Source organism: Gossypium raimondii, chromosome 3 (assembly GCF_025698545.1).
Source record: "Gossypium raimondii isolate GPD5lz chromosome 3, ASM2569854v1, whole genome shotgun sequence".
Lineage (NCBI taxonomy): Eukaryota > Viridiplantae > Streptophyta > Magnoliopsida > Malvales > Malvaceae > Gossypium > Gossypium raimondii.
The window spans coordinates 53,225,594-53,297,682 of record NC_068567.1 but is presented as its reverse complement, the minus strand read 5'-3'; the positions used below and the strand labels follow the sequence as shown (position 1 = coordinate 53,297,682).

Here is a 72,089-nt window from a genome sequence, read left to right as displayed (position 1 = left end):
TTCATTCTTGATGTGAAAAATTAATTTTTTTATTATTTTATAAATTTTTGAATATTTTTAAAAGTATTAAATTAATGCTTGCCATGTGGTATACTAAGAGACTATTATGTGGTACTACTGAATTGACTTGTAGTGTCATGTTAATAAAAACGGTGCTACTACGGGCATATCAACCTAGTTAATGAAATATGAGTTCAAGTATCAACTAAAAAATAATAATAATAAACATCAATTAAATACTAATGAACGGGCAAAATATATATTAATCCTAATTAAAATGCGTGTTTAAAATGTTAGTTCAATTTTGGAGGCTAAATGGTCATTTAACCTCACCCCATGCTTAATCCAATATGTATAGCCTTCGATAGATTAAGCCTGTTGTTTGTTTGTTTGTTTTTTTTTTTTTTTTGACAATTAAGCCTCTGTCTTTAAGATTAATTAGATTTATATATTTATTTATTTATAAATAAGGCTTCGCTTATTGGTTAAGAGTGAAATTTTGGGGTGTTTAAGTATTCAAATTTGAGTTTTATTGTATGTGTATATCATGTGTGGTGGTTTTTTTTTAGTCTGATTTTTTTTTCAATTTTTCACTTCTCATGTTAGTCTATTTTATATTATACATTGTTGAACATATATTTATACTTGTACTTATATAAATGTAGGGGAATAAAACTCGATTTGATTTAAAAAAATTAAAAAAAATTAAAATTTGAGTTAATCGAATTATCGAGTCAACTCGAATAAGTAATTCGAGTTTCGAGTTTGAACCGAGTTGAATTTTACAATTCGAATAACAGATTGGTTTAAATACTTTTTTAGTCCCTGTCAAGTTTGAAAATAAGCAAATTGGTCTCTCTCTCAACAAAAATTACAAAAAAAAAAAATTCAAAATAATTTTTAAAATTCCAAAATTTATATTTTTAAAAAACTTATAAAATTTCAAAAAAATATAAAAATATATATAAAGAAAGTTAAAAAATTAAAATAATTCTAGAATAATAATTTTGGGACCTAAATAAGTTAATTAATGATTTAAGTTTATCATCTTGAAGTATTTTTTATTATTTCGCTTTGAAAAAGTTTTCAAATATATATGGTTTCAAATTTATGTTCTCCAACATAGAATTAGTTATATTGTAACAAATTTTAATTTGACATGTTAAATTTTTGAATTTAACTCGAACATTTCACTCGATTTGACTCGATTCAAATTTCATTTTACTCGACTTGATTCGAGAAAAATTCAAATCGAGTTAGGATGATAAAATAGGACTTGTAAACTCGATTAACTCAAAAATTTTCACTTGATTCGATCAAACGCTCACCCTATATACGTGTAATAGTGAACCTCTCAAAAAAATTATATTTTATTTTTAAATATATTTTCATAATCAAAATAGAATAGAATTATTTTAAATTGGACCTAACTAGTACCTAAACTTCAATTCCATCACACATTTTGATACCTCGGTAATAACACCATTAAAATATGTTGACATGACATTAAAAGTCAATAACATGGTGACACGTGGCAACTGTATATTTTTACATGTGGCAAAAATAAAAATAAAAATAAAATATAATTCTTTTACGCATAGGAATGAATCTTGATAAATGGTTGTCCAAGTTAAATCTATACAACATTTTTAGTATTTTATGTATTTTAATTTTTATAAAATTTCATATTTTATATTATTATTTTGAAATTTACAATATATAAAATTCAAAATAATCATATATAAATTTATAAAAGTATTTTGGCGTTAGAATAAACTTGGACAACTGATTCTCTAAAAACATTTGAACCTGGACATTTTTATATTTTATTTTCAAAAACTATTATATTTTTTACATTATTATTAAATTAAAATACAATTAGATAGTTACTATTCACACTCAAGTTACTATTTACACTCACACTCACACGGAATGGATATAATCACACCACACATGTATATACTATGTTTAAAGGGAGCTATCCAAATAAAGGTTTACCAGTTCAAACTCGAGCGGGTTCTATTAATGAACAACCTCTGACCCCTAGGCCAAACATGAGAGTTTAAGGGGATGCCAAGTTTTAAAATATTTTAATTTTAAATTTTTCCACGTGTCAAAATATAGAGATGTCACACTTCGTTGTGTTATTCGCCGTTAATTCCATGCCAACATATTTTAATGGGGTTATTATTGAGGTACCAAAATGTGTGATAGAATTAAAGTTTAGATACCAATTAGATCCAAAAAAGAATTTAAGTACTAGTTAAGTCCAAATGGCCAAGTTCAAGGAGCAAATGTATATTAACCCATTTTAAATTTTTGAAATTTGAAATTTTATTTTCAATATTTTTATAATTTTAAAATTATTTGTTAGCGTGACATGTAAAATAAATAATGTTATGTCAATATAAAGTACACAGATTGTCATGCGAGTTATCACGTTAACATTGTTAAATTTAATATTTTAGTGATTTAACCTTTTTTAAGAGTAATAGTTAAATTTAACAAAAAATTAACAAGAAAATGTAAATATTGAAGATTAAATTACCACTATGACTGATTTCATACAAATAGTTGTGCTCATAAATAAATCTATTTCATAATTCTTTTATTATTTTAATATAAAAAATTGGCTCTTAATTGTTGAAAAATTAAACAACGAAAAGCAGATATACAAGTGAAAATATTTAACTAAAATTTATTCCATTATTGACAGATCTCAGTAACCATGAAGTGCTTTGACAAATTGGTTTTGCCAAAGACATATTTTCATAATGGATTGGGTTTAAATTAATTTTGAAATGATAAAATTTTAAATTTAAAGAATATTAATATTAATATTGATATGAAATAATTTTTATTGTTATAATAGGCAAGGGAGGGTATGACAAAATTTAAATTTAGATCATTAAGGTGTTAGAAAAATTCTAAATAAAAATAAAAATAAAAATTTAATATAAAAACTAATTGTTATATATATTTAGAGATTTAGTAATGACTCCACCTCTAACAATGAATCATTTTGACATATAATTATTTCCCTTAAATACTTCTTCAAACCATTTTAGGCACCCTCTTTCTTCTCCCTTGTTAGTTAAGCTTCATCGGAGCTTTTCATAATCTCTCCTCTCTTAATTCAATTATTCAATCACATCACATTTTTATATCAACAAAACTTAGTCTAAACATATTCAACTTATTTGGTATAAAAGAAGTTTTGATTTTGTGTCGGTGGCCGAAACATACATTAGTGTTGTTGGCTTTTAATAATTAGCTACGACGAAACGAAGTATGAAAAGAAAAACGTGTTGATTTGTAAATGAGTGGAAAAATTTTGTCCTTATCAAGGCATCAAGGCCAACCAATATGTTTTTAACATTGAATCTGCTTCCTTGTCTTTTCCTCACCAGCCACAAGTTCCAACGATATTTAAGATCCACATTAATTAAGTATACCCAAGATTATTTGATGTTTGAGTGAAGAGTTGATGGAGTCGGTGGGGACTATTTTTGGTTGTTTAAGGAAACGGACGATACGAAATCATTGACATTTGTATCCTCCACCACCATAGTCACGTTTAAAAAGGAAACGTGAAACAGATAATTACAATATGCATTAAAGTTATTTTATTATTGATAAATACTGAATTGATAAAACAAAGCATAAATGCCTATATTTATATGCTTACAAAGAACCTCTTTAACACAAAAATAGATAACAACTTATTCAATTAAACTAAAAATCTGGAACTAACAAAGATTCTACCGAGATACTTGGTCAACTAAACAACCTATTACTTTGAATTAATTCTCAACACTCTCCCTTAATTCAAAGTTGCAGACACCAAGTAGACTTCTAAAATAGCCGAACTTCTCCTTTGATAAAGCCTTTGTTAACACATTTGCTAGCTGCTCTTGGGTGATGCAATACTCCAAAGATATCTCCTATTTTGCTACCAAATCATGAATGAAATGATAACGAATATCGATGTGCTTTGTTCTACTATGAAATGTTGGATTCTTTGTTATGGAGATAGTTGATTTGTTGTCACAAAATATCTCTGTTGCACATTTATGCTCTTGTTGAAGATCGACTAACACTCTCCGTAGCCAAATAGCTTGACAAGCTGCTACAGTTGCTGCTACATACTCAGCCTCTGAGGTTGACAATGTTGTTGTAGCTTACTTCTTAGAACTCCAAGTGATCACCCCTGAACCTAGAGTGAAAATATTTGCTGATACATTTCTTCTATCATCTAAAGAACTTGCCCAATCACTGTCTGTGAACCCACACAATCTGAAATTTGAAGTTTTTGAGTACCAAATGGCATACTCCAAAGTTCTAGCAATGTACCACAAGGCCCGTTTTGCTTCTCCACAATGAACCTTTGAAGGTTGTTGCATAAACCTAGAAATAACACCAATAGGAAATGCAATATCGAGCCTAGTGTGAGTCAAATAAATTAAACCTCCAACCAAGCTTCTAAACCTCCTTGCATCTGCCATTTCTTCTCCATCTTCTAACTGTAATTTCTAATTGATATTCATGGGTGTAGCTGTAGGCTTGCAATTAAGCATGCCAAAATTACTAACAAGATCCTTGGCATATTTTATTTGTGAGATAAAAATTCTATCTTCAGCTTGATGAACTTCAAGACCAATGAAATAATGTAATAAACCCATATTCAACATCTTGAATTCATTCATCATTTGAGACTTAAACTCATCAATAAGAAAGTTAGAAGAACTAGTATAAATGATATCATCAACGTAAAGACAAACAATGATGAAATCATTTTTACCTTCCTTTTTCACATACAAGGTGGGCTCATTCTCACTTCTCATGTACCCTTTCTTCTTAAAATACCCATCGATCTTGTTGTACCATACTTGAGGGGTCTGCTTCAATTCATATAATGCCTTTTTTCAACTTGTATACCTTTGTTTCGTTGCCCTTCTCTATGAAACTTTCTGGTTGTGCTACATAAACCTCATCTTATAGATCTCCATTGAGGAATGCTGATTTGACATCAAATTGATAAACAGGCCATTACAATTGTGCAGCCAATGTTAGAACAAGCCTCGTTGTTTCGAACCAAGCTACCGGAGAGAAGGTTTCTTCAAAATCAACACCATATTGTTGTGCATAACCATTCGCCACAAGACGAGCTTTGTGCTTTTGGATGCTTCCATCTGCACCAAAATTTTTCTTGAACACCCACTTCAAACCAATTACATTTTTATCTTCCGACAAGTCAACCATCTCTCAAGTTCCATTCTTTTCGATGGATTTCATCTCCTCCATCATCGCCTTTTGCCATTCTTCCTTATTAGCAGCTTCTTCATAATACAGAGGATTTGAAATAGCTAGAGCAAATTGACAGGATGTATAAGTGTCATCAGTATATTTCAGATTCTGCTTTCTGACCCTTGTTGATCTCCTTAGTGGAATTGGTTCTTCAAAAGACTCTTCAAGTGTTGTAGATGTTGTTAGTGCCAACTCTTATTTTTCATCTGGAGAATCTTCAATGGGAAAAGAAATTTCCTATTGTACATGCTTTACAGTCATATCCCAGCTTGCATTTTCATCAAACACTACATCTCTTCTACTTGAAAAATTTCCACTATGAGGGTTATACAATCTATATGCTTTGGATTGAGTACAATAACCAATAAAAATATATTTTTTAGATTTTTCATCAAGTTTTTTACGAGCATGAGAATTTACCAAAGCATAAGCAACACACCCAAAAATTCTTAAATGACTCACATTGGGTTTCCTACGACACCAAGCTTCATATGGAGTTTTGTTCATGACAGCCCTTGTTGGTTAGAGATCCAGTAGATAGACTGATGTTGCCACAGCTTCTGCCCAAAACTGATTTGAGAGTCCCTTTGCTTGTAACATGCTTCTCGCCATCTCCATAATAGTTCGATTCTTTCGCTCAGCGACATCGTTCTACTCTGGAGTGTAAGGAATTGTTAACTCCTTACAAATGCCATTGTCTTCACAAAACAAATTGAACTCTTTCGACACAAACTCTCATTGATCAGTGCGAAGAACTTTTATATGGCAGCCGCTATGGTTCTCCACCATAGCCTTGAATTTCTGGAACTTTTAATAAGTTTCTTACTTGTTTTCCAAAAAAATGCACCCAACTCATGTGGCTATAATCATCAGTGAACAACAAGAAGTAATGGCTCCCACCCAATGACTCGTTTTGCATAAGACCATATAGATCAGCATGAATTAATTCTAAACATTCAGTAGCTCTCCATGCTTTTCCAATAGGAAATCGCTTCCTAGCTTGCTTTCCATAAATGCACCCCTCACATAAATCAAGAGAGCTAATTTTTGGTAGTCCAAGAACCATACCTTTATCACTTAGCAATTTCAAGCCTTTAATATTAAGATGTCCATACCTCAAATGCCATAGCTTCGAGTCATCCTTTACACTTGCAGCAATAACAAAGTTCTCTATATTTGAAACATCCAATGGAAATATCTTGTTTGGAGTCATATAGATATGGACTTGTTTACCTGACTTTTTGTTTTTGGTGATACATGCATCATCATCAAATATGACAGAATATCCACTAGCCATTAGTTGCCCAACACACAATAAATTGTATCCTAAATCAGGAACAAATTGAACATTGTCCAAAATTTTTCCTTTTCCATGGCTAGTAAAAAATTTCACCGTGCCTTTTCCTGCAACTTGCATCTCCCTTTTGTTCCTAAACTGCACCTTTTATCTTTTGTGACTCATCAAGCACCTTGAACAAGGATTTGGTGCCTGTCATATCATTCGAACAGTCGCTGTCCACAAATCATAAATCACTTGGCTTATGGTTAACATCAATACAAGCCATAAAAGCTTGTTTTCCTCATCGCTTTCTGCTGCAAAGTTAATTTTTTTATCCTTATACCAGCAATCAGCTTTTATATGCCCATATCTATTGCAATGTTAACATTGTATGCCATATTTTATGTTACCCTGCTCATTGTATTGCCTCTGTCCATCATTCCTTCCTTTACCTCTGCCTCTACCATAACCACGGCCACGACCACCATAAAATCCTCCTCTTCCTCGATCATTGTTTATTGAACGATCATTGTAGCCTTTATGTGTGAATGTCTCCTTCAATTGAAGTGCTTGCTCTTCGTTCTTTTCTACTGATTTGTTGATTCTCGCCTCATGAGATTGAAGAGACCTCATCAGTTGATCAACTGAGAGAACTGGCAGATCTTTAGATTCTTCTATAGCAGCAGCAACATGATTAAATTTTTTCGTTAAGCTTCACAAAACTTTCGCTACAATTATCTCGTCTAAAATTTGTTCGTCGTAAGAGCGTAATTGGCCGACTATTGTCCTTGTTCATGACAAAAAAATAGTAATCGATTCACCATTCTTCATCATCAAGGTTTCAAAATCACGTCGTAGTGATTGCAATTTTGACACTATAACCTTTGAATCACCTTAATACTCTTTTTGTAAAATTAACCATGCTTCATTCGATGTGGTTGCTGCAGCAATTCGTGAGAAAATAGAGTCATGAACTACTTGTTGGATAATGAACAATACCTTAGCATTGTTTTTCTTGGTTTCTTTCAATCTTTTTTCTTCTTCTTCATTAGGTTCAAGTATGTCAGCAAACCCGTACTCAACCAAGTCCCATAGCTCTTGTGATCTGAGTAATGTCTTCACCTTGGTGCTCTACCACTCATATTTCTCACCATTGAAAATGGGTATGAGTGGTTGAGAGGAAGAAAAACCAGCTGATGCCATTCCAAGAACACACACTCTCTTCTCTCGTATTTTCCAAAGACCCAAAAAGGTTTTTCTTTCAAATACCCAGTGGACCCAAACCTAACTTTCACTCAATTGCCTAAAAGATCGAACCTTGCTCCGATGCCAAATTTGTTGAAGAAGGAAACATGAAAGAGACAATTACAATATGCATCAAAGTTCTATTATTGATGAACATTGAATTGATAAAACAAAACATAAATGCCTATATTTATAGGCTTACAAAGAAACTACCTTAACACAAAAATAGCTAAAAACTTATTCAATTAAATTGGAAATCTGGAACTAACAAAAATTCTAACAAGATACTTAGTCAACTAAACAACCCACTACTTTGAATTAATTCTCAACAAGTCAACCCAATCTATATATGCTTAACCTGTATTTTATGACTTCAAAAGTTGTCAAAATTGTGAGTTATTATTACCTAGTGGAATAAAAAAAATTTCAGAGATATTATCAAGTGCAAGTGTACAGCGCCAAGAAAAATAGCATTCACAAGAAAATTCAATTACAAAGTAAGGCAGTAGATAAAATGTTGGAAATAGGAGGAGCAATTTAATATGCAAGGCCTAAAATCGAGAATTTTAAGATTTCAGACCTAAGATACATTGGTTTCAATGGTCCATGAATTAATTGATAAGGATAGGAGGTGTTGGCAAATACGTCTTCTTCAACAACTCTTCACCTAACGGAAAGTCGAAGCCATTCGAGTGATTTCGATTAAAAATTCTGCAAATTGAGGACTCTCTCTCTTTCAGCAAAACGCGAGGGATGGTAGATACAATGTTAAGTGTGGTTATTATTTACTCATGAATGTGTCAGGAGCAGGATAATCTAATTAAACATTTAGAAGAATAGGCCTACGGTAATCTGTTTGAAATCTCAACACCATACATCGAGCTAAAGATTGTTTTATATGGTGTATATGTCAGGTTATGTGTGTTTGGTGTAGCAATTTAACCATAAATTACAGTAATATTTCCAACTTATTCATAATAAAAGTATTTACACGTTATTCGTTGTTTTATGTATGTATGAACTCATTTTATTTTACATGACAAGCAAATATTGATTCATTAATTATATAAGGTTTAACTAATATCAAATTACATCACAAGATTATTTTATAATGCTCAAGACAACTTATATTAATATGTAATCTAAATAATCCATAGTCCATAGGGTCATGATGAGCAAGTGACTCATGTTAATATTCTTATGTTGTCTAAAAAGTTAAAATAAAGAGATAACTTATCTTAGCTATCGGAGCATGACTGACTCCCAAGATAAGGACATAGATGTGTAATCATATGGATCGATAATAAATTAGACTAGACCCAAGTTATTGTTAGTGTGTGGAGATAAAAATGAACTTATGAAAAATTAATGAAGGCTTCAATGTATATATCAATGTTACTTGTTCTTTAAGGTTCTATTCACCCCACATATATTTTGGTGTGCAAAAAAGAGTTACTGGCAAACAAATCTCAAGGATACAAGAAAACTCAATGATTGTCAACGTTTTGTACTGACGGAAATAACCCACTAAGCATTGAGCGGAGCATAGCAAGAATATGAATTTCCAAAAAGAACTTTTGCAGTAATTCTTTAAAGAACAATCTAAGAATATTAGAAGATAAAGGAGAATAGAAAGAAACTTTTGACCAGTTTCCAGTGTACCAAACAAATGAATTTTGATTACTATTTATTGGAGTTCCCACTTCTCTTCATAGAGACATAACTATCCAAATGGATAGTCACATATTTTAGCAATAAATATAATTATTCAATAGATATCTACTTGAATAATTATGACTCTTTGTTAATAATTACATGACATAACTTTTGGCATTCAAGAAACATAACTTATCACTATAAATAGTTACAACTTTTGGTTACTTGCGACTTTTCATTTGCACCTATTAGAACACTGTATATATTTCGAAAATGTTCCAACAATCTCCCCCTATTTTCTAAATATTCTAGATTTTGATAATCTTGGAAATAAATTGCATAAACAAAAGTGTTTTACAATTGAACCTTTACTTAGTGAAAACATATTAAAGTTAATAAAAATTGCATGGTAGACTAAACTTTGAACCAACTATTCCATTTTATTAACCGAACACATCTCGCACAACGATTGCAACACCATTCAATGCACAGTATCCATGGATACTATTATGACCATGTGTTTGTAACATCTTTTCATTAGTGTTGTTAGAGCCAAGCCCTGAAGCTCCTAGAAACAACCACACTTCCATTGACATAGGTAGATCCATCAAGAGTGTTTCTATAATTATAACACTCTAACATATTTTTGTTATGGATTACGAGTATACTACTCATCGTTCCCTTTATCATTACAAGTACCTAACACTTTTTACCTAGGGATGATATATTATTTAGAATGTGGTAGCAAGCGCATACTAATAATGCACTTTGTCTCATTAAACTCAAGACTTGACATTATACCAAGTGATGTGTCGAGTTTCCATTATAGGTGACTTAAATAATATGTGCTTGTACCTCATCCTTAATTTCCAAAATTTCCAACATAGCTATGTTAATTTTCTATATCACATGGTGAAACTTTATATTTATTTTTGTCTTGAAAGTTCACAATATCAACATCACCACCATGTTCAATTATCCATTATTTCGCAAAAGAATGATATCAATAATATCTTTTATATGATTATTAATTCACAGTGATCACTTTATTATTATTATCATGTTTTTTCATCAAGTAAGATGTTGTAAAGAGGCCTCAAATCCTTGATGAAACAAGACAACATCTTTGTTATTTTCATAGCTTCTTATCATAGTCAATTTAACATGACTCTTTCTTAAATATATATACATATAAGGGTGTTTCATATATTTTTAGAACATGGTCATATTAGAGGACTACCAATTATCCAATCTTTTGACTGCAACATCACATTTATACATCTTTTATCATGGACATTATTAGGTATTTTCGATTATGATCAAAATCATGGTCATCGCCTAAATAGGTTAACTAACCTTCATATTATATTCTCATACTTAAAAGATCTTTTAATTCATGACTTCCAAAGTAAATTTCAAAATTTATTACATCTCAAAATTTTATAGAACCATGAGATTATAGATCTAAGTCAAATGTAAAAGTCATGTTCACCATCATAAATATGCACAATATGATCTCAATTGAAAATATATGATTATCACATCCACATTTTCACTAGTATATTTCATACCGAATAGTGAACTTATTATATAAGTCAATGCTTTACATTATTCTACTCGACAAGAAAAATTAACAATGCAAATTACATATGCCTTATTTCATTTATTGTCAAAACCACTTCTAGTCCAAACTTTATAACATAGACTAAAAAATGTGTGATCATATATAAAACCATTTAGGTTATGTTATTTTAAATCCACTAAAATGTTTCACATTATATTATCATGTATATGACAAACTTTGATTTAGTGTATCATTTATTAATTAATACACTTAAATAATGTTTATTAAATAACATCCAAATGCTAATAATGTCTATTAAATAACATCCAAATGCTAGTTACTTGTATAATTATTTGAGTAAAATGAATCGTTAAATATCTCAAGTTCATGAGAAATAAAGAAAACTTTTGTAGTAAAAATAAATTCACTCACAATTTGAATGGAATGAATTAATTATTTCAACTCCAACCAAAAATCTATATATAATGTACCAATAAGTACACAAGTGCCTTTTTGAAAAGTCATGTCTTTTCATATTTGGAGGTTTACAAAAAAAAAAAACAAACATGATTATTCAAATTTGAAATCACTGAACAAACATATGTTTTCGGCTTAAGGCACCAACTGAAACATCATTTCCTTGCATTGCTTAAAATTTTCCTTAACTTCTTTTCTTTCTCCTTACATGATTGTAAAAATATATATAATTATATCATATATATATGTAATTATGTACCAATCATAACTATCGTGTAAAATATCATGTATACAATAAATTAGCATTTGACTTTATAAAAAATGTTCCGATAGTTGAGTTAATTTTAAATTGGTTTATTGAGTAATTCTCTTGAGACATTTATTGTGTGGCTTACTTTAATCATGAGCGGGTCATCTATGTATAACTTGTAATACTTTGATTTATTGATAATCAATGCACCCTAAAGAAGCAAGAAAAAGTTGGTAATTGGGTATATGACTTATATATGAGATAGCTTCACTTTAAATATTGGAATCATAGTTCAAGTAAAAAGTGATGGTATCTTCTCAAAGGCATTGTATGATTTATGAAATGGAACATGACCAAATGATTTAATCATTATGAGTATAAGTAATTATCATTTTCATTATTGAATATTCAATCGAACCTTGAAATAAAAAAAATGATTAAACTAGGTGAAAAAATATAACTTTAAGGGATCACCGGTACTCTATGAGAGTAACACATATGTTAAGTTCATTGAACTAAGCTTTCAAATATAATTTTTGTAATGGTATATAATTGGGAGTTCAGTCATGGTACTGTTTTAGTGGTTTAACTTCATGACTAAATAACAATGTAATTAATAGATGAATAGTTGGAACTTAATTATATTTTATTTTAACCCACATTATATATGTCTAAGTAGGGGTGTAGATGAGACACTGATGCTCACAAGCTACTCATGTTTGACTCTAAAAAATTAAACTCAATTTGGTAGCCGAGCTCAAGCACAAGCAACTCGAGTTATAGATCGAGTCGAATTCAAGCATAGTAAACTTGACTCGAACAACTCGTAAGCCTTATCTAGCTTTTCATATTTTTATATTATTAAATTATGTTATTTACCTTAATATATATTATTAACCCTAAGCTTAATTATTGAGTCAAGCTCGAGCTCAAGTACAAAAATTGGTAAACAAGCTTAATTGAGCTCAAGCTTGGTAGTATATGGGCCCAGCTTGGCTTGATTACACCCCTATGTCCAAGTGGTCCCTTTGCTAGCTCATTACACCTTTGAACGGAATGTGTAACACCCTCTACATGACTCGATCGCAGGGTTCGGGTACCAAGTGTCACAAGAAAAAAACCTGTGTTATTTAACAGTTTTTTTTACAGATTTATTCAAGCTCTTAGACAATATTGAGTTTAATAATGTAACCCCTACTGTAACTCATATTATGCGAGAATTAGAATTCTTACAAGATTGGTGCCTTATTAAACCTAACATTTATTTACAATTAAAAACTAGACTTTAATACAAACATAACCAACTTTAACCCCAAGGCGTGGACATTCTTGCAAAAGGAAACTTAATTATTTATTATGTCTTTTAGCTAATCACTAGTATTTATTATGTCTCCCACTTCCATCCTAACCAAACCAAAATTGAAACTTAACTATTTACGCGACAGTCACAAATTTTCCCAAAACTCCTAGTAAATTTCGCCAACTCTCTACTTTGCTCAATTAACTCTCAAAGCTCCTTTAAATTTGAGTTCTTAAAGAAATCTAGGTGTGACAGAATGCCTGTTAAAACTATGAACTATTGGATGAATGGCTAACTTATGAATTGGATGAATGCCCTAAATACATAATGACTCTTCTGTTTTGTTTGCTTCTGAATTTTGAATAAAGATTAAACTCTTGCTTAATCTCTCACTATAAATATATAATATGGTTGTTCACCTTAAGCAACTTTAGACCTTGAGATTACTTTGCCTAAATTTAAGGAGTTTTGTTTATACAATTGTTCTTTACATAAATAAATTTTGAATACTCTGCAATCATTAAAGAATTTGAGAATAATAAATAAGATTGATAAATTGGAAGTTCAGTTCAATCAAACAACAGCTCAAATTTATTGGAAATCTTGGAGACTTCCCAAAAGTTCCCTACGTTACCCTTACCTCTTTAAGGTATTAGAAAAAATTATACACTTATACTTTCATTGATGAGATTTATTACTATAGATATCACGAGTTGATCTTGTTTATGAATTGTTTAAGAAAAAATTTCCATTGCACAACTTTTTCCTTTTTTCTAAGAATGTTTCTAACAATATGTACATTAATGCGCTAACATCTAAGAAGAATCTCGTGATGCAACATTGGGGGTATAAAAGAATCCTATCAATGTGAGTTAGAGGAATAATTTATCCATCATGTTCTCTTTTTGTTCCCCTTTGTGTAGGCAATGCAAAAATCATCTAAGTTTCGCTACAACCCTTCTTCGATTGGTTTCTCCTCTTGCCCTAAATAAGGGGTGAGTGTTGCATTGAACTGAGTTAAAACATTTCAAGGTAGTTGAATTGAAGAGCCTAATTTTATCAACCAAAATCAATTTAAAATTTGTGCAAATTAAATCAAATCGAATAAATTTGTTCAAGTTAAATTTGAGATCATAAATGTAAGCATGTGAAATTAAATATTTATTAAAAATATGACTAAATTTCAAACAACATCACATAAATTTGAAATCATACATATTTTAAAACTTCTTTTAAAGCAAAATAAGAAAAAATCAAGATACATTGGATGTCTAAAACAAGCTCAGACATAATAGAAGGCTTCGAAATTATCATTTTGGATTTTAAATTTTTTTATAATTAAAAATTTTTATAGAATTTTTAGAATCTTATCTGAATATTATATAATTTATTGTTTTATATTTTAAAAATTTGATAATTATTTTTAAAATTTTGAAGATTCTTTTGATTTTTATTGTCACATCCCAAAATTAAGCCTAAGAGTTTTGAGGGTAATTCAGGGATTTTAGCTCAAAATGTGTTCAGAAATTCAAAGCATGGTAAACAGAAAATGTCTTCGCCTATGGATTTTTGAAAGTTAAATCAATTTTTAAAAATAATGTAGAAAAGACCTTCAATTTTGAAAAGAGAACTACTTTGAAAAGAGGGTTAAAATTAGGAGTACCAAAAGAGTAAATATATCAAAGTTTAAAATTGACCTATTTCTCCCCCTTATTGTTGTCCCTTGATTTCCCAAACACCATTCAGTCATTTTATATTTTCCAAACATCAATGCTTTGATTTCAATCATCTTTTAAACATTAAAATTCTCTAGAATTTCAAGAAAAACACTAAAAATACCATTAATTTTGTCATCTCCCAAACTTGTGCGTTTTACGATATTTTAACCAAACATTTTTATTTCTCTCAATGAAGGTTATTATTCATTTTTCCTATTATTTTTGATGATATCTAGCCTTTTAAATCGAGTTTTTATCTATTGCATCAACAATTTTGAATAAATGCTGAAAATTGAGTCGTTAATGGTGAAATTCGGGATTTTGAATGAAAATGATATTTCAAAGTATTTCTCAACTTGTTTTGATTTGATTAGAAGGTTTCTAAACTTTTTTTGATTTGATTAAAAGGTTTCTAAACTTTCCTTAAAGTTTTGTTAAAGAATTATAAGGTTTTATTGAGCTTTTGTAAAAATTGCGATTGTATGTCGAAATTTTGGAACGATAAATCTGCATAGTATTGTGTAGTTTAAAGGTTTGGAATGATTCTTAGATAAATAATTAGGTTATTGGAATCAATTTTACGTAATTGGAACGAGTAGGTGTTGCGATTTTTGTGTATCGGCTAAGTTAGTCGAAATTTCAGTTTCAAGAGAATCTAGCTTAGGCTTGTTTTTTTAGTTGATTTAAGTGGGTCTATGGTTTAATTTTAATTTTTTTTATTGTGTGATTTACTTTGGTGAAGCTTCGGAGTCGTTAAGACCTCATTCGAGTAAAGCGAAAGGTAAGGAAAAGCTAGTTTAAACTTTCGGTGTCTAGGCGAAAACGAGAACGGTGAGTGTTTGGAATCGTTGCTAGTAAACACGATTCATAATTTTAATTGGGAATTTAAGAGTAACCTAAACCCTCTACTCTAAGTTTCGAGTGTAAGCTTTCTTATACCATTGTTTAATTTGTGAAATATGTGATTATGTATTGTGGAATTGAGAATTGAGATGTGACAATGTGACATGTAAAATATGTTGTGATGGCTATTAAGAATGTAATAATTGTGGGTATACATGCCGATTGATAGTGAAAATATTGTGCTTATATTGTGAATGTGCAGTGAAAAAGTGCGAAAAATGATAATTAAAATGCATGTATAATTGTAGATATTTCGGCCTTGTGATCTTTGAGACTATTAGATATAGTTGGCATGTCATAGGAATTGTGAGTACTCACCCATGTGTTATGTTTTTGGGGCATTGGGGCCCGAGACAGATTTGGAGAGATAAGGGCATGTGAGCTCGACTCCATTCATCGGGATATGTTGGTGTGTTGGAGAGTGTTAGCTAAATGCTATGCTTTTGGGATATGTTCAACTCATTGAGTCATTGGTGTGTTGGAGATTTGAGTATCTAATGTGTGGTGACAGAGCCCAATTTTATGTTTCATAGCCTCAAGTGTCAATTTATCATTGAATGAAATATTACAATACATGATGTATGCATAATCATGTGATTAATGAACTAGAAGAGTTGGTAAATGTTGCATGAATACTTTATGTATGTCATCATAGTAAAATGGTGTATGTAATTATGCTTTGGTCATTTTCATTTAACGTGTGAATTCTTGTTTATTTGGTGGCTTTTTCAAGCATTTACTAAGCTTATTTAAGCTCTCCCACTCTTTTTAAACCTTTGTAGATAGTTAGTGTTGCAGTGTGAGTGGTGCCGAGATACCAAGGAAGTGATCCAAGTTAGCTTTAGTACTTGAGTAGGTGATTTGATAGTTAGTATTTTAAATTGTGGGAATAAGGCAATGTGATAAACTTGTTGGTAGATTAATGCCATGATGTTTCAAACGGTTGCTTGATTTTATTACTCATAGAATTTATGTACGTTTCATACTAGTTCATTGATTTGCTTAGCTTAAATTATTAATGGCGCGTGAAACTACGAATTCAGATATTTTCTATGTTGAATTTTGAGGTCATGATGAACGCATGATACATTGGTTTATGTATGATTGAGTTAATTTCCCTATTCTGTTGTGAATTTCGGTGTTTAGTGCAGAGGTATTGATAATCGAGCATTTAGTATTGATACCTCCATATTATTTTGTAAGTACAGGAAACCAATAGCTCAATTTGGTATCGATACCAATTCTTGAGTATCAATACTTGAGGTGGAAATATAGATACTTTTGATAATTGTATTGATAAAATGTTGGCTTTAAATTTTTCAAAGAAACAGAATGCTAAAATGGTACCGATTTTCTAAACAGTATTGATACCCGTTATGAAAAATATCGATACCATCAAATGATTATCAGTTCCTATGTGATCTTTTAGGAATTTTTATTAAATGGACTTTAAGCATGTTTTTAACTAGTTGTAAGGTTGATTAATGTATGTTCAGTAAATTTTAACATCGTCTAGGGTAAATTAGACTTAAACCTCAGGTAGTTCTTTGATTGTGATGTTAATCGTATGACAATGAGATGTATTATGTTTTGTTGATGATGAGATGATGGCATAACGTCTTGTTACTCGGGCTTAACGACTGGGCTAGGTATAGGATGTTACATTTGATGGTATCAGAACATATGTTATCTAACATTCAGACTTAAGTTATTGATATACAGACTGGGTTATGAAACTCATGTGTCTAAATTTCTATGAATACTTGAATTGCGTGAGATATCTTTGTTTGAATGGCATGAGTTTGTTTGACTTGGGGTAGGAACGAGAACATATTGTCTTTATCTAAAGTTCTATTGCAACAACGTGACTTAGATCATTTCCCCGCCACTCACATATTTATTTGTTTGTGTATGTTAGATTTTTAGATTCGATTTGCCTCATAGATGTTTGAATGTGAATGTGAATGTGAATACAAACGCTTTAGAGGATGGTACATCCTTTACACCTTTTGTGCTACCGCGTAGAGTGAATATACCTGATGAGGATGTTGGCCATCTGATATAGGCTATGATTGGGGTGTTTCGGAGGATTGATGCAACTAACCCTCCTCCTACACCTGTTGACTGAGGGTGCCGCTTGAATGTCTGCGGGCGTTGGGTGGTAAAGAGTTTTCTAGAGTGAAAGGGGTCGATCCAACCGTAGTTGACTACTGGTTGGAAGGAATTGAAAGGATCCTCGAGTAAATGTCCTGTTCTAACAAGGAGAAGTTGGTGTGTATTTTGTCCTTACTTGACTAAGGCTTATCGTTTGTCGAATATTGTGAAAAAAGGTACCATTGCTGACCGGTTGACTTGGGATTACTTTCTCAAGTTTTTAAGAGGAAGTTTATGAGCGAGCAGAACTCGAAGGTTCATGAACGAGAGTTTCCAGATCTGGGTCAAGGTAATTTTTCAGTGGCTGATTATGAGTTGGAGTTTGTGTGGTTTAGTGAGTATGCTCCTGAGATGGTTCATTCTAAGAGGGACTGATGTAAGAGGTTTCGTTTTGGGCTTAATCCTGAGATTCGAGTTTTTTTGGTAGCTCAGAATGCGGAGTTGGTTGAGAAAGCCAAAGCAGTTAAGGAAACTTTGGTTGAGCCATCTCGTTCCGTGGTAACTGAATCGGGTAAGAAGACTTCCGATGGTGCATTTGGATGATCACATAAGAGAGGGCGTGATAATCAGAGTTCTAGTAGAGGTGTGAGATGTAGGTTTCAACCAAGTCAATCTAAGTAGCAGAGTGGTGTTGTGGTTAGTATTGGAGGTTCGACGGATGGTTCTGGATGGCCGCTTTTTAGACATTAGGAGTGTAAGCATCCTGGTGAGTTTCGTAAGTTGACAGAGGATGTTTTAACTATGGCTCGAAGGAGTACATGTTGAAGGACTGTCCAAACAGAGTTGAGGTTTCATAGACCTAGAGTTTTGCACCTACATCTGCACTTGCTAAAGGCTGTGGTCGCGATAGAGGTAATCGAAAATCGGTTAGGCAACGAGTTTTTGCTCATACTGTTGCTATTCAGGTCGAGTCTGAAGGTCCATCTCGGGTTTATGATGTTAGGGAGCTAGAGGATCAGGATCCGATTAATGTTATAGCATGTACTTTCGCTTTGTAGTCTATTCCATTATTCTCTTTGGTTAATTCTGGTTCTACGCATTCATATATTTTAAGTGAGTTGGAATGCAAGTTAGGGATTCCTAAAGAGACTACTGGTTTGGGTATAACTGTTATTAGCTCCTTCGGTGATAGTGTTGTGGTAAATCGAGTGTATCGTAGGTGTCCCCTTATGATTCAATGGCATGTTTTCTCTATGGATCTTTTAGAATTGCCTTTTTATGGTTTCGATGTGATTCTTGTTGTGGACTAGTTAACTGAACATAAGGCTAAGGTGGATTTTGAAACAAATTACTTTGCGAAATAGTGATAGGTTGGAAATTGTAATTGTTGGTGAAAAACTTGAATGTCTAATGTGGTTTCGACTATGAAGGCTGAGAAGATGATGGGGAAAGGTTGTGAAGCTTATTTGGCTTATGTAATGAACTTAGTTAGTAAGGAATTGAGAGTTTAGGATATTCGTACGGTTAAGAATTTTTCTAACGTATTTCCTAAAGAATTGTTTGGTTTGTCACTAGAATGTGAAGTAGAGTTTGGTATTGAGCTCTATCCTGGTACTGCACCGGTGTCTATTGCACCCTATCGCATGACACCAAAAAAACTCAATGATTAAAGATTCAATTGTAAGAGTTGCTTGATAGAGGGTTCATTCGATCGAGTGTATCTTCGTAGGGCGCATCAGTTTTGTTTGTGAAGCAGAAGTATGGCATGATGCAGTTATGTATAGAATATAGATAGTTGAATTAGTTGACAATCAAGAATAAGTACCATTTACCTCGAATTGATGATTTATTTGATCAGTTCAGAGGAGCAACGATGTTTTCGAAGATTGACTTAAGATCAGAGTATTATCAGTTAAAAGTGAATGAGTTAGACATCTTGAAAACTACTTTTAGGACTCGGTGTGGGCATAATGAGTTTTTGGTCATGTTGTTTAGTTTAACTAATGCCCCTGCTGTGCTCATGGATTTGATGAATCATGTGTTTCATTCATACTTGGATCAGTTTGTGGTTTTTTTTCACAAACGTCATTCTGGTGTATTCTCGTTCGGAAGAGGATCATAATGCACATTTAAGGATTGTTTTGCAGGTTTTGAGGGATAAACAGTTGTATGTGAATTTGAGTAAGTGCAAATTTTGGTTAAAAGATGTGACGTTCTTAGGTTATGTTGTGTAGGTAGAAGGAATACGTGTGGACCTAATGAAAATTGAGGTGATCTTATAGTGGAAACCGCCAATGAGTGTTATCAAGGTTCAAAGTTTCTTAGGTTTAGTTGTCTATTATCATAGGTTCATTGAAGGGTTTTCCCTTATTGTTGCACCCTTAACAAAACTACTTCAGAATAACGTGGTGTTTGAATGGATTGAGGAAAGACAAAAAAGTTTTGAACAAATTAAAGCAGTTTTGACTGAGGCACCTGTGCTGATTACACCAGAGCCTGGAAAAGATTTTATAATTTACAGTGATGCTTTGTATTCAGGACTCGGTTGTGCGTTAATACAAGAGGGCAAGGTTGTGGCAAATGTTTCTAGACAGTTGAAGATGCGTGAGCGTAATTATCCACTCATGACTTGGATTTAGCTGCTGTGGTGTTCGTGCTTAAGATTTGGCGTCATCACTTGTATAGTTAAAAGTGTGTTATCTATACAGATTATAAGAGCCTTAAGTACCTTCTCACCCAAAAAAGGTTGAATTTAAGGCAAAGGCATTTGATTGAACTTTTGAAAGATTATAGATTGTGTAATTGAGTATCATCCTAGCAATGCAAATGTTGTTGCTGTTGCTTTGAGTCGGAAGTCGATGATGGAATTGCGAGCTATGTTTACGCCCTTGAGTTTAGCCAGTGATGGTGGTTTGTTAGCTGAACTTCAAGTGAAGTCAACTTTGTCTTAGCAAATTAAGGAGAAACAATCCTTAGATAGGGAATTGTTAAAGAGGATTCGACAGGTTGAGCAAGGTGGAAAGCGAGATTTTGATGTTGACGGTGATGGTATATTGAATTTTCGAGGAAGATTTGTGTGTGCCACATGATGTGGTTTGAGATAGGCGATCCTTATCAATGCGCATAGTAACCCCTACACTATGCATCTTGGAGTAGTAAAATGTATCATGATCTTCGAGAGATTTATTGGTGGCCTAGTTTGAAACGTGATGTTACGGTTTTTATGACTTGATGTTTGGTTTGTCAGAAGGTGAAAACAAAACATCAGTATCCTTCAGATTTGTTGCTACCGATTTTGATTCTTGAATGAAAGTGGGAAATCATCACCATGTACTTTTTCTCCGATTTGCCTCTGACCCCGACGAAGAAGGATTTAGTGTGGGTAATAGTTGTTTGGTTTTTGAAGAGTGCGCATTTCTTGGTAGCGGGTACAAGTTATTGTTTGCAAAAGTTTGCAGAGTTGTATATTGCTAAAGTTGTATGTCTTCATAGGGTTCCAGTTTCTATTATTTCGAATAGGGATCCACATTTTACTTCTAGATTTTGGAACAATTTACAAGAGGCTTTGGGTCGAAGCTTAGTTTCAATACAACTTATCATCCTCAGACAGATGGTTATTCAGAAAGGGTAATTCAAGTTTTAGAAGATATGTTACAAAGTTATGTGATCGAGTTTCATGGTAGTTGGGAGCGATATTTGCCCTTAGCAGAATTTGCCTACAACAATTTTCAGTTAAGTATTCGTATGGCACCGTTTGAAGCGTTGTATGGTAAGAAGTGTAGGAATCCTTTGTGTTGGACAGAATTGGATGAAAGCGGGTTGTTAGACTGGATTTGGTTCAAGCGACTAAAAGAGAAAGTGAAGTTGATTTGTGAGCTATTGAAAGCAACATCCAATAGACCGAAATCTTGTGCATATTTGAAACGTCGAGATATCGAGTTTCAAGTGGGCGATAATGTGTTTTTGAAAGCTTCACCTTGGAAGAAGGTTTTGAGGTTTGGTAGGAAGGGTAAATTGAGTCCAAGATATGTTGGACATTATAACGTTGTTGAATGTATTGGTTTGGTAGCTTATCAACTCAAGTTGTCACCAGAACTTAAGCTAATCCATGATGTTTTCCATGTATCTATGTTATGGAAGTATCGTTTAGATTCATCGCACATTGTGCCAGTAGAGAAGATTGAAGTTCAAATTGATTTCACTTATGAGGAAGAGTCGATTGAAATTCTAGCTCACGAAAAGAAGGTTTTGCGAAATAAGATGGTTTCGTTGGTTAAGGTATTGTGACGAAACCATAAGACAGAAAGAGCTACTTAGGAAGCCGAAGATGCGATGAAACGGTAATATCCTTATTTTTTTAGATCAAGTAAATTTCGAGGACGAAATTCTTTTTAGAGGGGGAGAGTTGTCACACCCTAAAATTGGGCCTAGGAGTTTTGAGGGTAATTTAGGGATTTTATCTTAAAATGTGTTCAAAAATTTGAAGCATGGTAAATCGAAAATGTCTTCGTCTATGGATTTTTGAAAGTTAAATCAATGTTTTAAAATAATGTAGAAAAGATCTTCAATTTTGAAAAGAAAATTGTTTTGAAAATGGGCTTAAATTTAGGAGTACCAAAAGAGTAAATACACTAAAGTTTAAAATTGACTTATTTCTTCCCCTTACCTACAAAAAAACTCATGAAACTATTTTTCCCTCACCCTTTGTTGTCGTCCCTTGATTTCCCAAACACCATTCACTCAATTTATATTTTCGAAACATCAATCCTTTGATTTCAATCATCTTTTAAACATTAAATTTCTTTAGAATTTCAAGAAAAACACAAAAAAAACACCATTAATTTTGTCACCTTTCAAACTTGTGAGTTTTTTAGATTTTCAACCAAACGTTCATATTTCTCTCATCAAAGGTAATAATTCGTTTTTCCTATAATTTTTGATGATATTTATCCTTTTAAATCGAATTTTTATCTATTGAATCGATAGTTTTGAATAAATGCCGAAAATTGGGTTATTAATGGTGAAATTCAGGATTTTGAATGAAAACAATGTTTCAAAGTGTTTTGCAACTTGTTTTGATGTGATTAGAAGGTTTCTAAACTTTCCCTAAAGTTTCGTTAAAGAATTATAAGGTTTTATTGAGTTTTTTTGTAAAAATTGCCATTGTATGTCAAAATTTTAGAACCATGAATCTATATAGTATTGTGTAGTTTCAAGGTTGGGAATGATTCTTAGATATATAATTAGGTGACTAGAATCATTTGTATGCAATGGGAACGAGTAGGTGTTCAGATATTTGTGTTTTGGCTAAGTCAAAATTTTAGTTTCAAGAGAATCTAGCTTAGGCTTGTGTTTTTAGTTGATTTAGGCTGGTCTATGGCTGAATGTTAATTGTGTTTATTTTTTGATTTACTTTGGTGAAGCTCTGGAGTTGTTAGAACCTTCTTCAAGTAAAAACAAAGGCAAGAAAAAGCTAATTTAAGCTTTCGGCATCTAAGCAAAAACGTGAACGGTGAGTGTTTGGAATTGCTGGCAGTAGACACGATTCATAGTATTAATTGGAAATTTACAAGTAGCCTAAACCCCTACTCTAAGTTCTGAGTGTAATCTTTCTTATACCCTTGTTTAATTTATGAAATATGTGATTGTTTGTTGTGGAATTGAGAATTGAGATGTGACAATATGACATGTGAAATATGTTGTGATGGCTATTAAGAATGTGATAATTGTGGGTATGCTATACATGCCGATTGACAGTGATAATATTGTCCTTATATTGTGAATGTGTAGTGAAAAAGTGCAGAAAACGATAAGTAAAATGTATGTATAATTGCAAATATTTTGGCCTTGTGATCTTTGAGACCATATGATATAGTTGGCATGCCATAGGACTTGTGAGTACTCACCTATGTGTTGTGTTTTTGGGACAATGAGGCCCAAAATAGATTTGGAGAGATAAGGGAATGAGAGCTTAACTCCATTCACCGAGATATGTTGGTGTGTTGGAGAGTGTTAACTAAATGCTACGCTTTTGGGTATGTTCGACTCATCAAATCATTGGTATGTTGGAGATCCGAGTATCTAATGTCATGTGGTAGATCCCATTTTTATGTTTCATAACATCAAGTGTCAATTTATCATTAAATGAAATATTGCAATATGTCATGTATGCATAATCATGAGATTAATGAACTAGACGAGTTGGTAAATGTTACATGAATACTTTATGTATGTCATCATAGTAAAAGGTGTATGTAATTGTGCTTTGGTCGTTTTCATTTAACATGTGAATTCTTGTTTATTTGGTGGTTTTTCTGAGCATTCAGTGGGCTTATTTAAGCTCACTCACTCTTTTTAAACATTTGTAGATAGTTAGAGTTGTGGTGTGAGAGGTGCAGAGATACAAAAGAAGTGATCCAAGTTAGCTTTAGTAATTGAGTAGGTTATTTGATAGTTATTATTTTGAACTGTGTGGATAAGACAATGTTATAGATTTGTTGGTTGATTATTGTCATGATGTTTCAGAAGATTGCTTGATTTTATTACTCATGGTATTTAAGGACATTTGATACTAGTTCACTGATTTGCTTAGCTTAAATTATTGATGACATGTGGAACTACGAATTCGAATTTTTTTATGTTGAATTTCGAGGTCATGAATGCATGATACATTGGTTTATGTATGGTTGAGTTAATTGCCGTGTTCTACTGTGAATTTAAGTGTTTAGTGCAGAGGTATCGATAATCGAGTATTTAGTATCGATACCTCCATATTATTTCATAAGTGTAGGAAGTCAGTAGCTCAATTTGGTATCAATACCAATTCTCGAGTATTGATACTAAAGGTGAAAATATAAATACTTTTGATAATTGTATCGATAAAATGTTGGCTTTAAATTTTGTAGAGAAATGAAATGCTAAAATGGTACCGATTTTCTAAATGGTATTGACACCCCTTATGGAAAATATCAATAGCAACGAATGAGTATCGATACCTACGTGATCTTTTAGGAATTTTCGTTAAATGGTCTTTAAGCATGTTTCTAACTAGTTTTAAGGTCGATTAATGTATGTTTAGTAAATTTTAACCTCGTCTAGGGTAAATTAGACTTAAACCTCCGATAGTTATTTGATTATGATTTTAATCGTATGATAATGAGATGTATTATGCTTTATTGATGATGAGACGATGGTGTAGCGTCTTGTTACTCGGGCTCGACGACCGGGCCGGGTTAGGGTGTTACATTTGTGTAATTATTTTAGAAGGGACTAATGAGCTCGTTTTCAAATTAACAAGGATCCAATGGGTATTGTAACACCCCTTGATGACTCAATTGTCGGGTCCAAGCTACAGAATGTCACATTTGCTGTCGGAGAAAAATCTGTCAAAATACAGTAAATATATCAAACAAACAAATATTTATGACTTAAGCACATTTACGAAAGCTCTTTTGTTGACCCAAGCATGAATTCATATCAAATTGTAAAGTTTTAAAAATTTAGTGCCGATGTCGTGATGTCACTAAACAGTTTATCACGTCCAACCTCTAGACATCGGTATGTCACAAACTATCGATCGATGTTGCTACGATGAGAGTTGCTCGTCTCGATGTTGACTCCGTTTTTTGTAGTCATTTGGTACCTATTCCATGTCAACTTAACCAATTTCATATTTGGAGCATAATTGTACACCTTTACCTACACAAGATCATGCCATAATACATACCAAAGACCTTACAACATCATTTCAATTCAACCTATCCAACATGTCTTCATTTAAACAACAAAACATATCAAATTTGCTTAATCAATTCAATATAATCATCAATGCATTTTCCATTTCTTACCATCACATATACTACCTCATTTCATACTCGTTTTACCATTGAAATATCAAACACAAAGTTACAAAAGTTACCAAAACATACACTATTGCATATATGAACATTTGTTTTCCAAAATCAAACATTAACTGAGGTTTAAACCAAACCATCATTCACAAGTAACACATATATAAACACCTATGTACATGCCATATAATCGAGTTTAAAACAACTAGAAGTTTATTGAATTGATAGCTGGAGAGTGAGCTTTAAGGTGATCCGATCAATGAGTTCCGCAACCCAACAATCTACAAAAAAAGGGAAATACAATTGATAAGCATTCTGAATGCTTCGTAAGTTCATAATAAATTAACTAAATTTACCTTGTCATTTTAACAATTCAAGTAATTGAAACACAAAGGCACAACATGGCATATTCTAAGCATCCTTTTATATATATATATATATATATATATATTCATAAACTACTCCACAAGACAACCTGTAGGTTAGTACTTCACATAACAATATCATAGTATTTAAATTCATATGCATGTACAACCAAATTACTTTACATCATACTATTCAACCTTGTTCGATACTAAAACACATAAATGAAGTTCACATTCAATCATTTCATTACCATTTAATTTTCGCTTTCTGTCCGGAGAACTATAACAATTTAAATTCGGATACACGTGACTAATTTACTTCCACAAATTGTAGAGCTTATTTACTTATAAACTTTATTTGATGTCGCTCACTCAAGCTATCAAGAATCCGCAACATGTGCTGGATCTCAACCATCAATAAAGAATAATTTGATTTGCTCACACAAGTTGTGGATTGGGGTTGCTTATATAGATTGTATTCGATGCTGCTCACTCAAGCTGTCGAGAATTTGCAACACATGTTGGATCTCAACCAACGATAAAGAAATCTCTGACCAACACTCAATTTCATTTTTAACCTTAATGACATACCATTCATATCCTAATCGTTTATTGAGTTCAATTGGTATCACTACCAATTCTATATCATTACAAACCCTAAAACTGTATACTCACTTTTCACATTTCGAATAACAACCCATATACATTTTTAACCTTGTAACATCATCATATGCATACTACTTAATCATATATCAATTTCACATTTAATCATCATCATGTATCTATTCATATTAGTCATTTATTTCATATTTACGATTTAGTCCTTTGATGTCAAAAGACATTATTTACCTAACAATTTGAACTAAAAAGTAAAACAATATAATAGAAACATAACATGAATTAATAAAGTAAGTCTCGTATGAACTAACCTAGCAAAAACAACAAGCAAAACATCGAGGATTAATATATAATTTTGCCTTTTCCTCTATTTTCCTCCGATTGGTTCAAATCTCGATCTATACGATAAATCATTTCAATTTATCAATTCCAAATACCTTATATCATCATAATATATGTAGATGATAGTTCAATTTTTTAATTCACCCTCAAGTTTTTTATTTTATTCAATTTAGTCCCTAAAATCAAAATTACTATAACTTTCTAATTTGAGTTTTGATTTGAAACCGATCTCAATTTCATCCTTCTACAGACCTCTATTATAAATAATTACAGTAATTTTGAAATATTTACACTTTAGTCCCTATGTTCAAAACTAACAATTTTCACTTTACAATTTTGTTCGTTTTCATATCTAAGTTTAAAATTTAACCATTTAACATCAATTTCATCAAGAACTCATCAATGAAAACTTTTGAAAATTTTAACAGTTTTACAAATTGGTACTCGGTTGGCTAAATCAAGCTCTCGAAACCTCAAAAACATATAAATTACAAGAAACGAATTAAATTGAACTGACCAATCAAAGGACTAAATGTTGAGCTTTAAAATAGTTTTCTTCTTTCTTTCCTACGGGTTGAAGAAGATGATGAAGAAAATAACTTTTTTTTATCATTTATTTAACTTATATAGTTTGATTAAATCTAGTTAACCTTAATTAATTTAACTAATTTTAATTAGCTTAATCTTAATGACAATTAACAAAATTTGGTGGATACTAGCTAATTCCCACCACCACTTGGCATATTTGTAAGGGTCCAATTTCTTAATTAGTCATTTGATTAATTAAAAATCTATAGCGATTAATTTGTACTATATTTATAATTTATTCATTGTATCTTAATTAGTCACTAATTTGATAAAATTACCTATCTAAAATTTAATTCACCTATAAAATAACTCCGCAAATATTAAATATTTACGGGCTTGGTTTACGAAAATGATGTCCCGATACCTCGTTTTCCAATACCACTGACTTTAGGATTGTAACACTTGTACCTTTGTTAACTATCCAATTAACAAAATTAAAGAACCAAACTTTAATTAAATTTTATACTAACCTCGTAAATATTACAAATATCAGAATTGAGGTTCCAAAACCATTGAAAATTGAGCGAGCTGTTACAGGTATGTACACCAAATATTCGAATTAAAAAAATATTCAAATTATAAAAATCAACTTAATCCAAACTCGAATAACCAAAACTACTTATTCGAATTAATTTAATAACTTGTAACTTGAAATAAGAAAAAAAGTTAAATTTAGATGGCATCAAATTTTACGCGAAATAAATTTTTTAGCCCTTGGAATAAACAAGCAAGTCTAGTAGCATTTGCCTAAGACTCTTCGAGAATAATCATCAACGAAACCAATGCATTGATGCATTGCTCGACGACATCAATTAAGGGTGAATATTCGATCGAGTCGAGTTGAATTAAGTTAAAAAATTTTGAGTTAGTCAAGTTGACGAATCCTATTTTATCAACCGAACTCAATTTGAATTCTTTTTTGAATCGAGTCGAAAAATTTCGAGTTGAGTTGAGTCGAATTAACAAATCTTATTATTTATACTCAATGTTCCGGTTACATGGACCGATTATTTTACTAGTAGACGAAGTACAAGCTTTTAGATTAATTTTGAGTAAAGGAAAAAATGAGAGTGGGGCGATTCGGGAAGGAAAGTAAGATTAATGGGTAATTATTTATCAAAACAACATAGTTTTACCTTTTAACTTGATAGTTTTGACTTTTAACTTTAGAAAAGGTAAACATTTATCAAAACAATGTAGTTTTGCCTTTTTTTATTTGGATTTTTGGATAACTCGAATTAGGGGTGAGCATTCGATTGAATTGAGTGAAACTGTTTGAGTTAAATTAGAAAAATTAATAATGTTAAATTAAAATTTTGTACAATATAACTATTTCCATGTTAGAACACAAAATTTGAAACAATATACATTTAAAATCTTTTTAAAGCAAAATAATAAAAATAAGATATTTTAGTACGATAAACTTGAATAATTAATCACTTATTTAGATTTCAAAATTATTATTCTATTAAAATTTTTATATATATTTTTAAAATTTATAATTTTAAAAATTATTTTCAAATTTTGAAAATTATTTTGATTTTTTGTAATTTTTGTTAAGAGGTGGACCAATTTACTAATTTTCAAAATTGACAGGATCAAAACTGTATTTATACTAATCTGTTATTTAAATTATTCGAGTTATTATAATTTTAAAAATTCAACTCGACTCGAACTTGAAATTTGAAATTTTTTATTCGAGTTGACTCGAATAATTCGAATAACTCGATTCAATTAACTCGAAATTTAGATTTTTTTAATTTTTTTTAAAATTAAATCGATTCTTGCTCATTCCTGGTTGAAGCTTATATGTTGAGGATTGGGTATGAATTGATGAAGACTCAAAAATGAAAATCGAAAATCGTGAAATCTGATAAGCCGAGACATTCATATGTTGCTTGCCTCTTGTCCAAATTTGAAGTTTAATCATGCTTTTAGGGAAGAGAACAAAGCAATGAATTGGTTAGTCAAGAGAAGTAAGAGCAATGCTTCCCTTCTAATTTGCTTGGTTTTCTCTCTTATTGTAGTGGTATTCAACTGATGAGTTGGAAATTATGAATTAATCACTTAATCGATTTAAAGTTTGGAATTAATCAAATATTTTATTCAAACAAGCTTATAACATTATTTATTTAAGTAAAAAAAATGTAATATACTGAGTCAAAGTAAAAAGAAAAGAAAATTAATTTTGAGAAGAAGTTTTAATCACGGTTGAATGGATTATAAATTTTAATTAATTCATTTATGGAATATAATCCAATTCATGAAAAAGTTAGTGGTAGTAGTTATACAAGATTCAATGCATCAGGAGGCGATTAGCAGACGCCCCTCCCGCCTCTGGCAGACTTTTTCTTTTTCCTTTACTCAAAAAGAATAAAAATTTAAACTCCAGTTTTATCTCAATTTAAATAAATCCAAAAAGTCAAATTTAATTGAATTAATAACTCAGGACCAGGTATGTATGATGGGTTTTAGGTGGGATGTGATGGAAGGAAAAATGCATTCCTGTATGCTTTTTCTTAAGATCACGTTTATGGCTTGTGGTGTCACCGTCCTATCTCATACGCTTAATTAATCACCGCTTGCAATGTAAATACCATCACCAGTGGATTGGGTTGGAAAAAGTGAAATCTGAATCCCTTGAATTTTGAGATTTATTATGCCAACCACTTCATCCAACAAGGAAAAAAAAGACGACATTTGGCTGTTATTGCTGTAGGCACAGGTATAGCCATGTTCCAGATTTTTTGTTTCTAGTTTTTACCCTTATAAACCAAATTATTTTGCCTTTTAATAGAAGGGTGATTTTGGATTTCTGACACTATTAATTAGGATAAACATGCTTGGTTTTTCATGGAGGAGCATGTTTTGTTTTTTTTCTTTTTTTATATACAGAGATATAAGACAGAGAGACATGACAAAAGGTAAACAACAACCTCCCGCTAGCTGTATTTTGTTGTCCAACTCATATTTATAATAATCGTAGATTAATAAGATTCTTTCGATGTCACTGGAACACCACCCCAGCCTCTGCATAAAGTCATAAGCTTCTTTTATTATTATAATTTCTCTCTCTCTCTCTCCGGCCGCTAGTTCAAGAACACTTTTGTGACTGGACCTCCACAGTGGCCATAGCTTAGAGAAACCTAGAAAACACAGGTGAAGAGGAGGAGAGTGTCTAAAAAATGGGTGTAACAAGTCCACTCAAAGGCCAATCTCACTCTCGTTCACTCACCAGGAAGTTGTTGCCCTATGTTCTTTATGCTCTCCTCCCCATAGCTGTTTTTCGCTTCTACTTTCACCCTTTTCCTTTCCCTCTATCCACCTCAGATCAGCTTCCTCACCCCAACCGCATCATCCTCACCACTTCTTCTTCTTCTTCTTCTTCACCTCCTCCTTCATCCTTCTCTAGAGGTACATAGAGTAAAACATAAAAGTTGTCAGACTTTTTTACCTTTTCTTGACCTATGTTCTTTTATTTTTAGTTGTTTTAAATATGGGTGTTATTATTAAATAAGTTTTTGTTTTTGCTTATTTGCAGAAGAGGAAATAGCTAATGAAACTCCATGTAACTACACCTATGGCAGATGGGTATATGACAAGATGGGGCCTTTATACAATGGCACAACCTGTGGTACAATTAAGGAAGGTCAAAATTGCATCACACACGGGAGACCTGACTTGGGTTACCTTTACTGGAGATGGCAACCAAGCCAATGCAATCTCCCAAGGTTTGATCCCAACACTTTCTTCAACCTCCTAAGTAACAAGCATATAGCTTTTGTTGGTGACTCTATGGCTAGGAACCAATTGGAATCACTTCTTTGCATGCTAGCCACTGCCTCCTATCCTAACCTGGTTTACAAAAATGGGGAGGATAACAAGTTTCGTAGATGGCATTTTGCTTCTCATAACATTACTGTATCAGTTTATTGGTCACCATTTCTGGTTAAAGGTGTTGAGAAATCAAAAACTGGCCCAGATCATAATGAATTGTATGTAGATGTTGTTGACGAGAGGTGGGGATCTGATTTGGAGCATATAGATATGGTTGTACTCTCAATAGGGCATTGGTTTCTTCATCCAGCAGTGTATTATGAGGGTGGTTCGGTTTTAGGTTGCCATTACTGCCCTGGACTAAATCACACTGAGATTGGATTTTATGATGTGATGAGGAAGGCCATAAAGACCGCACTTAAGGCAATAATTGAAAGGAAGTCGACTGATGGTAATGGAATTGATGTGTTTTTAACCTCTTTTTCACCTTCACATTTTGAAGGTGAATGGGATAAGGCTGGTGCTTGTCCCAAGACGAAGCCTTACGAGGAAGGAGAAAAGATGGTTGAAGGAATGGATGCAGATATGAGATCAATTGCCATTGAAGAAATGGAAGCTGCTAAGGTAAATGCTAAGAAATTCAAAGGATTGAGACTAGAGACATTGGATGTGACTAAATTATCATTAATGAGACCAGATGGTCATCCCGGGCCTTACATGTATCCATTTCCATTCGCTGACGGCGTTCAAGAACATGTTCAGAACGACTGTGTACATTGGTGTCTTCCAGGTCCTATAGATACATGGAATCAGATAGTGTTAGAAGTTATTAGGAGATGGAGTGTTGTATCAAAGAGAGAGGAGTGAGGGAATACAGATACCAGATTCTGGGTTTTGTTTTCATTTTGCATTTCTGTTGTATTTGTTGGTGTATATTTCTTTCTCAAAACAAGCAATTTTGTTTGGGGTCATATCTTTCAGCTTGATTAGCAAGCAGAATAGGAAGAGTGTGGTTAATGACTGAACTTACTACCCACGTAACACCCTCAAAATTTACTTTAGAAGATGAACCTTGTTGATGCGTCTCTCTTTCAAATCAAAATTAAAAAAAAATAGAGGCTTCTCACTATTATGATAAGAATAGCTAAGGCCAAGGTATCCAAAGAAACTTACCTTTTTTACGAAGAAAGGGGGACAAGGTTCTAACAAGTGGTTAAAGTTGGTGAAATGTTTTCAGTATTTCACCCACAAACACAAAAGTTAGGCTTGCCAAAAAGGCAAAGGGCTTTGCATTCGCATCATTATTGTTTTTGCCCATCCCTTATTTTGGTTTTGGTCCTCACAGTAGTGCTTCCTGTCATGGGCACAAAGCAGACCAGGTAAAAAGGCAAAAGGTGGAAAACTTATTGTGTACCAATAGAATTCCATTTCCTTCCTTTGATTAATTTGGTTCATTAATCATACTTCTTATTCAAACCCAACTTATTTTCTCTTCTCTATTACCTCAGTTAAGGATAGGTTCCTGTTTGATCACAATTTTTTTTTCTTTTTTGGTATAACAAAATATACAAGCATTTTTAAAAAATAATTTAATGTATAATTATAATATTGCGACAACTAGACTTCTAATCTTCATTCAAATCTTTAAAAACTAACTCTTTTTTTTTAAATAAATATTTAATTAGATAAATTAAATTAGATGGTTAATTTTAGTTTAAAATAAATTAGACAAATATTTAATTACACAACCAGAAATTTTAAAATTATATAAAACATTTAATTAATTAAATAAAATTTTGTTTCGATGATTTATCTATTTTTAACTTACATAATTTTTATTTATATATTTTCTATATTACTATTTATTTTAAATTTTGGTTTTAATTAAATAAAATTTTATTTAGATGATTTATCTATTTTTAACTTAAATACTTTTTTATTTATATATTATCTATATTACTATTTATTTTAAATTTTGGTTTTAATTTTAAAAATCAACTATCACATTTTTAAAAATATTTTTTAAAATTACATAATCTATCTATTCCTTAGATTTTATGGTTATTTTCAAATCACTTTTAAAAATAATTATTATATATTTATATTATCTTAAATAATATTATTCAAAGAATAAAATTGAATATAAAGAATATTATAAATATTTTTATCCAATATTGAATTTTAAGATTTAAAACTAAAATACATTTCTACCTTTATCATCTAAAATTAAATAATTAAATATATGTTAGAAATTTAAAAAAAAGTATCCAATTCAACTATAAATAGTTTGATTATGTACAGGTTTTAATTTAATGTTTTAAATTGTTTTTCTATTATTTAGTCTTATTTTTCTTTTTAGTTATGTTTTAAGTATTAAAAAATTTTGACGGCAGAGATGAAGGAAAAGATAATTACAAATTGAAAACTAATCTGGTGTCAAAGAATTGAGTTATTGATATCTTTTAAGTCATGAATATATGATTTGTAGTTTTGTTTACAATTTAGTTTTTAATTTTAACTTTTTATATTTTTGTACTTTTTAATGTTAGAGTTGTATGACCCAAATTCTAAGAGGTTACTTGCAAGTTAAGTTAAACAAAATATATTTTCTTTCTAGAAGATTTAGTATTTATTAGTATAATATATTTAGCATTTAGTAGTATAATTTATTTGACCTACTAATTTAGCCTATTAATAGGTTCTTTTACAACCTTAGAAAATACACTTATTAGAGATTAGAACTCATAACACATTTAGAGAATTTTGTGTTTACATTTTGAGGGCTCTTTGTTTTCGGGGTTTAGTTTTTATCTCCATCTTTTGTACTCTTCGTTCTTTTGCCATTATAGTAAAATTATTTTTACCCGTGGTTTTTTATCCTCTTTGGAATGATTTTTCCACGTTAAATTTGTATGTTCAACTTCTCAATTTATTCCGCTATTTTTTTACTTGTTGCTTAATCGGGTCAATCCTAACAAGTGGTATCAGAGCTAATTTAATTTTTATAGATCAGCCCGTTCAGAGATGACAACAACAAGGTTTGAAATTGAGAAGTTTGATGGTGAGACAAATTTCAATCTGTGGCAAGTTCGGATGATGGCAATTCTAGTTTAAACCGGCTTGAAAAAGGTTATTACAGGGAAAAAGCCTGAGAATCTAAATCAAACAAAATGGGAAGAGCTTGATGAAAATGCATTATCTGTAATTTAGTTGTGCCTCGCGAATACGGTATTGTAGGAGGTATTGATGGAGAAGACCTCATCTGCCTTGTGGAAAAGGTTAGAAACTCTTTATGCGACTAAGTCTCTGGCTAATCGTTTAGTGTTGAAACAACGTCTATTTACGTTTTGCATGACCGAATGTGAGCTTCTTAGAGATCATATCAATCAATTCATTACTCTTTTAAATGATTTAATGAACGTTGAGATTCATAATGACGATGGAGATCAGGCTATGCTATTATTGTGCTCTTTACCCCCTTTATACAAGGCTTTTAGGGAAACCTTGATTTATGGCAGAGACAAACTCTTGTTCGAAGATGTGAAGGGTCATTTGTTGAGTAGAGACAAACTCAACAATGAGTTTGGTTTGGATAGCAAGGTAGATAGACAAGCTTCCGTTTTGGTAGCATTAAAGAAATGAGACAAAAGGTGTCGCTATTGTAAAAAGTTAGGTCACATCAAAGCAAATTTTTATAAACTACCAAATAAAAGAGCTGCTGAGAGTAACGAGGAAGATGTAGCTAGTGCTAATTTGACCGATGAAAGTGGTGACGATTTCTTGTTAGTGTCAACGAGCGATAACTCCAAGCTCACGTCCGAGTGGACCTAGATTCGGGATGTTCTTTCCATATGTATCCCAATAGAGAATAGTTTTCCATATGTATCCCAGTGGAGTTGTGCGCATGATAAACGATTCATCTAGTAAGGTAATTGGTATTGGTACTGTTAAAATTAGGACACTCTCAGATGTCAGGTATGTACCTGATTTACGAAAGAATCTCATCTCCTTGAGTATTTTAAACTTAAAAAGATGCAGAATCAACATCGAGTCTAGCGACATTAAAGTATCTCATGGAGCTCTCGTCTTGTTAAAAGGTAAAAGAACCGGCAATCTTTATATTCTGGAAGGTTCTATAGTGACCGATGAAATCGGACGTCCCTCGTCTGTTACGGAGTCAAAGTCAACTCGTTTGGAGCGGAGACAACTTGGTCATAGGAGGGAAAAAGGTATGACCGTTTCGTTGAAGAGAGGTTCTCTTTTGAATGTAGGTTTTGAAAAGTTAGGGCACTGTGTTCGTGAAAATCAGACTCAGGTTAGTTTTGATTTGGCAGCGCACAAGTCGAAGGCTAGAAGTCTTCCAACTTCTAGGCACAGATTCAACTCAGTTAATTCCCTACATAGTTCAAGATAGGCCCGTGGCGGGCTTTGGTAAAGATGGTGTTGTAAAAATTCGTGTCAAGGTGGAGATTGTTAGAGTTGTGTAAACAAAATTCTAAGAGATTACTTGCAAGTCAAGTTAAACAAAATATATTTTCTTTCTAGAAGATTTAGTATTTATGAGTATAATATATTTATATTTAGTATTTATTAGCATTGTTTATTTGATCTACTAATTTAGCCTATAAATAGGTTATTTTACAACCTTAGAAAATACACCCATTAGAGATTAGAACTTATAACACATTTAGAGAATTTTGTGTTTACGTTTTGAGGGTTCTTTTTTTTCGAATTTTTAGAGTTTAGTTTTTATCTCCATCTTTTGTACTCTTCGTTCTTTTGTCATTATAGTAAAATTATCTTTGTCCGTGGTTTTTTATTCTCTTTGGAGGGGTTTTTCCACGTTAAATTTGTGTGTTCAATTTCTCAATTTATTCCGTTATTTTTTTACTTATTGCTTAATTATGTCAATCCTAATATTAAATCATTTATCTATTTAAATAGAAAAAAGAAAGAAAAGAAGTTCATCGTTTTCTTTCAAAATTCAGATCAATATATATTGTGAGTCAATTGCCACTAATATTATTTTGTTTATTAATATTTTATATATGCTATTTTTATTTTTAACATTAAAACATACTTTAAATCATATTTTATTTATTATACTTTAAATCATACTTTAGATTTGATATATTGACAAATTTTAACAATAATTTTAAAATATAAGAATATTTTAAAATATTTTAATTAAATAAATAAAATTAACATGCTGCATATATAGGAAACTCGTTTTTTTATATATAAAAAGGTTTGTTTTATTATTTTGGACTTTAAAATTTTAAAGTCTTTTTTATATAAATTTTAAAAAATTAATTTATCTAGTAACTAAAAATAATCAGTAACTCTTATATAATATTTTCAAGAATAAATTTTTGCAATGGAAATATAAAGTTGTTTTGACTATTTTTATAACGACCCCAAATTTAGTGATGTCGAAAATGCGATTTCAAAATATTATTTTCATAAATCAAGTCTGTAAATATAAAATAGAAATATTTACGGAGTTAATGAGAATATAATAAAGAAAGGTCAAGTAATTTAGCTGATAAAATAGTTAATTAAAGTTCGAGACTAAATTGTAAATGTCTAATAGCTATTGAGTTTTAATTAAGAAAATGCTTGAGTACCTAGATTATAATTATTCCAAGGACCAAAATAGTTATTTAACCATTTTCCATCACGGCTTAGTGGATGATGATGTAGATTTCCACTTTGTTTAGCTAATTGTTAATCAAGTATAAGAAAATATTAATTTGACTAATTAAATAAGTTTAATTAATAATAAGCCATGTATAAAATGAAGATAGTGGGAGGAAAGATGAGAATGCTCATCTTCTTCCATCGTCCCAAAGAAGAAGAAGAAGAAAAGAGGAGAAAGCCTCAAGTATTCAAGCATTTGACCATACTAAAATTCTTAGGTAATTGAGTTATTCTTAATCAAATTTTTATAAATTTGTGATTATGGGAGTTTGTTTTAAATAGCCCATGTATCAACTTGTTCAATTGTTAAGCTTTTAGCAAGTTGCCATTGTTGTGGAATTGTTAATTTAGGCTTGGATTTGATAGATATTAAGCTTAGATTATGATAATGACTAAATTGTAAAACTAAATAAACTTGTTAGTTAACTTTGTAACATTAGAGTTAGGAGTAGAAAGTATAGGGTCCATAATGAAAGAATGTGAAAGCAGATTTAAATTCGATGCTAAGTATCGAAAGATACGCATATCCCAACTATAAGGACTAAATTAAATAAAATAAAAAATTATGTGTGATTTTGTATTTGGATGTGGATTGAATGAAATTTGATATCGTTTTATTTATTTATTTATCGTAGGGTAAGATGACGTCAGCCTATCATAAGGGAAAGGAAAAGCGAGAGTTGTAGATGAATAACTACGATTATCAGTTTGCATGTTTATGATTTGAGTGATATATATATTATACATGCATGATTGTAGCATATAAGATATTAAGGTGAGATGATTAAATTGTCTTATGACTTGATTTGTAACACCCATCATCCAGTCCAATCGCCGAACCCGAGTTACAGGATGGAATGACAGTCAATGGAATTGTTACATTCAAAACTAAATTCAAAATATCAATTGACATGCAATTCTTGCATATATCATACATAACAAACAAAATCGAATCTAATTTGAGCTTACGAAAGCTTTAAAATTAACCCGGAAACAAACAGGGATCAAATTGTAACATTTTCTAAAGATAAATGTAATCATGCAAAACAGGTGTTGCACGGTCGTGTGTCCAAGCCGTCTAACTCTTTAAATTCATGTGGATCAAATTGTAAAATTTCATCAAAAGTCACACGACCATGTAGCTTGGTGGTGTAACAAACTGAAATCGTGTGAAACTTAAATGACCAAATCTACAGTACTCGCACGGGTGTAGGCTAGCCTGTGTGACAATTGGGAACCGTGTGGGTTCAATGTTGACCATGTCTAAACATGTTATCATTTAGAGTATAAATACCACACCAAAAATATCAGTGATGTCTGCAAGTATATGGGTCAAATTATAGTATAGATATGTTACAACAAAACACTGGTAAGTATTCCTAGGATCGTACCTAATGGAATATGAATTAAACCAAAAATATATTTCTACAATAATAAGTCTAAAATAGTAATAATTAAAAATTATATTACGATAAACAATTAAATAGAGAATCAATCATAAAATAAATTAACTAAATAAAAAACAAAAAATAATCAAACACCCAAATTAAAATAACAGGTAGAAGATTAACTTGTTTTAGTGGTCATAATTAACTTAAAAATTAAGGTTTAGGTAGAATTGACTATTAACTAATTGGTATTACCTCTTGGCCTCTACTAATTAATTAACCAACATGTACTTACTTATCTCTCAACCTCGCTTTTTTCATTGGGATAAATTATGATTTACTCGATAAACTTATCTTTCGACCTCGTTTATCCTAGATTACTTCTTAAGGTCATCACTTTTAGGATTTAAGCACACATAATTTATTACCAGTTAATCCCGCTTGGGAACTCTAATCCATTAGTTAATTACTCTGTAATACCCTATATTCGACCCGATTGTTAGGTTTGGATACCAAATGTAACAATTAAATCATACTACTTAACAGGCTTCCTAACTTGATTCAATTATAACTTAAACCACGCAGATTTTCAAGCCCAATGTAATCCCTGCAATTCCATTTTAGCTTATTAGATGATAACTTTTTTCAGAGTTTAACCTTCAATTTAAAATCTCCATTACACAAGTATTAGAATTCTTACAATTGTTTTGCCCCACCAGGCTTGTATATTTATAAATACAACAACCTGGAATTTAAAGTTTCGATTAATTCATTCTCATTTATACCCCAGGGCACAGCCTCTAAGGGTGCCCCTCTATATACATGATACTGCTACGGCACCATTCGTGTGGACTTGGCAGTATCTGGCTTAGTCCCTCCATGGTCCTTGAGTCATTCTTTAACCTTACATTTAGAGCAACGCAAAAGTAAGTCCATATGAACTTAGTGAGGTTCTATGGAGTAGTACTTATAGAAACTCTTAATTTGACGAGTAAATAAGAATTAATGTATAGATTTAAAACTCCCTAAGTGACTTAAGGGATCCCGCAGGTTTGACATGGCATTGTTGACACCTTTACGTGTTTTGAACTAACCAATGGTGGACATATTGATAAGTGTGGTCGTAACCGTGCTTTTCCAAACACCCTATTTATGGGGCTTGACCTATATGGTTTTAGCTCAGACTTCCACGTTTGCCTTCTTGATTTGATTCATCATAGAGTAACCATATGTGTGAATACCTATATTGACGATTGTTGTTGGTGGACTATCAGATAACTCGCCATAACTACTGGCTTCTTACATTAACCCCCTCATTCCATACGGAGTCTAATTCTAAGTTTGTCGGCTTATTCTCAACAATATATTTCTTGTGACCTACCCTACGTACAAATCTCTCCTTAAAGGATAACCTATTTACTGATGCCCTTATTGGAGGCATTGGTTATGGATCATGTGTGTTGGATTGGCACCTCACTTTCTCGGCGGTCTCTAACCTATTAGAGAATCCTATAGGACTTCCCCATTTAGGTCAATCCTATCGAGATACTCCCAATGTCCAATGGTCTTCCTCACGGACTCTCTTTTCCTTAAGTTGTCCTTGGCAGACTTCTACATCTACTAGTCCCATAGAGACTATCCCATGCCAAAAAGTCGTGACAGACACCTTCTTTCTTTGAAAACCTCTAGGGGACTTTATCGGTCCTTTAACTTTGAGTTGACATTCACTTTTTCAGGATCCTTTGATGGACTACTCACTTTTCTGGCTGCTCCTTTTATCGACCACTAATAGGATTTCAACTACGATAATCCATTATGTATTTGCTTACCCAACAATGGTTCTACATCAACTCAGGCGGACTCTTAATGGAAAACACTAGATATGCCCATATGTTGAAGGAATTTCCCTTTCACATTAAGACGCTTTTATCAATTCCCCATACCATCGCATTTTGACAGATCCTCTTATTATCACATTTTCCCATGTTCTCAGTCATGCCACAATCATTTTGTCTTACTATTCGTCGCACGAGTCATACGGTGACTTCCCTTTTATGCTTTGACGGGCTTTCTGATTCAATGTCCTAGTGGACTTCATATGTTGTCATAGCCCAGCTATGGTCTTACACGATATAGAGCCATGTTTACTATCCTGGCAAAATTCATATATTTCTATAGCCCAACTATGGTCTTACACAATATGGTGTCATGTTAACTATCTTAACGGGCTTCATATGTTGCCATATCCCAGCTATAGTCTTACAGGATATAGTATCATGTTTACTGTCTTGGTGGACTTCATATGTTGCAATAACCCAGCTATGGTTTTACATGATATGGTACCATGTTTATTGTCCTCGCAGACTTTATATGTTGCCATAGCCCAGCTATGGTTTTACACGGTATGGTGTTGTGCACCTATGATTGTGAAGAATTAGTAAGCCTCTTTTGAGATGTCACCCCGAAAGACCTATATACCGTTTACATGATGTCGCCTCAAAGGAGCAATCGATAGATTGACATCACGATGTCGCTCTAGCAAGCCAGTAGATTCATTTCACGTTGCCGCCCAAACTTCCTCGAACCCCATAACAATCCTCCCATTCCTTTAATACGCCAATTTTTCCTATCTTCAACTAACCTACCAATGTACTTCCATTCGTACTTTGCACATAGCGTAATCATGCATTACAATCCATATAATACTACCTTAAGGAGTACGCCGCACTATACTACAACCACATTTAATTCTATCATATAGACATACTTGTATATTTTCATGAGTTCAAACTACCTTAGACACGCATATCATGCCCATACATCGAAATCATATACTATCATAGGTTTCAAACAAAACTTAGAACAGATGAAAACACAGATTATTCAAGCAACACTCATCCCTAATCATCCAAGATTAGATTACATAAACTCACCTTACATTCATTGTCCTTGCCAGTTAGCTTTTCCATATGTCAAAGCTTCCATCATCCTGACAACTAAGCACGACAATCATATATTGGTTAAATCAAAGGTATTCTAATCTTAAAACCCAGAACTAATTTATATATAAACTTATTAGGAAATCCTTACTCTCATTCATCCTTTAATTTCATGAGTATAGAAAGACAAGAAAGGTTACCAGTTTCTCAAATTATCTAATTCCAGACTTCAAATCTCACAACCACTGCTTCATGCAAGGCTCTCCCAAATTTTCCTCGATGAAGAGTGGAAGATATTTGCAAAAAGAATTAAGAAAATTTCCTTTTGCAGGAATATCCCTTCTCACCAAAATTTATAACTCCTCTTGCACGGTTTTCGTAGCTCAAATAGTCATGCATCGACAATCATTGTGTCTCCCACTATGGAACCAACCGGTTCCATCTTAACCAAACCAGGTTTGAAACTGAACTAACTGCCCAATAGCTAAAAAAATTTCAAAATTTCCTAGTAGAGCCCTCCAACTTTTAGTTTTATTCAATTTATCCCCATCTCTTCTTTAAATTTGGGTCATTAATGAGAACCGAGTGTGACATAATCCCATGTCCACTCGTTAATCTTTCGAGAGATTTAACCTCTCACAGATTTAGATGCCATAACTCTTAATCGTAATTTAAACACGTAAAAGAACACAATAAATTAGAATAAGATAAAGGTAAACAATTACTCAATCAATTGAATCTAATGTGGTCGGAGTTATATAATCTCGTAATAGTTAATTGATCTTTGATGTTTGAATAAGAACAATGAAAGAAAACTAAATAATTCAGTATAAAAGACTTAGGTTCAAACCGAATCTAGTTGAAAAGAATAAGAAGTTTTTAGAAACGAAATAAAAATGTAATAACACGTAGATCAACTAACTACAGCTCCTAACGACCTCCCTTAATTTAGGAATAGCCTTACTACATATAAAGACATTTAGAAGCCTTACTAGGCAAATTAGAAGTTCTAGTCTCGAATTATATCGATTGTATGGACGAATTGAGCCTTCTCAATCCTTGCTCCCCATGTTTAGCCATATGTCACGACACATATTGCCTGTGTCGCGACACAACATCGACATCTCATACTTGGTTTTCTGAATTCGTGTGTTGCATCTTGGGAACTCATGCTCTACTCGAGTGTCATCCATGAGGCTATCGGGTCTCTAAATAATCACCAACACACTCAATTGAACACATTAAAACTACCTAAGACCCACACTGGCATAATAGGTTAATAAATGTCAATTTATGTCTAAAAACACTTATTTTTGTGCTTAAGCTACTAATGCTGAAAATAACATAATTAATCCTAAAATGCCTAGAAAACAAACCCCTAAAGTGTTGAAATGTACAAAAACTACCACCACATTTTGTGGCAGGTCAAATGCTTCCTAATTTTCAGTTGACACATGGCTATGTCACTAGCCTGTGTGTGACACATGATTGTGTGAACAGGCCGTGTGGTACAAAATATGCCATTATGTGCCTAATTTGTAACAAGGCAAACCAAAGGTTCAAATGATGCATATAAGGCCATTCAAACCTGCACAAAAACATTCGAAAAACATGTCTAAATATTCATTCAACCAATATGCCACAGTTGGAACCACAAACACAAAGATTACCTAAAACTTTACAAGTCAGCCACACTTTTCAAAACAAAACATTCCAATAGCCAATATGATAATATACCAGTTCCTTTATGACTTTCATGTCACCTTAACTCAAACAAACCATAGCCAACATTGGCCATTATGCATACTTAGGGTCTCTTTGGATGAGCGTTTATCTCTAGTGTGATGCGTTTAGCTTTCTTGTTGTCTCATGCTACAGTATTGCTATAGTATCTAATCTTATCGCTATCATTGGTTTTACACTAACGGCGGGTAAACGCACCGTCCATCCAAAGGGGCCCTTAATAACTTTTAACTTTAAAGCATGTAACATTTAAGATGCTAGCACAAGCTAGATCCAAACATCACCATTCAAATGAATATAAACATTTAACAAAACTTAAACACATATCATATAATCATAAAGTACAAGTATTATATGCACAACATAACCATTAACATCCAAAATGACACTTATACATATCAAGTCTATATACATGCCACAAAATCAAGTTTTGAACAATTAAAAAGTCTACCGAAACTGAAGCTGGGTACTGTGAGGTTTGGAGTGATCCAATCTGTCGAGTTCGCAAAATGTCAACTATAGAACCAAAAAATGAAACGAATTAAGCATTACAAATGCTTAGTAAGTTCATAGGTATTAAATCAATAAACTTACCTTATTTCATAATTAAACAAACTGAACAACTAATTTAACTAAATTCTTGTCACAACATTTCACATTCACAAGGTGAGCATTTCGTATGCAACCACATAACAGTCAATTTGTTCAGTACAATTCAATTCAATATCATTTCATTAGAACTGTCGAACATATACTTCATTTACTCAATCTAGTAATATAACACAAAAATATTTATACAATCACATCAAATTCCATTTATCACATAACATTAGTGAATACATTTTCTTTTAAATAGTTAGCCTGATGAACTAAATAAACATATATGGATATGTTGGTAAGCACACCACACCAGTAGGCACCGTAGTGCTGAGCGATAGGCATCGAAGTGCGAATTAGTAGGCACTGTAGAGCAAATTAGTAGGCACCGTACTGCGAATCAGTAGGCACCATAGTGAAAATTGCGTACAAGTGTGCAACTAACCCTATTGGCATGCCAATTGTATCCTATCCTATATTCATCCGGGCTCAATATGCATATTAGGACAACTCTTTAGAATCCAGCCATTTCTCATCCTTTTATACCGTTTTGAATACATTTCAAAATGCAATTTATATAACAAAAACTCATGATTTAAGAACATTCAATACATTTACAAACATAAATTCACCATATTACCAGGCACAAATAGAAACAATAGAAGTGTAAGGGACTAATTTGTAATTTTTTTATTATATATCGGTTGATTCAATTTTGATCTTTATAGTAATTCATTTCAAAATATCAGTGTCAATTGCCTTATAAAATTCTATTTAATGCATATGATATCCTATTATCACTTTTCACAATTTCCTAAAGTTTCATATTTTATTCAATTTAGTCCCTAAAACTGAAACTATCATATCTTTCACATTTAAACCTCGTTTCACAATCCGATTTCAAATACATCCTTTCACAACCATTTACAATCAATAATTATAGAAATTTCCTGTCAAATCAAAATATTTTCATTTTAGTCCCTAAACTCAAAACTAACCAATTTCACTTTACAATTTAGTCCTTAATCAAATCTAAGCTTACAACCAAGCTATTTAACATTAAAAACCATCAATGGCAACATTTCAAAACTTTGAAAATTTTACAATTTAGTACCCAATTATCTAGATAAAGCTACAATGATTTCAAAAACATAGAATTTACGAGAAATGGGTTTCATATTCACTTACATGCACATAGCTAAACTTAATATATCAAAAATGGCTTATTTGCTTATTTTCTTGTTGAAGAAACGGTGGAAGAAGGATGAAGATGATGAAGATGATCACTATATTATGTTTTATTATATTTTATTAATAATTTAACATTATAAATGTAACACCCCTAACCAGTATCCGTCCCTGAAATAGGGTTATAGAGCATTACCAGAGTTTTCAAATCAAATGAACACATATTTATAAACATTTCATATCATATCAATAAAAGTATTAAAACCAAGTCAAAACATACATATTGTCCCTTAAACAAGCCCTTGAGGCCCAAAATACACGATAGAAACAAGTTGGGACTAAATCAGAAGCTTAGAGAATTTTTCAGAAAACATTGAAAGTTTTCAACACCGCAGGGGTCACACGGCTGTGTGAGCATTCACAATAGGGACATACAGTCGTGTCCCAGCTCGTGTCTGTGCCCGTATAACTCACTGACTTGGATCACACGGCTAAGCCACATTCCCATGTGCCAGGCCGTGTGTTAGGCCGTGTAACAGCCTGACTTGTAACCCTTCGAAAGCTACAGGGGACACATGGTTGTGTCACCTGGTTGTGTGTCACACACAGTTCAGACACACGCCCGTGTCTTTATCCATGTGGATGAAAATAGACCACTTTACAAGCCATTTTTCTCACCCAACAAAGCATATACCTACAACCAAAAATACATATATGCACAAGCCATAACAAGGCACCAAAATCATGCATAATCAAGTCATATACACATGATATAATGTCATACAACCCATATGCCCTTAGGCACCTCAAATGACAAAATATAAACATGTACTATCATGTACTCCATTTTTCCAAAATAATCAACTAACTTCCAATCAAGATTGAATCAATTCAAACTATTGAATTAGCTTACCATAACCTGTTAAATAGTACCAAGTATGTTATTCAATCATTAACATTAATAAACATGTATGCCTTTCATAACAAGGCACCAATTCACAATAAGTTACAATACTTATACATTATGCATACTTAACTATCATTTCGCCTTCCATCATTCAACCATATCAAACAATTCGTCAACCATTTTAATGCTAATATTTACATGCCAAAAACTAAGTTCATCTCATCATTAATGTGCCATATCACAAGCCAAAACAAATGGCCATTTCAACAACCAAAACACATGGCCAACAATAGCCAAAATACCTATACATGCCATTATAACCAAAGTTAAACATTTAAAAGTACCAAAAAAGCCAATGGATAGTGTGATATAGCTCCGACAAACTTCCAACCCAAATGAGCTTCCGATTCTCTATAAGATACAAAAAATAACACAGAGTAAGCATTTAAGCTTAGTAAGTTTGTGTAACTTAAAACATAACTTACCATTTAATCACATAATAGGTAAGATAAACATGACATAATCCAACACAATTTGGCTAAATGCTTAAACATATAAATCAAACATGTTAGTCATGTAAACACATATATGAATCAATATACATGGATGAGCACAACCATTAATTAAGTTTCCTATACATGTATCATCCGTTTCATTTCTCAATATACCTTGTATCATTATTTCCCTGTAATTCACATATGTCCCTGTAATAATTCATATTGAACTCTTACCATTTCGTATCAGAATATTGCCCGTTGAACCATTTAGAATACCGTTGGATACCCAGGATAGGTCACACATAATGTTCTAAATCATATAACTGTAATCCATCAAATCCTGCACATGTATGCTCTCACGAGCTGTAAATCGGTATGCTCTCACAAGCTGTAAATCGGTATACTCTTACAAGTTGTGGGTCAGAACATAGCTATACGATACTGCTCACACGAGCTGTGGAGTATTCACAACACATGCCGGACCTCAGCCATCGGTAGGATGTTCAGGACTAGCACCCAAATCATGCAAACCCTAATGACAAGTCATTTGTATCCTATGTATTTCTAAGGTTCAAACGGGGCTCGGTAATTATTATACGTCGTTGGATATGAAATCGGTATCTATATATATATATATATATATATATATATATGACATTTCACAACACATGTATAATTCAATTAAAAACATATAAACTCAATTTAATTACACGATCTTACCTCGACGAGTATACGTAGATACGGAGGCGTCTAACCCGAGACTTTCTTTTTGCCCCAGTCTAAAGCCGTACAAGGTCTATCTTGATTTATACGAATAAATTTAACTTAATTCAGTATATATTTTATTCAATTTAACCTAAAATCATATTTTGTAAAATTAACATTTTCCCCCTATACTTTTAATTTCTTTACAATTTAGTCCCTAGCTCATAAAAATAGAAATTCATGAAATTCCACCACAACCCACTATACTCGAATATCAATTAGGTCCCTAGAAAGCCCTATATTTAATTTATTTCATAATTTCACCATGTAAAATTTTCTATTTTTCAATTTAGTCCCTATTTGACAATTTCACCAAAATCCCTTTACAAAAGTTATTTATCTAACAACAACTATCCATTTTCTATCATCAAACATCAAAATTCATGTATATTCAACAATGGAAAAACCCTAATAGTTTAATAGTTTCACAAATTAGTCACTGGGCTAGCTAAATTAAGCTACAATGATCTCAAATATATAAAAATAATAAAAAAATGGGACAAAATACATACCTAATCAAGCAAGACAAGCATGGCCAAACCAAGCTATGGTTTCTCTTTGCTAAAATCGGTTGAAATGTTTTATTGAAAAAGATGAAAGCATTTTACCTATTTTAATTATCATTTAATTACTTAATTACTTAATTAACCTTTACAATTAATCAAAATTTCTATATTGCCAAACCATTCTCATCCACTAAGATATAAATGGTCTAATTACCATATAAGGACTTAAAATTTAAATTTCTATAGCTATTTAATACCTTTAGCTACTAGAACTCAACTTTTGCACTCTACGCAAGTTAGTCCTTTTGTAACAAATTGAGCATGTAAACGGTAACATTTCTTAACGAAATTTTTATACGGTACTACTATCATGTTGTAGAAAATAAAATAAAATTTTTTACTTCATATTTGTGGTCCCAAAACCACCGTTCTGATTTTACTGAAAATGGGCTGTTACAATAAAAACATATTTTTCTTTTACACATAAGCACCAACCATCCATTATTCTTTAAAAGTGGATAATTGCCACTTAAATCATTGAAATATTACCATACAAGCCCTTTTATCCATTAAAATTGATCGCCTCCAGGCGTACCAATGTCCAAGGTGTGAATACTTCAACTAAAGATGTGGAATAAAGGCGGTGTCTGCAGGTATACAGGTTAGGTTGTAATATAGTTATAATGATGGGTGAGTACTCCGAGGATCATACCCAAGGGAGGCAAGTACTAGATTAAATTTAACCTAAATGCAAATAGAATTAATTAGTAATCTAGGTAAATCAGATTACGACAAAACGTAAAGAAGAGATTTTTGGGTTTTTATGAATGAATAAGAATTGCATAAATAAAGTGAACTTTGAATAACTAAAATATAAACTTAATCAAATCTAAACATGGGTGATTAGCTCACTTCAGTAGTCATAATCAATTGTTGTCTCAGGTTTTCTTATTTAATCAACTAGTCAATACCTTAGCAGATCTTCCGATACGTCCACTGAAATGCTGAGTCGACAAGAACTACTTATCTTCCGACCTCACAGCCTAGATCAATTTAGGATTAAGGTGCTCACTGATAGGTCATACCAAATTTGGGTTAATTATCACCTTGATGACTTCTTAGGGTTGTCAATGGTTTAGATTATTCCTTTCCTGAACAACTGATCCATTAAGAAATCCCTACAAAATAGTTAATTATTCATATCTCCACTCACTAATCCCTTATAAGAGGATTAGCTCCTCATGAAATCTATAAACACAGTAAACTTGATAAATAATATATGCATAAATAATAAATCAAGAGTGAAGTTTAAGAGAATTCTGATTGTATTTTATTAATGAAAGTGCAGAAATCCAAAATAGTTTGATTGCATCTACGAATCAAGTTCTCCAAAGAACATGAATCAAAAGAACTAAAAAGAAATCTAAACACTAAGAGAAAGAAAAAAACTGAAAACTAAATTACAAAGAAAAGATTTGAATATCAAAAGTTGTCCTTTAATAAGTGTTTAAGAGCTTATTTATAGAGTTAGGGTTGCTGTTGTCCTCAACCCTAGGTCAGCTGACGCTATTGTATTTAAATTTTGATTGTGCAGAGTAAAACTCCTCTAACTCGTAAGTGTTTCCTGTACAGGACTGATGTTGCAACACCCTAGTGCATGTGTTGTGACATCAAAGGCAGTATGCTGAGGTTCAGGGTAGTTTCAGGTGTGTGTCGCGATATCCAATGGTTGTGTTGCGGCACCAAAGGCAATCTCAAGATTCTTTCATTTTACTCATTATGTTGCGATATCAAGCTTTCCGTGTTGCAACACAACGACTAGTATTGAGTTTGTACACCCTCTGATGATTTCCTGCACACTCACTAAGTACATTAGCTCACCTTTAGGCCTCATTCGACCCCTAAGGTCAATAAAAGTCTCCAAATACATTTTTAATTGGATTTAAACAAAACTATAAAAACTTAACTAAAACATAATACAAATGCTTATACTTAAACTCCTCAAGTGTGAAAACTAATTTAATCTGCTATACCAAATTAAGGCAAATAAAAAATCTACAACAATTAACTTTTACAATTTAGTCTTTGTACCTTGATTACTAACCGTTCAATAAAATTACTGACCAAAATTTAATATAACACTATAATGAACTTGTAAATATTAATAAATAATATTTACTGACACGGTCATCAAAAAATAAGGTTTCAAAATTGTCGTTTTCGGTACCACTGAAAGACGTGTTGTTACATGATTCGTGATTGGTGAAACTGAATATTGAGAAATTAGACTTAAGTGAATTAAATAGAAATAAGTAATATATAAATTTATAAACGTATTATATTATGAATTGATTATAGAAATGGTATGGAATGATGGTGTGGAATATGTGGTGATATGAATTTGATAATATTAAGTTATATGAATTGACTTGTGTTAACAATATTAAATGATATTGAATATCAAGAATTTGGACTAAACTGAATATAATATAAAATATTGTGATATTTTTTATATATTGTATATGATATGAATTATTCTATATGATATTGAATATTTATATATATGTATATGAATTGATGATAAAATGAAATGAGATTATGATATATGAATGGTTGATGCTCATTTGAACTTAGTAAAAGGCTAGGCTACAATCGGCATGCCAATAGGGTCATATGCACGCAAGTGTATGGGATAATTCATGATGTGGAGATTATGATATGTTATTTCGAGATCCAACATTTGTTACGGATCATCAAGCATTCATTGTCTCTACGGAGACCTTGGTGTGGTGGAGGGATGTATTTGAATACATACATTTGATGCCTACGGGTATTGCACTACGGTGCCTTGGTGTGGTGTAGTTATGCTCAGATGAGCTATATTGGTGTGGTGTAGTCACCCGCATGTCTTAACCCATTTTACTAAGATTGCATTGGGCGAAACGTTACATTTAATTTTGAAATCGAAATATGACATGTGTATTAGTTAAATGATGTTTGCAATGATTTGATAATATAGAATGGTATGACAAATACATATATGTGAAATATGTTTCAAGATAGCATGTGAAAGACCATGCGAAATGGTTTGTACGAGCCCAGAGGATCGATATGAAAATATAGCAAATTAATAAATTCGATACGAAAATGGACTAATGATACGTTAAATGGCTTGAATTGAAATGAAATTAAATGTATTAATGCTAATACAAAGTAAGGTTTGATATGTTATACTGATGTAATTAATTGGTGGCAATTGAGATGGAAATACATACATGATTAGTAATAGATTGATAACATGATATGTATAAATTAGATTGAAATTGATGGCATTGTATGAAAATGAAACACTTGATATGTGATAACTCTAAATTATATAGATTTTTTAGCACATTCTAAGTAGTAATTCATGTAAATTCGAGTGTTTCTACAGAAAATTTTTAATTTTTATTACAAAAGAACTAAAATGGAAAAAATTAAAAACAAATCTCCATTTTAATATTTATATGCTAAATTTACATATTTTTGCCAAATTTGAAGCAATTTGGTGCAAAAGGAGAAAAGATAGTCTTGCAACTCACCTTTTGACCGTCAAATATTGTAGCATCCTGTAACACTCACCATGAAAAGGAGGGCTGGTAATTAATCAGCTTTAGACGTCCAATTAATTAAATTTTTGAATCATGGGTCAAACTTGACCTAGCTCAAAATTAGATCACTGAAGTGGGCAAGCCTGCTACTTAATTTGAAGCCAAATCATCCATTAAAGAGGAAAGAGCCCAAATTCGACAATGGGCAGCCCACCCTGTAACACTCCTAATCCTAATCCGTCGCCAGAATAGGGTTACAGAGTATTACTGGACTTTTCAGATCAAATACGAATATTTTATATCATTTAACATACATATTAGAAACTAATCATAATCACTCATATTGTCCCTTATATGAGCCCTTGGGGCCAGAAATACATGTTAGAAATGAATCGGGACTAAACCAGAAACTCAGAGAATTTTTCACAACATTTCAAAATTTTTCTTAGGTGCAGGAGACACACACCAGTGTGGCCAGGCCGTGTGGCTCACATGGCCAAGAGACACAACCATATCTTAGGACGTCTGGGCATTTAAAGTGGGGCACACGGTCGTGTCCCAGCCCGTGTCCTTGCCCGTGTAACTCTCTGACTTGGGTCCACAGCCAAGCTACACACCCATGTGCTAGGCCGTGTGAGCATACTAACTTGTGAAATTAAAGTTAGGGGTCACACGGCCAAGCCACACACCCGTGTGCTAGGCCGTGTGAAAATACATGGGCATTCTATTTCTCAATTTTAAGGATGCGAGGGGCATACGGCTAGACCACTTGCCCATGTGTTAGACACACACCCATGTCTCTGCCCGTGTGGATGAAAATAGGCCATTTCAAGGCCACTTTTCTTACCCAATTTTGATTTCAAGTTAAACACTTCAAATTGCACTCTCATAGGCCATAACAAAGCCTCCAATACAACCAACCCTAGCTCTAAACATATCATATTGTCTCATATATCATAGCATTTAAAAGTTACCATATTGATCAAAACACATATACACATATTTATGCTAATTATACTATACTATTTCAATCACCAACATGCCTATAAACTTTCATTTAACCATACCAAACCCATATCAAGCATGATAAACTACCTACATATGTATATAAGTTGATTGTAAGAAAATAAACAAAATGTAATTCATATTATGTACATAACCAACTTTGATCAAACCATTCCAACCGTATACATGCCATATAAACCATAATGTACGTTGCAAAAACTACTAGAACAAGTTAGATAGTGTGGCTTGATGTGTTGATCCGATCTCCTGACCTTACGATAATCTACAAGGACATTAAACAACACAAATAAGCTTAATGAAGCTAAGCAAGTTCGTTAGGTTAAACATAAATCTTACCGAACCTAATATATCAAATCAATAAGCAAATTATTCATGCAATCTCCTTGTCAATCACAATTTTAATCGATCAATCCACTTATTTTAAATCAATACCAATAATAACAAGTCTTTCAATTTCAATTACATAAGTCACTTACCTAATCTTACCAAATAGGAGAACGACTTACGGATAAGAGTACATCATTATCAGAAACCCGAAGGGTGAACAAAAGCTCATAAAAGCTAAACAGAAACCCATAAGGGTTGAACGAGAGCTCTTAAGAGCTGAATGGAAACCCATAAGGGTTAAACAGAAGCTCAATAGAGCTGAACGAAAACTTATATGAGTTAAACAGAAGCTCGTGAGAGCTAAACAAAAAGTAAACATGAAAGTTTGTAACAAATGCTGAACCTCGATTTACTTGGGTAATTTGATGTCACTTTCCTCCAATGTCGTCAATTCATCAATTGCTAAATGTATTCATATCCCTCATTCCATTTAAATCCGAACATTCAATTCAGTTTTGTAACTTTAACAACATTTCATTTTTAACAGTAGAATAAATACATAATACCATTCATCAAATAAATATCAATATAAATATTTAAGTTTAACCATACGAACTTACCTGGGTTAAATTGTAATATTTGCAGGAGTTTAGGGACTATTATGCTAATTTTTTTTCACGAGTATCTACGGGCTCTTAATCTAAAATATAAAGTTACTCATTCATTAGAATATATTTCAATCTCAATTCACTTCACAATTAATACCCTCAATTTTTGAATTTACACAATTACCCCAACTTTTGCAATTTAATCCCTTAACTAATTAGTCTATCAAATGAACTAATTTTTCTCAATTGATAATTTATCTAAATATTCTAGGCTATCATACAACCCTTGATAAATAGAAATTTAATACCAAACCCTAATATTTAACCTTTTCACAATTTGGTCCTAAACTCAATATCTATCAAAATTACCATGTAAAATTATCATACAACAAAATTAAAGCTCTAAATCCATGTTATTTCATAAAAATAACCAGTATCCATCAATGGTAACTTTCAAAATTTTCAATAGAATCAAAAACTAATAAAATAGTTAGTTAGACCTAATTGTAAAAGTCTCAAAAACATAAAAATTTCAAGAAAAAGGTAAGAATTAAACTCACATGTAGCAAAATAGAAAATTAGCTTCTTAAGAGCTCTTAAATGGTGTTTTTAGGCTGAAATTTAGAGATGACATGTCTAGAAATCATTTTAGCCATTTGTTTTATTTTTTTTCTTAATTTCACCAAATGACCATTTTGCCCCTAATTCACCTTATTTTGTTTTCTTTTCTCTGCTTATGCCGCCTTAGCCATCTCTTTTTGGCTCATTTACTCTTTAAGTCCTCCCTTATTTACCATTGAAGCTATTTAATCACTACTTCTCTTAATTAGCAAGTTTTGCACCTTTTCCAATTTAGTCCTTTTTAATTAAATCAAAACGTTAAAATTTTCGAACGAAACTTTAATACTACCTTAATGACACTCCGTAAATATTTATAAAAATATTTACGGCTTAGTTTATAGAAACGAGGTCTCGATACCTCATTTTCTAAATCACTTGACCTAATAAATCCTTATAAAACACAAATTACTAATGCAAAAATCTTTCTAAAATCACAGAGACTTGTAAATACTAAATAATAAAATTTAGGAGCTTACTCTTCGGATTTGGTGCATGTTTAATCTAATATTTGAGAAAATTAGGTTAAAATTTGTAATAATTCCAAATAATATTATTACCTTACATAACCTCAGGATTTATGTGATTAAACTATTTCAATATAGAAATATCATTGTTACCTCACATAATTTTTTATGCTTATTAAAAACACTAAGTTTTTGACATAGATATATGCTAGACTTAATAATTTAATAAGTATGAATTCTTAGATGATGCCTTAAAAGGTAACCTTAAAGTCGGAATAGACATAGAAATATGCAAACAATAGGTTAAACTTAGGACTTCGAAAGAAGCCAAAGTACTCTCAAATAAAATATGGTTAATAAATAGCTGATTTGCCGTAGGATTTCCCGTACATCATTTGCATTATTTAAATATTTATGAGTTAGGAAGAAAAATTATTCTAACACATGCATACTATTGTGATTGCTCTTAAAAACTTGCATACTTATTTCTTTATTTATTTAATTTAATTTTAAGCATACTTAGGTTAGTTTAATATAATTAAAACCCATCACTTTAATTTATTTTCATCACCGATCAATTTTCTTAATAGTTAATTTTGCAACACTTGATTCGTATAAAGCAGTTCCTGTGGAAATGATAACTCTTACTCATTACTTTATTACTTGTCAACGATTGTGTATACTTGCACATCAATCGAATTATTTCGAGACAATATAATATAGTTGGAATGTGATCTTGCAATAACATATATGTATCTTGTTACCATGTTATTTATATGACTTGAATCATGTTATTTCAAAGTGAATTGTGTTCAAAAAGAAAGAAAGCGAGAATCAAATCAACAACATTAAAAGATGTATAACAGTGCATGCATTGTTGCTTTTATGCGTCTTTTATTTTATATTCTTTCACATTTTAATTCATAAATTTAACAAATTCAATTAATTAACATGAGTTATTAAATTCAAGTAATCAATTTATAAGTTTATAATGTTCCAAATTCATAGTAGAATCTTTAATCAGAAACTTAATAATTTATTGAATCGATATCTTTAATTCCACTTATAAAATATTATTTTCATTTAATAAAATATGATTAATAGAATTTTTAAATAAGAAGGGTTAAATTTATTAAATTATTTAGAATTAGGATCAAATCGATAGAATATGTAAGTATTGATGATTAAATGTGTTATTATCTTGGTTAGAAAAAGCTTTCGTTATCAATTTAACGATGAGTGACCAAAATATGAATAAATTCAAACGTTAGTGCCTAAATTGAAAAATTTTAAATTTGGTGATCAAAATAGAAACGCAAGCATAGTTTGGGTGATCATTTGTATAGTTTTTCCTAGATTTTTGATGTGAAATTTAAACATTTTATTGAAATAATATTTTAATTAAAATAATTTTTATTAAAAATTATAATTAATAGATTTGCTTATATGAAATATCTATAATTTTATTTAAAATTTTAGACAATATGTCTGTTATAGAGAACTAACTTAATAAATATGTATTCCACAACTATGGGTGTTGCTGTAATCAATGAAAATTGTTACAAAAGGGTGAAATAAAGTATAAAAAATTGATTTTACTAAAAACTTGATTATTATAATGAAATATTGTAATAGAGGATAATTGTTATAGACAGAGTTGATTGTGTAATTATTTTGAGAGTAAATAAATAAAATAGAATCAAATAATGTTAAAAAATTTAAGAAATGAAGATATAGTTTACGACTAAACCTGATCATGGGTCAGGCCACCCGTCTAGGCCTGAAGGCTCGTCCGAAAAATGAGAGGGTTTGGAGTAAATATAGGCTCGAAAAATGAGTTTAGACAAAAAATAAGATCTGTTTTCTAAATGGGCCGAGCCTCGGATAAGTTTTTTTGGGCTGAGCCTGAACCTGACTAATGTTTTTTTTTCATGTTATTTTGCTGTCATTTTGTTATTATATTTTTAATATATTTTCACGTTTTTGGAAAATATCTATTTTAATATTTTGATGTATTTGATGTATTATATTTTTTAAATTTATTTTTATATAAAAAATTTAATACAGACCAGGTTGGGCTCAAAATTAACATTTATTTATCTGAATTGAGATTGAACAAAATTTTAAACTCATTTTTTAAGCCGGATTTAGAAAACGAGTATACATTTTGACTTCGATCTTACCCGAACCAGACCCTGATAAGGTATATATACACATTGGAGGAATAATACAACACGTGCCTTGAGACAAACATGGTTAGATTTGGTTTGCCCTCAACCGATCAAACTGGTTATCTATTTGTGTTCTTCCGTCACTTCGCCAGTTCACAAAATCGTAAATAAAGACAATTCTCACCAACGAAAAGAGGAAGACATTCAGTTATCAGATTTACCCTCAAAATCGTAAATAAAGATAATTCCCACCTACGAAAAGAGGAAGACATTCAGTTAGCAGATTTTACCTTGATAAATTATTCGATGATGTTTCCCAAATTTGTCTCATCATCAACTGGTTTTGATCTCAAATAAGTTAAAACAATTTCTATGGCAATAGCAGCAGCACCACCACTTAAGCTGTCTCCTTACTTAGATCCTCAACAACAGCCACGCTTACAAACCGAATTTAATCCCATAAAAAGGGTACCCTTCCTTTCATCTAGAAACCCTCTCCTTTGTGTCTGCAAACTCCATCGTTACAATTTCAAGTGTTGTCTCCCTTCTTCTTCCTCCACCAACTCCGTCACTCCAGCTCAATACTACTCCTTTCTCGATGAATCATATAGGGGAAGCCGTGTTTTAACCAATGAAGAGCTTGAAAAGCTCAAAGCTTTGGAGTCTTTCGTTTATCTTCAAGAGTTGGAATCTGGGTCGTTGTGGGTTCGGGTCATGAGGATTGAGGAGATGGATATGACTGTCGGGTTGTTGGCTTTGTCATTCGCTGAATCAATGCTCATGTCCTTGCAATACGAGGCTTTGTTGAGGTTCTTCGTGAAACAGTATTTGATTGAGAGGAGAGCTTCGATGCCACACGCTGTCACTCTTGTTGGGTTCTATAGAGAGGAAGGTGGGAAGAGAGGTGAGGAACTGGCTGGAACAGTGGAGGTTTGGTTTGACAAAAGGGGTGCTAACGCTTCTCCTCCTACACCTACGCCTCCCAGGAATTCTCCATATATTTGTAACATGACTGTCACAAAGGAGCTTAGAAGGTAAAGGGTTTCATTTGTTTTTCCTTCTACTTTTGTTTTAGTTTTCTGTATTCTTTATTTGGTGGATATTATTGGAACGGAATTATGACATGATGTTTTGTAATGTTAAAACCATATTATGCCTAAGTCTCTTAGTTATTGTGTTCAATTTAGTCCAAGTTGAGTTGTTCATTTGGATAATGGTGGCTGCACAATAGTAGGGTCAAAGATTATTGGTAGGTTAACCACCAATTGAAAGACAACGTGGTACTTGTAATGTTCAAGCCATTATGTAAAAAGTTACTCTTGTGGTCAATAAGCTTTCATTGCAGGTTGAGTTTTTCCTTTGTCAGTTTTTTCACATCTTTGTACAATGGCCTGTTCTTTGGCTCTAAAAATGGAAAAGAATTCGAGGCACAGAATACAAATTTTACAATTTGCTAAATCTGGGAATGATATTGATTGAATAATGTTGTAATGGTAATTCAGATCTCTTCCATTTAATTTGTGATGGAATTTTACATAGATGGAATTTAAATTTCATAGACAAGCTACTAGATTCTTTAAATTTAACCCTTTTTTTTTTATGATTTTATTGTTATAGCTCTAAAAGTCTCAATGCTTGATTTTTCTTGGTTCCATGAATCCTTATTAATCTGCAAATTCAAAATTTTCTAGTTTGAGAATGGAATCAAGAGGCTGACTAATTCCATGCATGGTATTTGCTATACTGAATTGTTGCTCCAATCCTTTGTACTTTAATGGCTCTTATGAATTGTAATTATAAAGATATTTTCTATGCACAGCTTGTTCAGTTTTTTTAAAAAAAAACTCTTATTTTTTTTCAATTTAATTAAATTGTTGGTGTTTGCATTTGAATCATTTAGGAGAGGCATTGGTTGGCATCTTCTCAAAGCAAGTCCCAAATGACTTCTTCAAAAGAGATTTATTTGCATTGCAGAATGATTGATGAGGCTCCATTTAACATGTACATAAAAGCAGGATACAATGTTATTCAGACAGATAGTATCTTTATCTTGTTGACATTACAGAGACGTAAGCACTTGATGTGCAAGAAACTCCCTGTATCTAACAGTTTCCCAGCGCCAGATATGTCAGAATCCGGTGAGGAACCTTCCTCATAAACATATAAGTTGCAATCATACTGTAATCATAACCTTTTGAGCTACGAGCAGTTCAAGTCATACACGATACCTTTATGTTTATCTTGTTTAATGAAACTCTCACCTCCTCTTCTACTGTTACTGTTGTAAACCTGTCAATTTTTGCTGCTTTGAGATGATTTAGTTCTTGTATCTTTCTTCTGCACCGTCTCTTTTCATAGTCCCAAATGGAGTTCAGAAAGCTTGCTAGGATCATCCATTTGGGTGGATTTCGTACTAGGAACTTGATGGCTACTTACAATATCGCCTTGTGTTTAGTTTATCATGTGCATGGTAGAGCACACTTGAAAGGTAAATTGTATCCAGCATATCCATTGCTTTTGTCATTTTTTGTCAAGTTATTGTCTTTAGCTCGTAAACAAACTTCTAATGCACCTCCTCTCTCCTGCTTTGCTTACGTGTTCTTGAGCATGAACTTATGATCAGGAAAGGGAGAAAACGAAATGTCTTTCCATGTGCTTTTGTCATTGTTGGTACAAATGAAATTAAAGTAACTATTTGTTTACATTTTTTATTTTGGTGCAGAATAGTTTCTAAATCACTGTGTTTATACAATGTATAATGCATCGAATTAGCTACACCAAGCAAAATATTAGCAAACAAACTGGTGATACTGGACTAGAACTAAAAGTACTGAGGAAATATTATCTCTTAAAAAGTTTCAGTTCTCCAATAGTTTCCTTACCATGGAATGACTTTCGACGTGGTCCTACTAAAGTTGTTTTTGTTTTGACTCATAGATAACTCAAATACCTTATGTTTTCATGTATTTTTCCCAATTGCCCTGGTAATAGTGTTTTTTCATAATTTGAAGTGTCCTTATTGTTGATAGGATTTAAATTTTCACAGCTGGTGAAAGATCCACATTTCTCAACCCATCCTAAAAGCCATGCCCTAGGCCTTTTGCATTTGTACAGAAAATCAGTCGGAGTTCTTTCAGACATTCTGACATTGAGGGCCTGTGTCTGCTCTCAACACGGACACAGCGTGATGCCAGGTTTGCAAACATAGCTATACATTCAATGGTGTATGAACTTCGAGCCATCTCTGGGTCGATCACCTTTCGTAATTTCTTCCTGTCATTCAGAATGTGCCTAACCTGAAACATGGACCACCCACCAACTAATATGTTGCAAGTCCTTGAAACTTTAGAACCATCGTCTCTTTGAATGAGAAGCTGTTATGACATACCTGGAGTACAAGGTTTCGGTCATTTGGTCCCTGGTTTAAGTCCACAGCTCTGCGTCCCGTCAAAAGCTCTAGAAGAACCACTCCGAATGCATAGACATCAGTTTTTAAAGTTAATTTTCCTGTCTGTCACAAGAAAATCTAGTTTAGTTGAAGAAAATCTGACATCTAATATTATTTTATTGAAGGTTAAAGAATGATCTATTTGCTCATTAAAGTTCTTCTTTCTAATATTTTAGACTTACCAATACTTTTTGTTAGGAATTATCATAATAGTGATCTGTTTGCATTTTACAATCTCCTATAGAAGTCTTATGCTTTGTTGGATTTTTGGGTCATGTTTAGCTATGTGTTTGACACAGTGAACCAAAATACAACTCTAAAAGTCTCAAAGAAACATATATGGAAATTTTTGACCTAGAAAAGTTCATAAATTTGGAATGCCCTAGCACCCACGATTCTCAGAATGCATGAAACTCAACAGTTTTAACATACGTTGAAAATCAGAGAATCTGATAAGATAATATTGAAAATCTTCAGACATGAGTATAGAGATCATGTAACTAATGTAACGAAAAGTTATTAAGACATAAGGATGCATACTGATGTATACTCGGGATCAAAATAGCCAAATGTGCCAAGAACTCTGGCAGTCACATCAGTCTCCTGGCCCTCTGGCATCAGTTTGGCTAGTCCGAAGTCAGATATCTGTGATGAGTAGCAAATTGAGTTTTAGTTAGGAATGCTTTTTAATGTGAACCCTTGATGAAAAAGTACTTATGTTCCTTACCTTTGCTTCGAAGTTGGTGTTTAGAAGAACATTTGTGGACTTGAAATCTCTGTGAACTATTGGAATTCTTCCATCAGAACTAGAATGGAGATAAGCAAGTCCTCTGGCTGCACCAATTGCCACTTTGAGCCTTGAAGGCCAATCTATTTTCTTCTCACTAATACCTATTCAGCAGTTTAAAATTGATGGATGTTAATTGGACAAGGGACTAGGTTAGAAACGGATTTTGAGTGGAAACCAACCATTTAAGTGATCTTGCAGGTTCCCTTTTTGCATGTATTCGTAGACTAGAAACCGATGCTTTCCATCTGCACAATAACCTATCAACGAAACCAGATTTGGATGGTCAAGTCTGCTCAAGATATCAACTTCTACACGGAACTCACGTTCTCCTTCAGCTTCTTTGAGTGGTGGCAGCTCCATTTTCTTGATTGCAACAACCTTCAGAATACAGAGAGAGCATTTGTATGTTTCCATCACTCTTTGCTACATTACTGTCTATAATATAGGTGTTTCATCAGAGGAATTAAAGTAGATATAGATGATATGACTGAGTTATTGAAGTAGCATAATTCATTCATCGAACAAGCATGCCATGCCTAAACAAACACCGAGAAAATTATGAATACCTCTCCTGATCGTAGAGTGCCCTTGTAGACTCGGCCAAATCCTCCTTTCCCAAGCAGATTCTCATCACTGAAAGAGCTTGTTGCCTCCTTCATCTCCTTGAGTGTGAAAACTGATGATCCATGGCACCGTTTTGTTGGCCGGAGTGTTTGATCTTCAATTTCCCAGTACTCTGCAGGTTTGTGAATCCCTGAAAAGTAGGTAGTTTAATATGTTGAAACTTTAAAAGCCCCAGCACTGCAAAAGGATAAAATGGTTATCACATGAAGAAAACAAAATACAGGGGTCAGTATGATCCTGGTTGTTGCTTCTGCGGCGCTTGTTCCATGCTGAGACTAACCGGAAAGGCATTATTATATCAATGCTTGATGATTGAATTGACTGACAAATGGAACAAGAGTCTAGTTGCATGGCGGTTGTGGAATTATGAGAATTAGCTAGGTGTCGTAAAATAAATGAAGATAACACATGAAGAGATCAAGACTTAGGCTACTTCTTTTATTAAGTGGATGCTCGAAACAATATAAAGAAAAGGAAATGGTTCTGAGGATTTGCCTGAAAGAGGTTAGATAGTACAGGGACACGTATGGAGCAAGTGGAGTTAGATTTAAAGAGTACTCAACACCATTTTTTCCAACCAACATATATCAGTTAGAAAGAGAGATGTAGTACTTGAAGGAAAAGAAAAAGCAGATGAAAGGGCAAAAATAAAATAAAAAGTTGGTTTTGAAATTGAAGCTACTGTTGCTATTGCTATCTTTCCCTCCCTCCATTCAAGTTTATTAGCTTTTGAAAGGAGAAATTGAGGGTGGGTGTTGAGAGGGTGCTTTCATAATTTCGTTTTAGTGCCAGACTTGTGTATGATTAATTTCCTCCAAACCGTCGGCTCTCACTATCTTAGAAATTCAAAACGTTATGAAAATGACAAGGTAAGAGATTGGTCCATATTTATTATTTCATTTTTAACAGCAATGTGGGGACTAAGATACCAATTCTTTCTTGCATGTCGGCATTCTTGGTACCGTTATATATTATATGATGAAAATGGGTTATTTTTAAAACACTCAAAATTCTAATACAAAAGGATACTGTTTAGTGCTATTAAGATGCTTGTTCAGAACAAACTTAAAGACATGCTTTTAAGGACAAAAAAAGAGAAGATAGATCAAATAGGAGTTGACAATTGAATCAGGATGCCAAAACTTGAAGCAAGGTTTTGCAAATACGTACAAGAAGAAGAGTATTATAATAAGATTGTATTAACTTGAGTAGCATGCCATTAGATAATGACAGATTACCATAACGACTCATGGGCTGCTTAGTCGGTCGAAAACCTATAAATGATCATAGGTTGGTTGCAATGCTTGAGATGCTTATAGAGTTTTAATAAAGAGTAAATATGCATTTTAACCCATAAATTTGACGATTTGTATAAACTTGGTACTTGCATTTTTTTTATTTAATTGGTATGCAAGCTTGGATTCCGTTAACTAAAAAAAATACCTCGATAACACCATTAATTTTAGCTAAATTCACCGATCCTTATGCAACACGTGCACATTTAAAATAAGAAAATATACTCAAGATAAATTAGTTTTAATAAATAAAAATGGGAATTTGGAAATGCCTGAATTATAAGTGTTTTTCATTAATTAATTATTTTTTATGAAAAAAAACGATTAAAAGTCATTTGCTTTACTGACTTTTCTTTTATCGAAACCTTATCAATCACAAAAACTCTTTCTTTCATCAAAGCCAAATTCTTCCATTGACTTTGGTTACCATATTTTCTCGATTAGTCAGGTATGTAACGGTTTTCTTTAAATGTTTGTTTGTTTCTATTAGATTTGAATTTGTTTAATATTTTGGGTTATTGTCTCAGTCCTTTGATGAGAATATGTTTCTAGTTTAGGGAAATGTGGGAGAATGAGTTTTTTTTTTGGAGCCCTAAGCCCATAATGATAGAAAATTCCCCTCACTTGATGTGTTGGTTTTGAATTTCAACTTGAAGAAGCCATGAGTTGAATCTGGCTTTAGAATTTGATTTGTTGGTGTGTTCAATATTAAAGCTTTTCCAAAAAAGGTTATGGGTTTCAGGCAAAAAATTATAGGTTAAATTCTATTATTAGTCTTTGAACTTAATAAAATTTGTGATTTTAATTTCTATACTTTTATTTGGTTATTTTTAGTCTCTATACTTTTCAAATTTTAAATTTCTTGCCCTCACCAAACAGTAATGTTAAATTCAATAAGTTTTGCTATTTTCGAATATGATGAGCCAAACATATTATCATATGTGTATTGTCATGTCACTTATGATTTCCACATATTATTTACTAAAAATCTAGTTAATGGATTGTTGATTGTCTTTTGCATTAAGACCGACATTTAAAAATTTGAAAAGTATAGAGACTTAGATCGATACAATTGGAGAAATTAGACTAAATCTACAATTGTATGCATAGTATAGGACTAGTAAATGAATTTAACTATAATATTTGGGTCAAGATTAAAATTTCAAAGTTTGAAAAGTATAAGGACTAAAAATTACCAATTCGAAAAGCATAGGAACTAAAGTGATCAAATAAAACTACAAGGACTAAATTCATGATTTTTGCTAAGTATAGGGACTAATAATAAAATTTAACTAAAATTATGACTAAAAGCTAAATGTTTCATTTATGGGGTTTTAGGAAAAACTTGGGGTCATAGGGAGAGGATGTTGAACCAAAAAAAATCTAGGGAGCGTTTGAAAAAAAAAAAACTAATGGGCCAATGTTGTGGGTTTAGGGTTATAAACATTTAGTTGAAGTTTTTGATATCATGTCAAGATTATGTGTGAATATGAAATATTTATTCATGTGCTCCAAAGCTAACATTTGTATCATACTTGCTCATGGGTTGTCTTTTCCTTTACTGTTTTGTCTGTGTTGCTTGAGGACAAGCAACGACTTAAGTATGGTGGAGTTTGATCTATCGTAATTCGGTGTAGCAGATTAAAATAGTTTTCGCACTTAAGGAACTTGAACACAAGTGTTTTAGTTAAGTTTTAATTATGTTTTCGTAAATTTAGTTAAGTTCAATAAAGTGTGTAATTTGAATCTTTTATTGACCTTAGGGGCCGAAAGAGGCCTAAGGGTGAGCTAATATACTTTATGAGAGTGCAGGAGACCACTAGGAGACGTGCTAACTCGATACTAATCGTTGTGTTACAACACGGAGCATTGGATGTCGCAACATAGGTAGCAGAACAAAAGAATTCCAAGACTGCCTTTGGTGTTGTGACACAGCCTGATGATGTTGCGACACACCCCTGAAGATGAGCATACTACCCTCGATGTCGCGACATAGGACCTGGTGTGTTGTGACATCACCTCTGTACTGGAAATAATTATGAGCCAGGGGCGTTTTGGTTCGCACAATCAAATGTTAAGCATGAGGACGGCAACTGGCCTAGGGTTAAGAACGCCAACCACTTTAAAGTCTATAAATAGGCTCATTGAGCACATACTATGGACGACTTTCATATTGTATAATTTTCTTCTTAGATTTAGTTTTTAGTTTTTCTCTTCTTTTAGGCTTTAGGTTTATTTCAGTTCTTGTTATTTACTTTTGTGGGGAGAAATCATATTTGTAAAACACAAATAAACTCTATGAGGATTCTGCGCTCAATTCTAATACAAATCAGGCTTCTTCTCAATTTTATACTCTTGAATTATTATTCATCTTTACTCTTTCTACCAAGTTTATATTGTTTATTAGATCCATGAGGAACTAATCCTTTTGTAGGAGATTAGCGAGTAAAGGTATGATTAATTAACTATTTTGTAGGGTTCTCTTATCGAATCAACTATTCAGGAAAGGAAGATCCTAAAACCCTAGGCTTGACAACCTTATGAAATCATTAAGGTGAGAATTAACCTAAATTTGGTATGCACTATCCGTGAATACCTTAACCCTGAATCGATCTAAACTGTAAGGTCAAGAGATAAGTAGTTCTTGTCAACTCGTTATTCTAGTAGGAGATCGAAAGATTTCGCTGGGGTATTGACTAGTTGTTTGAACAAGAAAACTTGAAACAACAATTGGTCATGATTACTAAGGTGAGCTAATCACCCATATTCAATTTTGTTATATTTTATTATTTGATTTCTCGTGATTTATTTATTTTCATTTATTCATTATTATTGCTAGTTTAGATTACCAAAACCTTTCTTTTATTCATTGTAATATAATTCAATTAAAGTACTAATTAGATCTATTTATGCTTAGGTTAGAATTAATTTAATGCTCGCCTCCCTTGGGTACGATCCTCGGAGTACTCACCTACTCCGTTGTAACTATGTTACAACCTGACCCGTATACTTGCAGATATCACCTTTCATATATTTTGTGCATGATTTCTACTTTGGATGTTGGTACGTCTAGAGGCAGTCAAGATGTTAGGGTGGCTTCTTGTGTGATAAAAAGGAAAAATAGAGACTACGCGATATAGTACATATAAAACCTTGCTAAGTCAAGTAATAAAACAAAAGAGAAAAATAAATAAATAGAAATGTTGAGTGAATAAAAGCAAGGTGAAGGTTAAAATCATTATGAGTGAAATAGTGCAAAAAGTAAAAAGAGTTTAAACAAAAGAAAAATCGAACTCGAAAAGAAAATCTTTCAAGTCATAATGTATTAACGCTTTCTAGTTGTGTATGTGCCATTTTCATAGTATCTTTTAAAATTTTAGAGAAATAAGGAGGCAAGCTTATGGATAAATTGGGGACGAAGGGGAACAATGTTATGTGCTTTAACCATTTCTAGTGTTTGAAATCGTTTTGAGCTATCTATGTTTCAACTCTTAACCGTCCTAATCCTTAGAAAGTTACAAACCTAGAAAACCTTTAAGACCCGAATAATTCACTAACACAATAATTCTTGAATTGCTTGCATTTTTCCAGATGAACATGACCAATTCATTTTTTTTTATATTTATGAGTTATCCACCTAATTCATTTTGATGGATAACATTTGTACATATATTCATTTTAATTGCCTTTATATTTGTTAACACTTTAATTTTTTGAACTAATTGTGTTTGCGTTGAGGATGCCGAGTTAGCCAAATATCACTATTAAGTTGCATGTGAGGTAGTTCTCATAAAAGTTCGGAGTTTTACCACTATGTGACTTAATTTTTTGATTCAGTCCAATGGTCGTCTTTTTGCATGTTTAGTGTGTTTGCTTGAGGACAAGCAAATACTTAAGTATGAAGGAGTTTGATCTGTCGTAATTTGATATGTCAAATTAATCTTTCTAATACACTTAAGGAGCTTATTCTCAAGCAATTTACTGTATTTTATATGGTTTTTTCGATTTTTAGTTTTGTTGTTAATAAATTGTTTTTATTAGTTTTAAAACATTTTTTAGACCCAAATTGACCAATCATGCCATGGGGAAACTAATAAGATGATCGAGTGTTGTAGGGAGTCGACGGTGGGCCAAACGTGAAGAAAACATCACTAAGAATGGGGTATCACGGTATCAAAGTATGAAAGTCATGATACCCCTAACAGTGTTTAAATGAGGAGAATAGAGGCAATCTACAGTGGTATCGCAATACCAGATCATGTGTATCGTGATACTGAGACCCCAAGACTCCCAATCTCAAGATTGTTGTGGGTATCGCGATGCCCAAGCCTAGGTATCACAATATCGCTGCCTAACGAGTGAAAAAAATATAGTGGCAGTTTTGTGTCCAAACAAGCTTATGTCTTCTTTTTACTTAAGAGCAAAATGATCAATATTAGGTTAAATGTTAGTAGGCTATAAATACCACTTCATAAGCCTTTGAACTTAGACTTTTGGTGGCTGAATAGTTTCATTAATTTTCCATAGTTTTAGGGTTAGGTTTTTTTTCTTTTCTTTTTATTTTTAGATTAGATTTTATTTTTGTTGTTTCCTTTCTTACTCATTTTTGAGGACTACGTAAAAAGATGAACAAACCCTTGGGCTTTAATAGAACTTCAACAATTGAATAAGCTTTTTCTTAAACCCCTTTGCTTTCATTTTATACTTACAATATGTTTGATAAAATGCTTGTTAGTGCTTTGTTCTTAAGTATGTGCTAAATTTGCTGGATGATTGGATGGTTGGTTGATTGGTTGTTTGTTATTTTAAGTTAATGTTTATTTTTGATTGATTGGTTGTTCGATTATATCAAAATGCTTAATACGTTAGAACTGATGTCTCTAACAAAAAACCTAGATAAACGAGACTGAGAAGAGAGCTTATCCTTAGATAATTCGATATAATTGTGCCGAGTAATGAGACCGAGAGGTAATCTATATGCCTAGGTGAGATCGAGAGGTAATCTTAGGTGGTATCTTTTAGTCTAGGATGAGACCGAGAGGAGATTCCTAGCTAAGAGTGACAACCAATATAATCAGTATAGGTTCATTAGTTTAGTTAGCATTCAACTAAAAAACCGAACATCATTTAATCATTTACATTATCTAATAAATTAGGAAGATATTTTAGATTAGTTAGTTTAATTAATAGTTTAATTTTAGTTTATAAACAATTTTATTTAGACTTGCACTAATAATTTTCGACTTGATTAGTTTAGTAATTGTTTAACTTGTAATTAATTTGATAAAGACATTTACCCACTTAACAATCCTTTGGATTCGAATCCTTGGAATACTCTGTGTTCCATCGAAACTACAAATACTACAACTGACATTGTACGCTTGCAGTTAAAACCTGCACTTTTAAAAATGTTTTGTAAAATCATTGTTTTCCTGCGCACATCGTATGCGGGTCAGTAGCTAGGTATTCTTTCCAATTTTTGCAGTTCACCTTGAAATGCCCTTTTTTATTGTAGAAAAAGAATTTAGACTTAGATAAGTCTTTACGATTCCTGGTTCTCTTCCTTTCCACTTGTGGTGGCCTAGAGACCTTAACCTTGCCTTTCTTAGCGCACTTTCCCTTCCTTTTTGAGGAAGAAGTGACGATTATATTTTCTTTTGCTTTTCAAACCAGTTGATTGTCGTTCAACATCAACTCATAGGACTGTAGTTCCTTCATGAGTTGTGTAAGCGTCAAATTATTCTTCCCAAGGTTATAAGTGACCTGAAAACCAACAAAATCCTTGGACAGACTTTTGAACACTATCTCTATTTAGGGTGTTTTGGTCCAAATTGGCCTAATTTTTCGCGGCCTCGGCAAAGTAGCCCATAAGAGTGACATATGGTCTTTGACCAGAATGTCGTGCTTTTGTTGGTTATTCACCAAGCTAGTTATAGCAAACAATTGAGCTAAGGTAGCTTGGCCTTCAAATATGTCTTCTAGCTTATCTAGCTTATCTAGAATCGCTTTAGCAGTCTTGCAACTCTCCAGTTGCTAATACAAAGTGTTGGTTATGCTTGCCAGCATTTTGCAATGAGTTATCTCATCAGACTCTTCCCAACGTTTTCTAGCCTCAACTTGAGTGGCCGGAGGACACTTAGTATCAATAACTATTTTAAGTTTCTCATAACTCATGACAATTATCAAGTTCCTTTTTCATTCCTTATAGTTGTTTATGTTCAGTTCGTTTTCAGTATGTTCAATAAGGGAGTATATTTCATTTTCAAACTAAAAATAAAATATTCATCTATTAATATCTTTGTATAAGAAAATGTTTGAAAAATTTTGCAACGTTACAATATGTATTAAGATGATGCATATGTCTTAAATTAAACCTTGAAAAATATTTATAAGTTTTTGCAACGATAATTCCAACACCCATTGAATTAAGCCACCATGGGGTGATCATGATCAACTAGTAAGAACATGGATTTCTATCCAATTAGTACATGAACCTAATTCCTTAGGCATTCACACGTACTAATAATCGTGTAACGTATGGCCATAATTCCAACTTAAGTAGAGCTCTGTGGGGAGTTACTTAACTAAAAGATCTTGAGTATATAACCATTAACTCGGCATTCATCACGTAAATCTAAGATGAGTAGACTTGATTAATGGTTATGATTTGACGTGGTAGGATTTCACTCTCCACATAATTCCAAGCTACGAGAGTCAACGGTAGTGCAATTGACATATGATTCTTCCTATAAGCCTCTGCCATTTGTGGGAGTAGAGCCTCTTGTAAGCCTTCCCCAAGTGTAGGAGCAAGACCCCTCGTAGGCCTCCTTCCATGTATAGGAGCAAGACCCCCTGTAAGCTTTCCCCCACGTATGGGAGTAGGATATTTGTTACTCTCCATGTAATTTTGGGCTGTAAGAGTTGACGGTAGTGTTACCGACTTATAATCAGTATACGGGCCCCTATGTGAACTATTCAATGGATTTTTTTAAAGGTGAGCCATATCTCTAGACAACATTCGGGCCCCTTTGTGAACCGTTTAACGAATCTATGCAAAGGTGAAGTATATCTTCAAAAATCAACATTCGGACCCCTCTTTGAACTGTACGTCAACTTTCCACGGAAGTGAGGTGCATCTTAAAAATTGGCACACGTTACCCTCTCAAAACTACTTCCATGGTACTCTCCCATGAGTACCCTTCCACGATATCCTCCCATGAGTATCCTCCAACGATACCCTTCCATAGTACCCTCCCATTGGGACCACCTAAGTTACAACTCTCACACTCTTCCACTAAGGTTTCAGTTTCATTCCAATAATGGTTTATTCATCAAATGGTGGTTCATCTTATTACATTTGCATAGTCTCGAATGGTTGTTACCGCCTTTGAGGTAAGCTTAATTTCGAATGGTCATTTTACCTTCAACATTAATGTAATTTTAAATACCTATGAACATTTGCAATGTCAATGCCACAAGCACAATTCTAAATATTTGCGAATTACCACAATTTTTGTACGAAGAAATACAAGCAAATTTTTCTTAAAACAAATTAACCTTAAAACAAAACAATCTTACCATTGTTTTTCGTCTTAGGCAAAGTCACTTTATAATATTTCCTTCAACTATAAAGGAGAGGGAAATTATTATAGGCATAAATGTTGACCATAATATGGGTCCTACAAAAAAACCTTATATATGTACCCCTTTTAAGATTTGTCAATGTCACGGGTCGCGATTCAAAGTCCATGACCAAAGCACAAAGAGCATCCCATGGAGGTTTACATATTAAATGGGGCTTATTTGACCCACTTGAACTGGTTTGATTCGAAGAACAAGTGATGAAGCTCATATTCTTGAAGCCTTGGTGGCCCAACGAAGCACTTGTAGTAAATTAGGACTACCTTGGTAAATAGGGAAAGTAATCTTAGAAGATTTGTAATTTGATAAGATTAATTTTGTAATCTTGGGAATTTTGTAAATTCCTTAATTATAGATAAACTTTGATCTTGTCCGTCAATGTAACTCAATCTATACCGTCAGTTTTGGAGGAGCTCAATTATAAATAGAGAGCCTCTCCTCAATTGTAGTAATCCATTGAATCCATTGTATTCAATTCTTTAGTAGTGAATATTAAATTGAGAGCATTTACTCAAACACCTTGTGTGCATTATTTTTCTGTGTCTAATCTGCTCTTTTGAGCTTCTTTTGTCTTTAATATTGCTTTTGATATATTTTAGTGCCTTAGAGGAATTCTGCGAGAATCCTCACATTGCAAGAGTTAGGCCAACTTAGGCACATTTGAAGAAAAAGAATTGCCTAAGGCCGCATGAATTACGAAACAAAAGGTCTAACCCGTGACGGTTGGTATCCGAGCTAAGGTTACAAAGGAACCGTTTAAGATATCGAAAGAAGTTACCAATAAGATTGAGCCAATAGAGACCCATGAGAGAGCCAAGAAAGCAATCCGATTGAGGGACATGCTGTCAGTTTTGGAAAATTGGGTGGTCAATCTTGAGGAGTCCATGAGGGAGACGCTCGAGGTGGTTGAGGGATGTATTGGTGGGTTGGACTCAATAAGGGATCACCTTAAGGACTTTGTGTTGGATTATCTTGATTTCACTGTAGACAAGTTAATGACAAGGGATGATGCTCTCGAGGCCATGGTGATGACTTTTAAAGAAGAGATCACGGAGTTTAAAGGGGAGCTCATGATTTACAAGGCTACTTTGAATAATGGGATGTTGGCTTTAGGACCGAAGCAACGAGCAATGGATGTTCTCAAACCAAAAGAGATCAATGGGACAAGGTCCGTGAGGGAAGTGGAAAATTTTCTTTGGGGAATGGAGCAATACCTTTAAGCGATGAACATCGAGGATGATACCACTAAGGTAAACACTACTTCAATTTATTTTACTGATATTGCTCTCTTGTGGTGGCGTTGTAAGTCTACAGATGAGAAACGTGATGGGACAAGTATTGGGAGTTTGGAGGACTTTGGATAGCTATCAATGTTTGTAATAGTGGCAATGGGAAACCATGAAATAGGAAGTGGAAAACCAATAATAACCCGAAAAAGAAGAGGAGCAAGATAAATTACTTTCTTTGCGACGATTTGCATATAGTGAGAAATTGTCTGAAGAGATCAATGTTTTTTTCCATCAAGAAGGATGATGAGCCGAAAGAAGCACCCATGAAACTTTGTTTGATTGTGAGGGTTGTCAAAGACAATAGGGCCAAGGGGTATGAGAAGAAGCTAATGGAGTGCTTCTTGTGTTGTGGGCCGCATAGGTTGTGGGACTGTCCAGAATGATCTAAGCTAGTCGTGACCAATGGAAAAGATTGAGCGGAGCTTAAGGAGTATAGGCTATCAAAGATTGGATCAATGATACTTGTTTCGTAAATAGTTCTCTTGTTGACACGGGAGCATCAGACTTATTCGTATCAAAGAAAGTCGTGAGAAAACTTGGTCTTTCAGTTAGCAAATTGACTAAGACAACCAAGACGGTGAATTCTGAAGAGGCCCCTACTATGGGAATAGTGGAATGACGGAAATGTGCAA

General features: G+C 32.6%; 3 protein-coding genes across 5 annotated transcripts; 2 read left to right on the top strand and 1 right to left on the bottom strand.

Annotated features, from left to right (window-relative positions):
- The first annotated feature begins 30,553 nt into the window (after positions 1-30,553).
- LOC105794687 (xyloglucan O-acetyltransferase 1) lies at positions 30,554-32,304 on the top strand. The gene is made up of 2 exons (XM_012623978.2): positions 30,554-30,970; positions 31,098-32,304. The coding sequence occupies exons 1-2, from the start codon at positions 30,742-30,744 to the stop codon at positions 32,198-32,200; spliced, it is 1,332 nt and encodes a 443-aa protein (XP_012479432.1). The 5' UTR covers positions 30,554-30,741; the 3' UTR covers positions 32,201-32,304.
- Positions 32,305-56,435: 24,131 nt separating this feature from the next.
- LOC105794686 (uncharacterized) lies at positions 56,436-59,072 on the top strand. The gene is given in 4 exon segments (XM_052628522.1): positions 56,436-57,404; positions 58,271-58,299; positions 58,302-58,508; positions 58,729-59,072. Coding segments are annotated over 4 exon segments (927 nt in total). The 5' UTR covers positions 56,436-56,742; the 3' UTR covers positions 58,758-59,072.
- A 114-nt stretch (positions 59,073-59,186) lies between these two features.
- LOC105794684 (probable serine/threonine-protein kinase PBL28) lies at positions 59,187-62,133 on the bottom strand. Of its 3 annotated transcripts, none has more exons than XM_012623975.2 (7): positions 61,436-62,133; positions 61,175-61,362; positions 60,788-60,986; positions 60,546-60,709; positions 60,359-60,463; positions 59,759-59,881; positions 59,187-59,666 (listed from the first exon to the last, which is right to left on the bottom strand). In XM_012623975.2, exons 1-7 carry the CDS (start codon positions 61,581-61,583, stop codon positions 59,448-59,450), a joined length of 1,146 nt encoding a protein of 381 aa, XP_012479429.1. In that variant the 5' UTR covers positions 61,584-62,133; the 3' UTR covers positions 59,187-59,447. The 3 variants fall into 3 exon arrangements, with proteins under 3 accessions (XP_012479429.1, XP_052484481.1, XP_012479430.1); XM_052628521.1 differs by having other exon boundaries at positions 60,788-61,043; positions 61,454-62,130; XM_012623976.2 differs by having other exon boundaries at positions 61,454-62,129.
- Between the last annotated feature and the right edge of the window lie 9,956 nt (positions 62,134-72,089).

Excerpts from the sequence above, each read along its gene's own strand:
- LOC105794687 (XM_012623978.2), top strand. The coding sequence starts at position 30,742 with ATGGGTGTAACAAGTCCACTCAAAGGCCAATCTCACTCTCGTTCACTC. Across the intron at positions 30,971-31,097 it reads TCCTTCATCCTTCTCTAGAG|AAGAGGAAATAGCTAATGAA; the intron begins GTACATAGAGTA and ends GCTTATTTGCAG.
- LOC105794684 (XM_012623975.2), bottom strand. The coding sequence starts at position 61,583 with ATGCAACTAGACTCTTGTTCCATTTGTCAGTCAATTCAATCATCAAGC. Across the intron at positions 61,363-61,435 it reads CTGTATTTTGTTTTCTTCAT|GGATTCACAAACCTGCAGAG; the intron begins GTGATAACCATT and ends CCTACTTTTCAG. Across the intron at positions 59,882-60,358 it reads TTGATCCCGAGTATACATCA|ACAGGAAAATTAACTTTAAA; the intron begins GTATGCATCCTT and ends TTCTTGTGACAG.